Source organism: Sinohyriopsis cumingii, chromosome 12, assembly GCF_028554795.1.
Source record: "Sinohyriopsis cumingii isolate HCF-2022 chromosome 12, ASM2855479v2, whole genome shotgun sequence".
NCBI lineage: Eukaryota > Metazoa > Mollusca > Bivalvia > Unionida > Unionidae > Sinohyriopsis > Sinohyriopsis cumingii.
In genome coordinates, this window is record NC_142972.1 from 33,588,854 (window position 1) to 33,660,942 (window position 72,089).

Genomic DNA, 72,089 nt, shown 5'->3' on the forward strand with positions numbered 1-72,089 from the left:
AAAAGCAGAAAAATCCACAATTAATCAAGTAAGTATTATATAATGTATCATCGCGTGAAATGTTTCATACATAATAAAGAACTTCTTGATAGCGCTGTCAGAACCGGAAAAGTTACCCCGGAAAAAATAATCATTGATATATACGGGAATGACGATTTTATACTGACTGATAACCAACTTCAGGTATTAAACAAAGATCATATTGTCATCGCGCATTGCGGTATACATCAAATCCTCGAATATATATGCGTATTTAGATCTTAGATGGATTTATATGTACCACCACACAGATGTTTTTGTGCATGACAAACAAGCGCTCGAGCAAGCAGTCAAGGCTGCATTTGCACAAGAAGAAACTAACGTTAAATTGCTTATTGATGAATACGGAGACGAAGATTTCTTACTAACACAGCAACAGTTAGATAATCTCAGACGCGAGCATATTACCGCAATAGTATGCGACAGAGATCAAATTCTCAATTATGCACACTCCTGCATTGAACCCGACCGATTAAGGGAAATACTATCTCCCTGACAAAGTCAGGGACAAAGTCAAGCATCCCTGACGCTGGGGAAGTAAAAAAATTATACCGTTTTTGTTTACTTTCATTTCCAAGTACTTGACGAAATCAAAGTGATTTCCAAGCAAAACTTCCTTGATGCTTGATTTTGTCAAGGTGAAGTATTTACTTCCTTGATTTCGTCGCTGACTTCATCACTGACTCTGTCCGCGGACATACAATCATACATACAATCTTAACTTCCTTATCCGAGTATTTATTATCTTTTTCAATTGCACGAGACAATGAAACAAATTCATTTATTTGTGCTTCTTCTACGATAGCCAGCGATTTATACAAATTATTTTGAATTCTTTTTATAAACCGATACTGAGCAGGAAGAATATAACGCATTTAGCGTCATGTAATGATTCAAAATCAGACATGATAGTGATAAATTAGTGATAAATTAAATCCTTGTTTTTCTAATTTTTTAATCACATTATTGATATTTTCGTAATTCATATTTTTATATATTTAAGAGAAAAAAAATAGACACATTGAGTCTCTAGCTTATCATATGATAGGCTACCAAACTCAGGAGCGGAAACAGTCTAGAAGGGTGTGTTTGCGAGCGACGAGACATTCCCTGCCTTACCTGATGATACGGTTCATACAGGGACAACACACAGTATTTACACTATATAACTTATCCTAGTATTTACAATAGAAGCATATTTACAGCATTGGATATTTACAATAGGACAGCACAGACAGATAGTACTTATCCTAACGGAGTCATTTTCTACACTCAACAGCGGGACAATACCATCCCGAAAATCAACCCCTGGATGGACGCAAAAAGCATCCGCCATGGGCGGATATGACGAGACGGTATTGATTGCTGTTGAGCCTCGAAGACTCCGTCTTCTAATAGGATCGTATCGTATATAAACCGACTGATACTTGGAAGTTCAAAAATAGCTCAGGCGTTATTTGTTTAAAATGTTTTATTTGTTTTTCTTAAATATGATTGTGCAGAAAATACAGATGAACCATAACCCCGAACAAATGCAATAAAATAAAGATTTCATCTGCGAAAAGACAATTACGCCTTTGTCCCTGACTTTGTCAGGGACAAAATCATTCTTGACGCTGTTAAGGAATAAAGGGAAGTTATTTACTTCCTTGTACACAGAAAACCGTCTGCTGTTACCTGTAAACGATTTACCGCTGAATAAATTTACCCATCACACAACAGGAGGGAACTAATTGCATGAGATATGCCTAACGGAGTTATCTCCGTTTGGAAAATCCTCGTGATAATGAAAATTAATCTTCTGCTTATATGTTTTTGACAACGCGGATTTATATATTTTTTTCTGCGACTTTTCGTACCGAAGCCACACAAATATCAAAATGCTTACTGGCTGCATTCATCGAAGGAAATATTTTTTGTTCTTTTGTATCTAAATTCATGGAAACAACCTTCTTGGCGTATTTACTATAACAACCTGTGTTTCCGAATTGACAATTTTCGCTCTGCGTCACAACCCTAAGATTGGATACACTATTGTCGGTTCTCACTCCATTGATGTGATCGATCACAAGACCGTCTTTGATCTCTCCAAAGAAACACTCGAACGCGAACCTATGATTATAATACTTTTTTTTTCCAGCTGCAAACATTAAATAACCAGCACTAGTAACAAAACCAACTGGCTTTTTCAACCTGCAATTCCTAACTATTCACGGTATCTTTTTCCTCCGCAACCCGCACATAACTCCTGACCCCAATACCACATCGCAGGCAGGGTATTGGCCCTAAACTTCCCCGCCTAACGCTTTGGGAATGGTTCCCACAGAATTCACCTCTGCAGGATTTATTACAGCGAGTTGATGATTTTGTACCAAGCCACTTGCATTGATTCATATACATAATATTTTCTTATTTAAATGTTTGCCTTAAATATAATATGGAGGAATTTTCGAGGTTGTCTGCATTTGGCACCGGGAGATTCGATCTTGAAAGACTAACCCCTGATTCACGGAGACGAGCCCTGACTGATCTGTTTGATATTATCAGGAATGCCAAAAAAGAATTCCGCGATGACGGTGCATCTCACGTGTGGTCGTCATTTAAAATTATACGCGACACCGAAGTCATTCATGCTACAATGAATGATGCACGAGGGAAAACAATTATTGATTACCTTCATCAAGGTGGTCGGAAATATTTTTTCAGAATAAAATTTATTGTGCAGGTGGATTCTGACACCTGGATTATCCGTGACAAACTCGACCCTGTCCTTGCTAGCGGAAAGACCATTCTGTTAAGTAAAGACTCCAAACCAGGAATGCTGACCGGGATTGATAAACCATATTACGCGAGAGCTTATCCTGTGACCGCAGTCATTTATGGAATCTATCCGATAAAAAAACCCAAAATTGATAAACTTACCCCGATGAGGACGTCGTCGACGACTACGTCATTGACGACTTCGTCGTTGGGGCTGAATTATGTAGCCGAGCGAGTAATGGAACATTTTAAAAATGCGATGCGCGGAAACGGTCTGACTGCGTTAAGACAGTCCAAGATAACAGCGTGGGCTGAGCGAGTCAAACACACAGGAGCATCAATAAACGATGTTGACGAGTTAGAAAAAGCATTAAGATTTCCCATAACCGTAAAAACAATCACAGAGGAGGTATTATACAAATCGAAATATAATCAAAGCGAAACCCGAATAAATATCATTGATCATAACGCTCACGCCTGGACTAACGCGGTTACGATATTTCCGTGGGATCGTGTTGTGAAATATTATCGCGGAAACATATTTGATGCTATCAAGCAGATAAGCACCAACGACCCTGTGTCGATGTGGTTGTTTAAAAGTTCCGAAGATGGCGAGTATGATCAATTTGTAAAACCCAACGGTGAATTATACCGAACGGAGTCGTTGCAACAACAAATGAAAAAACTCGCAGAGAAATATTCAGAAAACACTGAGCAGTTATTGGTTAATTGTTTTACAGTTCCAAGTGTTGCCGCTCACGCCGCCAGAGAAAGAAATTCGTGGAGACCAACACGAAGTAAGTTTCTTTCGGATATACAATTGAGTTGTGTCGAGTATGGACACGGCGGTTTGTGGAATACCCGATACAACCACCGGGATATGATTTCCGTGGATATGATTGCTTGCTACCTGGGAAGCTTTTTCGGAATGGGCGAGTGCAGCGAATACTTTAAGCGATTTGGACATCCCACGAACTCAATGACACGAGTTGCTATAAACGGTCCTTTACCCGATTTTGATTTGACAGGATTTGCTCGTGTAACTTGGTTTGAATTTGCCAAAGAGCTACATCCGTGCTGTTATGTTTGGTTTGGCGGACACTTCAGTGAAAAGCATTGGACGCCAATAGTGTTATTGCGATACATGCTTGACAGCCGAATACTGGTATCGTTGACTGTCAGTGAAGCAATCATATCATATCGACCGCAGACCTCAGTTTGGTTACCAACACCGGAGCATATCAGTGTAGACGATGTCATTGGCGAGTATGCACGAGAGAGTCCAAATACTCCCATGGATGTCATTGTCGGTGAGGCTCCTAAAATTCTTAAGATCAAACTTAGCAATAGTGAAAAAATAGCAAAAGATCTCGGACGAAGAATAATCGGTAAATTTACTCAAGGCGGTGCATATGATCATAAACTACATCACTCGCGACTGATTATTGATGATGCTGAATTGGATTTTATAATTGCTGACGCCGTTGCGAGAAATATATTTTGTAATCGGGAGGATGCTTACTTGTCCGACGGGAAAAAGTTGGGCACAATTGTAAGTTATATTGACGGAGAATCGCCTCAATACACGCATTTAAGATCTTCGATGCTGGCTTATGTTTCTATAAATCTACTATCAATGATAAATCGATTTCCCGACACTGCAGTTAGAGTTGCAACGGATTCATTTTATATCGATAAAAGATACTTAGAATCAGTGGCTCGTTTCACAAAGAGCGTCGAAGACTTTTGCGATGAATCATGGAGTTCGTGGAGAATAAAAGCGGAGATGTCACATGGATATTGTGAATCCGCTGATGTTACAATTAAGGATGATTATTGTAAATCAGAATTATCAGAAATGTCAAACGCACCATCTGTGTATGATCCAATCACTAGACACAAAACCGTTTATTTGAACGGACCGGGAGGGTCTGGTAAGACAACTCGAGCGATTGAATTATTTCAAAACTCAGATATGATTGTGCTAACACCTACACACAGGCTTGCCAGAGAGATGAAACAACGAGGAGTTAATTCTTGTACTTGGCACGGCTTTTTCAAATACAGCGGCGGTGCATGGACGTCAGATCGAATTGGAACAAAATATATTCCTGGGAAAATAATTTGGGATGAGATATGTACGGTACCGTTAGATACATTAAAAACGCTCCTGGACTGGCTGCTAACAGCGAATACTGCAGTGATAATGTGCGGCGATCACGGTCAGCCACCTCCATTTGTTGGGCCATCTCCACATGATTGGCAGAGGGATTTTGTTGAGTATTACGAAGAAGTGTCTGATGATCATAGAGCACTTGATACAACATTGAAGGAATTTAAAACATTAATCAGATTACAACCGAATAAAATTCAATGCGAAATTATGCGCGAGATGATTCCTGAAACCTCCTTGAGCGACTTTTGGAGCGCGTGGAAACCAGACGATTTGATAGTGGCAAGTAGAAAGATAGTCAGAGACACACTTCAACAACAGCTATTTCAATTACAACAAAAAAAGTTTCCAGTGCTACCAGTGCCGTTATGTTATAGACCAACTGATACGCGGTTACAAAATATAGATGTTGATATACCAGGACGCCTGACAGAGTCAGGGACAGAGAAACAGTATTTAGTATTGAATGATATTGTGCTAGTTGATATTAATGCTGTCAAAGATGCACTAAAAATGAATAAATCCCCGTGGACGCTAGGATACGCAATGACGATACATTCATCTCAAGGACTAACTATCAGTGATACAACTGTCTGGATCGTTGATGATCGAATCGAATGGTCAAATTTAGTTTACTTAGCTGTGTCCAGAGTCAGAAGAATATCTCAACTGCGAAGAATTGTCTTGGATGAATCAAACGCTGATAAAATTAATAATGAAAACAACAGCGACGCAGTCGCCATCGATATAATAAAAAGAAAATTAGCCGGTTACAAACAGAGTGACAAAAAACATAATCGCGATTTTGATCTTGATGTTGAATTTATCAGCGCGCTGAAACAACAGCAGAATAATCACTGTGAGAGTTGTAATTGTATAATGCTATGGCAGTATTCGAGTAATAATCCAAGACAATTCACCGTAGATAGAAAAGATAACAGTCGCGGTCATACACGCGATAATGTGGTGCTGACCTGTCTTGAGTGTAATCGACGTCGGGGTGCTGGCACCCTTGGCGCTAGTTAAGTGATCGCGGCGGTAATTGGGTGTCCTCTGGAATTACTTGTAATTGCTCACGTCTGAATCCACGTTGAGGAGCAGTCGAATCCAGCCTGTAGATTGCTGGTCTGCCTGACGATCTTATTATGTTAGATATCTTGTGTACGGTAATACTCCAGATAGGATCAGTTGCTCTTCGTTTACTGCCTTCAAGTTCACCTGGTTCATATAAATATCTTACAGTGACATCACCCAGTATTGGTTGTGCTGAAGAATCACGTTGCACGGGTATATATTTTTTTGTGATCGCGATGGCAGGTTTCATGTTGGTTGTTCGAGTTATTTCATTATTTAGTGCAGCTATCATGCTTGGTAATCTTGCAACCCATTCGCGCGATCTCGTATTCTGAATAAATTCCTTCGCGTACTGATATCCAAATAACCGCTCAGCAAGTGTTCGATTAAATCGCTCAACAATTGCCTGATCACGATGAATTTCAGTATGCTTTCGTCTGATGGTGACGTTATGTTGCTTCATCAGTGATGATACTGCACCTTGAAATTCTTTGCCAGGATCAACTTGTAACAAATGCGGCCATTGTAGAGGTCCCCGTTGATAAATTCGTTCAAACGCAGAAGCAACCTCAGATGCTGTTTTAGTCGCTAACGCTTCCGCATCTTTGTATCTACTTGCAACATCAACTACAGTTAGCGCGTATTTGTATGTGTTTTGACGTCTTAGGATTTTAATAGTATCGTGTGGCAGAAATAATATATCAGCCTGATGAACTTCATTTGGCACACTAACATTAAAATGTGCAAAGTGAATTTGTTTAGGACGCGGTAGATAAATTTGCCATATTGCCTGTCGGGATAACCAATTTTTAGCAGTAACTCGCGTAGCTTTTGCCGCTTCAGCGAGTTTACTAATTGCTGCGCTACCTCTCCAGTATCCGCTCGGGGAATAATAAATCGACTCCATTATATACCAGCACCTAGCGCTAATTTACCTTTCATTGCGGATTTTATTAACCAGGATGCTAACCTCTCCTTGAAAGATTTATCAGTGATGGCATTTAACGCGTGAATTAATTTCACATCCGCGAGATGGCGCTGTTGTAAATCCTTGCTTCGGTAAGCTACATCATGGACATAGCATGCGCTATCGATAGCATTTATCGAATACTCACCTGGATTGGGCTGATCTTAACATTAAGTCTGATATCAAGTCGGGTTCCAGGACCACAGTAATTATATCCCGGGAGATGTTTTTCTCCTGGGTATTTAGCCCACGGAGTTCCTGGTAATTTTCCTAACTTGGATGCGATATCACAGCCTCGCTGTTTCTTTTTACCCGACGCAATAAATCTAAACTTGCTTGTGCCGCGTCGTTCACACTTGCCTGTAAGCGCAGATCGATTATTTTTTGTTGTAGTGGTTGTTACGTCCGCGGTTGGGGTACGTGCTCTACATTTCACACAATATAAATCCATATTATTTTATAATATATCTAATGGAGATCACTGACTTTTCTGCTACAAAACGACGACAGCCTGTCAAGCATCACACAGCGCTACCAAACTCAATTCGAATGATTATTATAGGCCCATCTGGGTCGGGTAAGACGCAGTTGTTACTTAATTTAATAATGAAGTGGATGACGTGGGATAAGTTGTATTTGATAGCCCCGTCTGTGGATGATCAGCGATGCTACAGCGTGTTAAAAGATTTTAATGAGAGCGCAGCGTCGATAAGCGGCGATGATAATGTTATTGAATTTATCACCGACATCGATGAAGCACCGAGCATTGATGATATTGATGGGAGAATTAACAATTTAGTCGTGTACGATGATGTGATGTTGGACAAACAAACAAACCCTGCCAGGATATTTTCACGCGGCAGACATAAAAACACTGATGTGATTTATGTAACACAGCGATATACATAAATGCCAAAAGTGATCAGAGATAATTGTAATATTCTTGCGGTGTTCAACGGCGTTGACACACACACGTTACGAAATATACATCAGACTTGGTGCAGCGGCGACATGGACATAAATAAATTCAGAAATTTCTTTAGTCGTGCTCAGGCAAAACCACACGGATTTGTAACAATAAATTTACATGATCCTTGAACACGGTATCGAGTTGAGTTAGATAAAATTTTTAACTAGACAAGCAAACTCTGCCAGGACTTTTACAGAGCAGCAGAGCGGGCTGAACATCCCCGAGAAGTTTTCGCAGCATAGACCCTTGTACGAGAAATAGTTGTAGCGTAGATATTTTCACGATTTAACTCTTCCAAGTCAGCAGAGAAAGCTCATTCTGTGTTGTTTCTCTGAATGGAGGGTTTATTTTGTGAAAATAAGGTCTCTATCTAAAATGTCCTCGATGGGGGGCTCTGTTAAGCAAAATATTTTGTAGGGTTCGCCCCCTCTGCTGCTGGAAAACATACCTAACTTTTATCCATAACTATAACTTGTAACTGTATACAAGTAGTTTACATACAATTGGATGTCAGGGTTACTTCTATTTACAATTAAATTGTTTGTTTTGTTTTTTCCATTAGAATTACTGACATGTGTCAAGTATGCATTTTCATTTTAGAATATTATAAGGTGATTGTGTTTATATATAGGGAGTTTGGTAACTGGTAAACACTAACTCATTCCTTTCTAAGAGTCAGTAGGACTTTATGTTAACTTTGTGAGTGATTAGGTAACATTTACACATTGATAAATACCCAACCATGATCATTTGATCTTTATAATTATAATTTTGTCCTTTCTTCGTCAAATCAACTTATTCCATCAACAATGCATTCCGATTTAAGTAGCGCGTACTTTCCTTTCATTCGTTAATACTTGTGAAGACCGGTTCAGTGATCAAATGTCAAATGAAATGTAACTACTGTGACAGTTACGTTTATTTGGCAACTTCATACTTTACATATTAAACAATGACTACCCGTGATGTCAGCACATTTCTTTTCATATAAAAAATTAAATTCTTTTTTATTATAGTATGTCCTATACAGGAATAACATTTTATATCTTTTCATCGGCGTTAATACTTAACAAGACCCGTTCAGTTATCTAATCTGAAATTAAATGTGCAGTTGTTAAATGCAAAGTTCCTCGCGAAACCGGATATTGAGTACTGTAGTGCTGGAAGGAATTAATGACTACACATTCAAAATAATTTAAATTAGCAAAACAATCACCTTTATGGAGTATTATATGCATTTTTCAATGGTGTTAAGTCACATTGGTGGAGATGGTAGTTTTACCATTTAAAAACTGTATTCAGTCTTTGAATAATGGTCTCATAAATATTTGTTTTTATTTTTGCGTAAGTGGTCATATTCTACAAACCACCAACATCCACACACGTTTCACGTTTTTCAAATAAGAAAACAAAATTAAAATTAAACTTTTATATAAAAAAAATACCATTGAAAACGTCAATACCCCATTTTGTGTTTCGTTTAGTAGCCTCTGAGTATTGATTGATTTCAATAGCCTTTTAGTCCTCCTCAGATAATTTCTCGAATCTTGGTTTATATCCCTCAGCAGCCTCAAAATTGACTGACCCAGTTCTCACGCTATAATTCTTGTTGTTGTGTATGGCTAGGGTGACTGAAGTCATTGGGTGCTATGTGAAGGAATATATAAATCTCTGTTGTTCTGTTTCATTGTCAGCGTTTGAAACATCACATTATAGTTAAAACCATCTCGTCTGTTTCAATCGCTGCTATTATTTCTTTTAACTTCTTTTCATCTAATTGTTAAAAAAAAACTCCGCAGAAAATTGCGGTGAAAAATCACTGTAATCGGCCAGTTTGCGCGACAATGTAGCAGACGAACGCCAAATTGTAAACTATGCATTTCAATCAAAGAATATTTGAAAAAGTATAAAAATGGTATAATTTATCTTTATTTGCTGAAGAAAAAAAAATTAAAGTTGAAGCAATCGTTTCTCAATGACGTGTCTGCAATGTTTATTTATATTGCAAACAGTTCAAAAACCGAAAGTAGTCCCAGAATTTATCGATGAGTGAAAAATTCCAGATTAGTATGACTTGACCGTTTACATCAAAAAATTACGAGAAAAATTAAAGCCATCATGCATCATTTTCGGTTGGCCAATGAGAGTGCAGTATTCCATTCAGCGCGTTGTTCTTGAATATGAAGCGGGCGCGACCAGGATCATGTCGATCAGTACCGTGGGAAAATGATTTGGCATTCCTTAAAGGTATGATATTAAGTCAAACTTCTAATAGGGATACACCGTCGAATGCCTGAGCTAAATATCGGTACCAAATGTACTAAGCTGCACAAAGCGTTGCTTGAAATATCAGCGTTTATTCTTAAATGTGTTGCGCGAGAAAGGAGAGAAGTGTCCTCCCTTGTAGTTATTATATAGTACATGTATGACAGGTCGACGATACGAGCCCCTGTGGTTGAGATATGACTAAAATTGTTAAAGCAACATTAAAAATCCCCCAAAACTCTCTCTGTCTCTCTCTCTCTCTGTCTCTCTCTCTCTCTTTCTCTCTCTCTCTCCTTTGTTTTATGTTCTTCCTTCAGATGAACTCTTCATTTCTTATCATTTTGAACACATAAGCATTCAGTGTCGTATTATCTGTTCATTAAGACCATTTAAGCCAGTTTTATTACAATTACGACTGGTTGTAGTTTTGTCTTGTGTTAGTACTAATATGTGTTATACAATAAAATACTAGTCTGAGCTGTAGGAATGTTTCGGAATCAACAGAATTGTCAGACTGTGTCAATGCTATATTTGTCGAATCCACATATTTTGTGATTGGTAATTTGCTAATAAAATAATTATTACTGGGATCACATAATGTTTGCTGTATGCAAACGCTTTCCTACGTACGAAGGATGAGTTTGCAACTGCGAGCAAACCCGGAGAGGTTTTAATTTTTCCCGAAATCTCCCGAAAATAATTACACAGCAAATGCTGTGCAATACGGACTTTCTTAAATGATATCTATGCAGCCATATATATGTATATGTCAGTATTCGGGCACCTTCTATGAAGATGTTTAACTTATATGGCAAACAACAATTACTCACCGTATCTATAAACCGTTGATCGATAACGATCATAATGTTTTATACCCATATGTAAATGTCCAGAAGCATTATTGCACAAGGTTGCATAAATAGTACGTATCACTGAATTAATTGCATAATTGTTGAATTTGCATAGTTCCGAATCTTTTCCACAATCTTTCGAAATATTTCACTAAATATGCCCCCCACCACCACCACCACCTTATTGCGTATTTTCACTAACCAAAAACCGAAACTTCAAAGTTAGTTTTAATACTATCCTTGGAAACTGGCAAGATGCAGTTTAAAACAGTCCTTTTATCGGCAAGGTTTCAATAAATGTGCACAAATATGACAGAGAAAAGAGAGAAAGCCAATATTGCGCATCTTATTCAACCGCATATCCACACCACAGATTTAAAGTTCTCAGAACAATGTAGGGAGAAGACGAAACGAATTCCCCTTTCGAGAAATATTTTGAACTTTGTTAACAAAGGTTAGAGGAAACGAATAATGCTTCGCTTGGCATATACAACAACCACATATCTAGCCTACACAGTTTTAGTAAAAATTTTAAATCAATCCAGTAGAAGTAATGACAAATGAATTCCTTCAATACCTCCCATATTGATTAATTTAAAACGAAATCTGCTCTAAAACGAAAAGCAAAGGGAAGATTAGCCACGGGTGGAGAGACAGACGACGTACAGTCATACTACAATGTCCTTGTTCTAACAAAAGAGTGCTTTTCGAGTAATATTAATTCTTGACGGACTGACAGGCTGTTTAAAAGCTTTATATTGGAGTTAAGTAACACACACACACACACACACATAAATACATACATATACACATACATACATACGCAATTGAATAAAAAATATAATAAATCTAATAACATGGCGTTATATGACATTTGTCTGACAAACAAATATTTAAAACAAATTTGTACAACATCCACAGCTGAAGATTTTGCTTCCACAAAGAGGACAGCTCCTTGACAAGACGTTTTTTTTTTGTTAAGTTGCTGTATACCTTGGGCCAATAAGTACCCTGGCTCTAGTGCAATCCACAGTAAATGAACACAATGTATATCGGCTTTTTCATTGCAAGTACTTTCCTTGTGAAACATAGAATAAACCGAACTCACTATTTTGAAATAATGATGGATGTAAATAAACCACTCCCGGGTAATGCTGTACGCCGAAACTAAACCCGAGAACAATTTGTGATGTGATGTGATTTGGATTTTTAACGTAGCTTTAACAATTTTTCAGTCATGTCGCTACGATGTCTGCAGTGTGGCAGTTTATAGTGATGTCTAGCTCTGTAGCAGACATGTAGCATGATTTCCCACTCAGTCACATTATCCTGACACCAGGCCGACCAGTCCTAACACCAACCTCTTGATGCTGAGCGCCAAACGAGGTAGCTGTCAGTACCATTTTTGTAAGTCTTTGGTGTGATTCGGCCGGGGATCGAACCCACGACCTCCCGCATCCGAGGCGGACGCTCTCACCACTAGGCCACTGGAGCGGTGAGAACATTTTAGTTCAGATAATAGTACATAAACATTAAATACACACCATTCAGTGACACACGTGCGATTCTTCTTTTAATCATGCATGCATATATGCATCCACGTAAATAATAAAATAATAAAATGTCATCAACCCATGTCACTTTTTGCCTTCCATAGACTGATCTGTCAGCTTTTCCAATCCAAATTAAACAGTTGCGACTGTTTTTCATATGTCATTGCTTAGAAATAGTACCTTTGTTTCGGTAGGTGTTCCGTGACATTAAAATATAGATTAAAGTTGGTGAAATTCATAATGAAAAAGTAACGAAATCAATTCACCAGCCAACGAGACAACTAAAATTAGTTAGTACTCCTTTTCTGATTCCTCAACCAATAGACTGGCTCTGTGGATGTTTAATAATCAATTGTCCAACACCGATACCCTATACACCCAGTATAAAGTAAACACACCTAGGTGGTATTACAAGGGCACTGATTGATAATTATCAACACTTAAGTTATGCCAACAGATGATCAGAATGATGTTGGGTTTTAAAGTAATTTGTACCATGATACCATTTTGTACATGTTAGTAAATTAATACATAAAGTGATTGTAATAGCTTGTCCCATACATTTCATTTCTATTTTGTCATTCCGATCTGCATGGATGAAGCATCCACCCAAGGGTATCTATAATATGAACACACGCATCTGTCTGTGTCTTTGGTGTTAAACAAAAGGTCGTGAGTTCGAAACTCGGGGCTTCATCCGAATTTTTTCAATTGTTTTTATAATTTTTGGAGCAATTTTATGTTCAAACTCATTAAAAGACGCTCATCCCAATTTGATTATTTCGTTTTTGGTAACTTTTTGTATCTTTTGTTGAAACTTTCACGATCACTCCAGCCGTAGGATGGGCAATTAAGCTAGTTATATAATAGGATGTATACAATCACACTGTCCCCATTTTTCATAAATCTATTGTTTAAAGATGATGATTTAGATGTTCATTTTAATTCATTTTTTTTTTCAATAACATGTTAAAATTAGATTATGGCAGTGAACATGTTAATTTTGTTTACATGAATAGTCATGAAAAATTGTTGAATGTAGTCGTGTGGAGCCTCGAGATAAAGGTAAGTTCCGCCAGACCGTCAGCTGACACTAGTGCTCCGTGATGCAAATAAATCATATCAACAATGCAGAATATGTTTTTAACAGTAGTACAATGATTCTACATTCATATTTTAAAACTCAAACTCACATCATAAACTACCGTTATAGCCTAGCGGCAACAATGCCAAACTTGAAAAGCAGGCTGTATTAATAGGATAAACGTTTACATCAAGCCAGGAAATATTCCTCATAACAATGGCACAACAAGTGAAATTAACTAACATTGAGAATGATGCTCAAAAAAAGGAAAGACATGAATAGAGCAACAAAGTGACATACTTTAGAGAAAATGTAAAAATCTAGTAACAAAGCATATCTTTGTTCTCAACTACTGAAAAATATTAAGTTTTGGTACAATACAAGCCTGACTGAATCCAAATATTAGATACTGATCTGCTAGGTTGGTGACACCTTACAAAAGAGATAGATGGAAACACACCATTATTCAATGTTATGAGAAACGTTACGATTCTGTTCGAGATCTGTGTCACTATCGTATATAACTATTGTTTTCTTCGGAGGATGTTAAACTGTGTGTGACATACTTGTGTTGGCCTTATTATTGATTGTACAAATTACCTCTGTGTATAATAGACCCTCCCAAAACCGACTCTAGCGGATAACCATGTGCTAAACTTTGAAGTTCATGGATTCTTTAAGATTTATTTTTCTGTCTTGGAAATATGGCAAGTGCTACAGTGACATTTGCTTCCGGAATTATGTGCTGACGGATAAATGATTCCTTGTGGCTGATAAGTGTATTATTTGTCATTAAATATTGTGGAATATTTTTGATTCAACCGGGGCACAATGGAGATGCTTAACAAAATTAGAAAAAAGCATGTTTTAAATAACACTTTTCAGGCTTTTACTAAGTTTCCTGAGTTGTTAAGAGAGTAGGGAGGCAATGAAGTGTATAGGTCTATAGTATATATGCATGGATAAGTGTTTTCTGTTATAGTGTTCATTTTACACAACACTGAGAATTTTATCCTATCTGTAGCACAGTCATTTTCAGGTCAGCGTCATTAAATGTAGCTAACAGTATATACTTTGTTTCACACGAAGTATTTAAAACTAGTCAGGTAGTTTTAGCTACATTTAATGACGCTGATTTAAAATTATACTGAGCTACGACTGCATATAGGATAAAATTGACCATGCTGTGTGGAACCAACAAGCATACTACCCAAATGCTCGACATCATATGCGTTTGTCTTTGTCTCTCTCGAAATATTTTTGTATGGTGTGCTCTCAAACATGGATTTAACTTGAGTTACTATGTTTTTATTATATATTGTTGTTGCTGTTGTTGTTGTTGTTTGATTTTAGTACAACTACATCAGGCACAGCAGAAGACAACAAGGGTTTCTTCTTTAAATGTAGTTCTGAGCGCGTGGACACCTTGACTGAGACGACTGGTCTGAGATGACTAGACTGAGACAGGAAAAGTAAGGTTAGCAAAATAAGTAGATTTTTCTGTCGCATGGGTGAGAAAACATGAGAGTTGTAATTACCTGTGAGATGAGTACATGCAGGAACGATATGGAAGAGATCCACTATCAAATAAGAGAAATAAATTTGCTGCTAGGCGTCATTATTTACTTTCAATGTGATTGTATGTATAATGACTTAATTAATTCAGGAATTGGTAAAAAACCATGCTAACGTGTAACTTAGTGCAATGAAATTTAGGTTGAAAGTGAAACTTAAGAAGGTGATTACCGTGGGGAAGTGACCAAAATGAAGCTCCGTACCTACGGTCAGTTTCAAAGAACTGATGAAGACGTTAATAACTGTGCATGTACTGCTAATATAACTGTTTAAAATGATGTTGGTGATAAGAAATCATAGTTAAAAGAGGTTATTTTAGAACGGAAACTTGAATCTCACCTGGAGGCCAAAGGAGCGACAATTTATCCAATAGACACTACTGGTCAACTGTAAAGAATCTCACGCTTTTTTTATGTGTGATGCATTTACATATCTCAACGAAGGAAATTCAATTTTACGACAGACTTGGGCAAGTGTTAATATAAGGGTTAACGCTGTATTTTAGAAAATTAGTGTGGTGACACTTCTATGATACTTCCAGAGGCAAGGAATGCCATATTGCTCTATTATGATAGAGACCATGCCATTGTTAGACTAATTAATATGTTTGCACTGGTGCAAATGAAACAGGGTAGTTAAAAAGTTCGAACTGCCTTTTAAATTTAAAATAATAAACTTTACACAAATACAGATTTACGTATGAGAATGTTTGTTTACAAATATCACTAATACTCAGAAGTCTCAAATTGTAAATACGGTTATCTGAAGAAGTTAAGCTCGAAATGCATAAAGAACTTCTTTTTATAGCTTAGGCCACATGGTCTGTTGCAAAACTATGTAAAGCTTCTTCGAACCCCGCAGCAGCAGGTTCCAATTTTATCATGCAACTTATAGACATGAACAACCTCGTAAATTTAGTTCGGCTTTTGAACTTTATAACTGTATCAATATTATATGATGTCAAACACTATCAACAATCTATTACATATTCCAGTAATATGTTAATTACAAACCCGTTGCACTGCGAACGTTACACTGTGATCGCTCCGGTGACCTAGTGGTTACAGCGTCCGCCTTGGATGCGGGAGGTCGTGGGTTCGAACCCAGACCGAGCCATACCAAAGACTTATAAAAATGGTCCTAACAGCTGCCTTGCTAGGCGCTCAGCATTAAGAAGCTAGTGTTAGGACTGGTCGGCCTGGTGTAAGAATAATGTGTCTGGGTGGGACATCATGCTACATGTCTGCGTCATGATGCCTCAATGCTAGGCATCACTATAAACTGCCACACTGCAGACATCGTAGCGATATGGCTGAAAAATCGTTACAGCTACTTTAAAAATTCAAATCACATGCACACACAAAAAAACACACATACACACACATAGACACACACACACACTGTAAACTACACATAATCAGAGAGAATGTGCACTGTTGAGTTGTGTTCAAATATTCGGATCGTCAGATTGTGTGCAACTCCATCGAGATAAGCCAGACTTTCGGTATCCTCATAGATTGTTGTTAGAGCCTGAGGACGTTGTTAAGTTATTCCACTGACCATGGTGCTAGAGATTGTTTTAATTTTTACAGGTACCGACAATCAATATACAATGAAAATCATCTTCTTAAAGTGTTTTGAAGTGCACGAGGGATCGTAATCAGATTAAAAAACGAAGTGCGTGTATTTTTACAATTTCTAGCTGCTATACTATGCGTATTTGTCAGAGATATTTTGTCGGCGTCTATTTAATTCCACTAGACTCTTTTGTTGAGCTTTGTTTACGATCTTATTTGCCTTGGGCTATTATGGCGAGATGCCAATGCAGGTAGTTCTTTTAAAATCTCTTGTTTTTAGGTGTCACGTATATATATAATTTGTATCGTGTGATTGACCTTCGTCCATAATTAAGTGTAGACATCAACATGCCTAATATCATTATTTTAAACACGTTTATTTTGTTATAAGGTCCAGATACGTCATGACTCTGACCCTATACGATTCCAGAAACGAATGTTGTTAACGGTTTGATGGAAATTTCCATTAAGCTTATCCTCATCCTGATCCACTGATTGTGACTTAGGTTTTTATCTTAGGGTTGTTTATATTAAAATTAATCATTCATATCATAACTTTTGAAGCAGGATTAGTCCTTTAGTTTCGTTCAGTTTTAATTTTAGAAGATTTATTTATTCAAATTATTAATTATAATCACAAAGTGCTTTTGGAGTTTAGGGCTAAATCACTATTTTGGGATTATCGTGAATTCATTTAGAGACATTATAGATTTATAATTGTGATAAATTAAAAATTGGAATTCATGGAGAGCACGACTGGAGTTTGTTCGGAATTCTCTATACTTTTGGATTTGTAATAGGACGTTTATGACTATTGTGATTTAATTCAAAATACTTGTGCGTTCTTTTTAAATTTTAATTTTTTATTCAACGGAAACAAATTATTTGTTGAATTCTACGAAGCTTGTTGGTTTTCGCTCTTGTCCACTGCTCAGTTTTAAGACCACATAGTACTAGACAAAACCACTTTTCCTGACAAAGCATGATTTACTGATACTTATTTAACTGTTTTGCACAGATAGGGGTAGGGAACAAATAAGCAAAAAGAAAAGAACACAAATTATTCAGTGTATTGTCATTTAGACAAACTCTTGATATACTTTTTCTATACTAAAAACTAAGTAGTACGGTATAATGGAGAGCTAAATATTACTACTACTACTACTACTACTGCCTTTTGTCTAGTTACTAATAATACTAGTGCTAATGGTGCTGTTACTACTGTTGCTACTACTGCTACGGTTACTAATACTACTGTTGTTGATGCGATTACTAATATTTGCTGTTGCTTTTGCTGCTACAATCTCCACTATTGCTACTACTACTACTTCCAGTGTCTGTTTTTGCTGCTACTAATACTATTCATGCTTATAGCATTACTGCTACATGTGCTAATAGTACTATCCTGCTATTGTTGCTACTGCTAGTACTACTGCTATTGCTGGTACTACTAATATTGCTGGTACTACTACTATTCCTGGTACTACTACTATTCCTGATACTACTGCTACTGCTGCTACTACTATTACATTGCCATTGTTGCTACTGCTAGTACAAATGCTATTGCTGGTACTACTACTACTACTACAGCTTGTATTATTACTGCTACTACTGTTGAGGCTACTTATATTGCTTTTGTTCATGCAACTAATCCCAGTGCTATCATTGTTGATGCTACTACTGCCAGCAGCAGTATAACAACTAATAGTTCTGCTCTAGGACTAGTACTATTTTTACTATCACTACCATTATTACTACTACTGTTATTACTTCCACAACTAGCACCACCCTACAACTACTATAGTTCTGCTTCTACAACCACTACTATTGTCACCACTACTACTAATATTACTATAATAGTATAATAGTAACAATATTACTATATCAACAGTAGTAAAAATAGCAAAGAAACTCTAGTAGTAGTATCAGTAGTAGTAGTAGTAGTATCAACATCAGCAGTGTTTTATACATGTTAGATTTGTAATAGTAGTAGTAGTAGTAGTAATTGTATCAGCAGCAATGTTATAGAGACACTGTTAGTGTTGATACTAGTAGTAGTTGGAGTAGTAGCGGATCTAATGATTAGTGATAGTGGTATGAAATGATGACGATGATGATTACGCGCTTGAAGAATACTTTATGCGCAAATGCTGCGGTTGGGAGATGAATTCACCGTACCCTGTGGAAATATAACCTCATGTGGATCGTGTGGAATCTTCTAAGGCAATATTTCCCCAAACTTTCAGAGAGAGAGAGAGAGAGAGAGAGAGAGAGAGAGAGAGAGAGAGAGAGAGGAGGTGAGAGAACAAATAGATTCTATCAGGGTGGAGTGAACTGTACCGACATGGAAAAAAAATGGGTTGATGGAAGAAATAATTGGAAAGAAATGTTAGGGAAAGTTAAAAGAGAAAGAGTCAAACAAAAATGTAACATAGTAAAAAAACTAGGTCTTAATTAAAATGTTACTGACTTGGTATGGAATGCAAGTATGCTTTTTGACCGCATCTTGGCATCCGTCTGTCTACGAGAGACGATGGCATAGCTCCAAAGTACGCTTTTGCTTATCCTTCTTTTTAGCTCTCTTTTCAGCTTGCTTTATTCTTCTCTTTTCCTCTGCGTTTTGAACTCCCTGCCTGACAGCTAGACGCCAGCTGGAACGGTTGTTTGCACAGCTCTCCCAGTCGTTGACATTGATGTTTGCTGTCTTCATATCCTTCTTGCAAACATCTTTGTAGCGCAGATGTGGTCGTCCAGTTGGTCGTGCACCTTCTGCTAACTCCCCATATAACAGGTCCTTGGGAATGCGACCTGGGTCCATTCTCTTGACATGGCCGAGCCAGCGAAGGCGCCTCTCGCTGAGTATGGAGAACATGCTGTTCATGTTGGCGCGTTCTAGAACCTCTGTGTTGGGTACTTTGTCCTGCCACTGGATGTGCAGAATGCGCCGCAGACATCTCAGGTGGAAGCTGTTGAGTTTCCTCTCGTGTCTTGCATAGGTGGTCCATGTTTCGCTGCTGTAGAGAAGTGAGCTGAGCACGCACGCTTGGTAGACACGCAGTTTGGTCTTCTCTGTGAGGTTGGGGTTGTTCCAGACCCTCTGGTTAAGTCTGGCCATCACTGCTGCTGCCTTGGCAATCCTGCCGCCCACCTCAGAATCAATGGAGAGTGAGCTGGAGATGTTAGACCCGAGGTATGTGAAGTTCTCGACAACTTCCAAATTGTACCCATCGATGGAGACAGAGGGAGGGGAGTCTGTGTCCTGTGCCATGACATTTGTTTTCTTCAAACTGATGGTCAGTCCAAATTCCTTACATGCATGGGAGAGGCAGCATACCAGCTGCTGAAGTCCATCTTCCGTGTGTGATATCAAGGCTGCATCGTCGGCAAAGAGCAATTCACGGATGAGTACCTCTGTAACTTTAGTCTTAGCACGGAGACGGGCGATGTTGAACAGCTTGCCGTCAGCCCTGGTATGGATGTACACTCCCTCGCTGCAGTCCTTGAATGCGTACTGGAGAAGCATGGAGAAGAAGATGGCAAAGAGCGTCGGTGCAAGGACACAGCCTTGTTTGACTCCGCTAACGACTGGGAATGCTTCAGATGTTGCGCCATTGAAGCACACTGTGCTGTGCATGTTCTCGTGGAACGACATAATGACAGTAAGCAGACGTGGGGGGCAGCCGATCTTCTGCAGGAGTCTGAAGAGTCCACTCCGACTAACCATGTCAAACGCCTTCGTCAGGTCTATGAAGGCAATGTAGAGGGGCATCCGCTGCTCGCGACACTTCTCCTGCAGCTGACGTAGTGAGAAGATCATGTCTACAGTTGACCTGCCGGCTCGAAATTGACCGCATAACGAGATCAGAAAACCCTATCGTGGTTTACATTCCAGAGTTAATTATACTATGTAAAGATGATTTGTCATTAGTTTCAAATATTAGATTCATTCGCATTTACGGGGGACAAGGATCTAACAACTGACATGACTTGTATTCTTTCCTTCCAAAGTTTGCGGCAAAATAGTGAAAGATAACAGAACGAGGAGGGGCGGGGAACATTGTCAATATTTGAACAAGATTTTGCGTCATTCAAGAGTGAAGGGGTCAGGAAGTACCTACTCAGCAATTATTGATATAAATGAATAGTTTTCAAATTTAATATTATATTATTTAATGCTACGCTAACCAAAACATGAAATGTATGAGAGCATATTCCCTTGATATTGTCCTAATTTTACGCCCCTATCATTGTTTTGGGGGAATGTTTTTTCCTTAATGCTTGTACAACACATATGCTGCTAAACTTTATCCCAAAGAGACTTTTGATTTATTATATCAAACCTGGGCATTTTGTAGATGTCATTGACGGTTCAAGAAATTAGAAAGTGGCTGTGCGACAGGTTGGGATAATGAAGATTAAAGAAGTTAAAGTTTGTGTCCAAACTGCGTCGTGAATGATAATACGTCATACTTCATCTAAAGATTTATTAATGCAAATGATGTAAAAGTTCTTGGAGGAATTCTTTTTATGTGGGCTTTCATGAGTTCATAGCATTATTTATTTCATCAAGACAGCAGGAATGCATTAAAGACTCGTGGTTCTAATTCAGTTCCCATAGTAAACCTATGCAAAAACCATGATATTAAAAATTCAATAACTAAATTTCTGAGTGATCATCTTTGTATTAAAATCTAACTTTATTTATCAACGAATACTGACCAGCCAAACCCATATATACCCTATTTTATCTTCACCCATTTCAAGACCGGTTCTCATTTTTCCATAGAATTAGTTCCGTGATTCCTTAACCTCGCCAGGTAACGGCCAAGTGGCGGGTATTATTAGATATATTGCTTGTTAGTGATCTTATACGATATCATGGAGACATTGTGCAATTCCTATTGGACGAGGAGCTTGCACCATAAATGTCACATACAGCGGTTTCCAAACTATATAACGAATTTATCCTATCAAAAATCTTTTGTATTTGACTGAAATAATAGGACGAACAAGAAGTTGTATTTAACACTTCAAGACCGTCTTAGGATCTTTAAGTGGTTCGTTACAAGATTAGAAAATCAAAGGGAGACAAATCAATTTGTCAAAATTTATGGTTACACAAGCACACTGATGAGAGTTAATACGAAGCGAAGAAAACCGTAAAAGGAGACGTGGGTCTCCACGTGTCCTAGCTTACCCAATGGTGTTAGAAGATGTATATGCTGTGGGAAACTATTGAAACTGGCACCTTGTTTTCAAATGAGTTTTTTTTTTTTTCTGCAGGGATGCGCATAATTCAAGGTATGGCTGATTTCCAGTCGAGCACCATTTCCGTGATTCGCCATGAACATTTTTTTCTGGATTTACCAAAGTTTTATTTTTTTCCTTCTAAATCCACTTTTCTATACCAATTGTAGGTAAGACCTTGGTAACGAGTATCAACTTCTAGTCCTTGATGAACAAGCGATGTGACATTATTTAAGCCCGTATAAAGGGAAAGGACAGGGGTTAGCAGCACATTCAGTCAGAAGTTAGGATGTCGAGTCAAGAATGCGATCTGTCTTCTGACATCCAAGATCTCTGCCACTCAATATGTTGGCGAAAACATTGCTTTCAGAAGGCGAATGAATAAACGGAAAGCCACATTCGAAACAAAATCAACGCGAAAGTCGCACACCATTACATCTCGACTTCCAGTCGAGACCCTCGAAATTAGATTCTACCGATAAAATTATACATGTGGTGGACCGATATAGAATGCACGCTTCAGGAACGATACTATATACTTTAATTCAAACTCATTCGGAGTTTCGTCTAAATGAAAAAGTCTAAACTTCCAGTTGTAGTCTTATCAAAATAATAGCCAGTCATCCGTTTTATAACCGTATGTAAATTTAGCGATAATATTTACCCAAGTAATTACTAATATTGTTATTATTATTATTATTATTATTATCATTATTATTAGTAGTAGTAGTTGTAGTAGTAGCAGTAATATTAGTAGTAGTAGTAGTCTTACAGTACATGTTCATTATCTCGCTACACAGTTCTCTTGACATCTTTCTTTTAGAAACTTACATAACTCTACTTGATTTTTTTTGGTGCAATTTGTTTTAGATGGTGTTGACTTTTATATAGTTTTCTATCAGCATCAATTTCAATTATAGTTCAAATCTGCTCGCTAAATAAGATGACATGAAAAGATCTTCAAAAGAGTTACCTTATTTACGTCAAGTGACAGAAATTATTCAATATGATCACCGTCGTTGTTGTACCAGATGGAGACAACAGCTTCATGGTTTCTCAAATGCCACGTGCTTGGCTATATTCACGATGACAGCTAGCGGCATTTAAAAACGAGTAGTAATAGTCTGTACCATACACTATATATGGTAGAGAGGAGCAGACCGTCAGAAGTAATTATTTTTATTCTCTGCAGCTTCAAAAACGATGATAGGATATCTGTTACCTGTTTGGTTTTGTGAATATACCTAATGCACTCAAGCAAAACCTGCTTAGCTCGTAGGATGCAAAAATACATATTTCAGCAAATTATTGCAAACTTTGTTATATTTTCTTCTATTGGTTTTCATTTAATTCCTCGGTTTGTTAATAAGAATCTGTATTACAAGTTTGCTATAAAAAATTCTTATTATACAAAATAAATATTATAATTTCTACATTTCAAATCAGGTGAATATTAATTTATGTACATGTTCAATTTTACTTTGATTGTTGGTCACATATAATATTAAAGCAGTTATGATTTAAAAAATAAACAATAAACTAATAAGTCGACACTGATATACTGATTGATCTGAAAGATTGTTTTTATCGCGTATGTTATCTCCAGACATACTCTTCCTTGCTGATGCAACTGTTTTCATTTGTCCGATTATGTACCAGAGACGCAGGGCGACATTGCATTCTGCAGTAATCTAGATTCATTTTTGTATAAAGGATAAGCGTACAGGAATGGAACATTCGTTAATTTGGAATGATTTCCTGGATGCGAAACACAGGTAAGATCTCCTTTTCAAGCAATTTCACTCGCGTCCTCTCTTGGTACATTGCAAAGTACAGATTGTATTCTTCCTTTGAGTTATTTTATTAAAAATATATTTAAAGTTGGTATGACCCACAATTCTGTTAAAAACTATATGCATGCGGTAGTATTGTTTAACAATATGACCTGTATAACCGTTTGGAGTTTATCAACCGTTAGTAATACAACTTGGGTAATACATATTTATCGTGAGTAGTGAAGTGGGATACCCTAGCGACAATCGGAATTACCATTACAGGACCCCTTGGGACAATCTGGAGACAATGAAAATTTAACATGGGGAAAAATCATGGGACAATCTGGGGACAATGGGAATTTAACATGGGGAATAAATCGTGGGACTGTCTAGGGACAAGGGGAAATTTAACATGGGAATAAATCGTGGGACTGTCCTGCGTCAAGGGGAATTTAACATATAGATATTGAACATGGTGGGTCTGTATAGCGTCAAGGGGAATAGAACATGGTGGGATTGTCTAGGGACAATGATGGCAGAGGGTCAAACACAACAGAGACAGAGACATACATACACTAGTACAAGCGTGAGATTTATATATAAAGCATTACCAAGACCTGAAATCTTGCTGGGGTGTTCAAAAATTTGCATAATTGTAATGATGCTATAAATAGCTATAATCACGGAAATGCTCAACGACAAAATGGATGTGACTAAAAGTAACTCTAAACTGACGAAATTGTCCCAGAATTTAAAGGAAAATAAACATATTCCCGAAAATTAAGTTACAATGGTTTAGACTAAAATGGATAATATTATTAGCTACTTACAATATCAACTTGTGTGACAATCGTGGATAAACACCCATGTATCTATTTATAGCTATAATCAGCTAAAATTCCTATGAAATCCCACTATCTATTTATACTACAACTTGTGGGTTATTCCTTTGGAAAACCCCACTATCGTTTTATAGCCTCAGCTTGAGTGATGTTCCTGTTTATGAACTCTAGTACATATGTATAGCTACAACCTGTGGAAATCCCCAAGTCCATATTTATAGTCTCGAAATTTCCAGCGTCAATGACGTCACTGTACTGAACACAAGGGGATAAATGTCAACAGTGTTGCAAGTGGCTGACCTGAACACACGCTACTGCAGGTAGGTAGGTAGAGTGTATCTGAGAGGGATAAAGTGAGTTTTATAGGGACAAACAGAGACCAATGCACACACACACACACACACACACACACACACACACAACGTACGCGCGTAGACATACGCACACACACACACATACACACACACACACACACAGACAGAGGGAAGAGGAAAAAACAAACCCCAAATATACTATCAACACAGAAGGGAGATAATACAAACCCCAAATAAACTATCCACACAAACGTACGCGAACGCATACAAACCCCAAATATACTATCCACACAAACGTACGCAAACGCATACAGACCCAAAATATACTATCCACACAAACGTACGCGAACGGATACAAACCCCAAATATACTATCCATACAAACGTACGCGAACGCATACAAACCCCAAATATACTATCCACACAAACGTACGCGAACGCATACAAACCCCAAATATACTATCCATACAAACGTACGCGAACGCAATACAAACCCCAAATATACTATCAACACAGAAGGGAGATAATACAAACCTCAAATATACTATTCACAAAAACGTACACAAACGCATACAAACCCCAAAATATAGTATCCATCAAACGTACGCGAGCGCATACAAACCCCAAATATACTATCCATACAAACGTACGCGAACGCATACAAACCCTAAATATACTATCCACACAATGTCACTAACGCTTAAAAACCCCAATTATACTATCCACACAACGTCGCTAACGCACAAAAACCCCAAATATACTATCCACACAACGTCGCTAACGCATACAAACACCAAATATACTATCCACACTCGGGAGGAAGAAGAAAAAAAAACAACCAAATATACGATCTACACAACGTACGCGAACACACACACACACACACACACACACACACACACACACACACACAGAGGGAAGAGGATAAAACAAACCCCAAATAAACTATCCACACAAACGTACGCGAACGCATACAAACCGCAAATATACTATCAACACAGAAGGGAGATAATACAAAGCCCAAATATACTATTCACACAAACGTACGCAAACGCATTCAAACCCCAAAATATACTATCCATACAAACGTACGCGAACACATACAAACCCCAAATATACTATCCATACAAACGTACGAGAACGCATACAAACCCCAAATTTACTATCCATACAAACGTACGCGAACGCATACAAACCCCAAATATACTATCCACACAACGTCACTAACGCTTATAAACCCCAATTATACTATCCACACAACGTCGCTAATGCATAAAAACCCCAAATATACTATCCACACAACGTTGCTAACGCATACAAACCCCAAATATACTATCAACATAGAAGGGAGATAATACAAACCCCAAATATACTATTCACACAAACGTACGCAAACGCATACAAACCCCAAAATGTACTATCCATACAAACGTACTCGAACGCATGCAAACCCCAAATATAATATCCATACAAACGTACGCGAACGCATACAAACCCCAAATATACGATCCACACAACGTCACTAACGCTTATAAACCCCAAATATACTATCCACACAACGTCGCTAACGCATACAAACACCAAATATACTATCCACACCCGGGAGGAAGAAGAAAAAAAACAACCAAATATACGATCTACACAACGTATGCGAACACACACACACACACACACACACACACACACACGCACACCACAGAGGGAAGAAGAAAAATACCATTATATACTATCCACACGGAGTGAACAAATAACCCTTTATATATACTATCAACAGAGAGTGAAGAAAATAACCCATTATATTCCATCAACACAGAGTGAAGAAGAAAAAGTTTTTTGAAAGCATCTAAGCCCTCACCTGCAATGACCAACTCTGCCAAACACCTACACGCCACCCCCCACTCCCAACACTACAAAACCCATTTAACCCGTTATTTTATGCATCAGTGTGTGATTTAGGAAACATCAAGACACAAAATGATGGATGAATAGACTGACTATTGTTTACCGACTTGCATGCCTAAAGAGCGTGCGTGAAGGAAAACATCCTTCCATTTCAATTCTAACTAAAACACGATCCAGAGGGATAGAGAGAGGTGAAAGAGCACAATTTCATAAAGTGTGAGTAAAAACAAAACACGCCATCCTTATTATACAATGTCAAGACCAAGAGACACTTACGTTTTCTTTCTGGTCTATTCTCTTTTAGAAGGTAGTATGAAATTTCACATCAGGGCCACCGCATCGGCTCACATTGTCAATTTTTCCATTTCCATGTCTTTACTGGCACAAGTTCTTCCTCATCTTCAATTTCTTCTTCTTCTGAATCCCTCTTCTCTGTTTCGTCTTGTTTCTGTTTCTTCTCTGTTCTCGTAGGGCACTCTGAATTCCAGAGTCCTTTCTCCTGACAACGATATTAGGTATCTTGACTTTTGTCTCTCTTTCTTAGACGAAGCAGGTATTCTGGAGACAAATACCCATTTACCTTTGCAGATATAGCAAACTTCATTAGCACTTACACACTTTCGTATGACTCTCATCAAATCAACGACCAAAAGAATAAGTTTTGTTGCCACTTTCGCATGTGAATTATGCTTTCGTATGACTTTTAGCAAATATTTGACCAGCAGGTCGATCTGTGCTGACTCTTCCATCTTCTTGATCGTTTGAGAGTGGAATGAATACTCTGACGCTAAGACACTCTCCTTATATACAGGGACCTGCTGCGTATGAAACCTAGTCAAATGTAATTTTGCAATAAGATGAAACGATTTCATTGAGGAAGTAAAAGGCAATGATGTACCGTATCGCCTCACACGAAACCTGAAGTGTTAGTTCAAATCAGTGTCAGCGATTTCGAAGACGGCATAACTGAGCTTTAATCAATGCTCTCCAATTATGCCACAAAACCACGAGTCCTGATTCACGCCAAAAGAAATTTTGTTCGGTCCATAAAAAATAGTATCACATCTGAGAAACGCAAAAACGAACTTCCAGAAAACTGAGAACGACGGCTTACACCTACAACGTAAATGTATGAGCTCAAGTAGTGCGTAAAACTTAGTCAAATTAAATTTTTATAGTCAAGATGAAACGATCTCTTTTCGAACAAGAAAGCAGACACCAAGCGGCAATGGCGATCCGTGTCACACAACACTTTTCAAAATGTATATTATCAGAGGTTTGTTCTAGCGATCTGCACGGTTAAATTAAATGTTGATGTATTTTGTAATAAGACGTACACAATTTCCATGGGATTGCCCATGGTAAACGTGAACCAATACTTTGACGCTCAGTATTTTGATGTGGTAAGAAGAAATGGTACAATACACAAAGAGGGCTTGTAAGTTCACATTCCAGTCTGTCTGCACTGTAATGGTAACAACGGAAGAGCGTAGGGATTATTATGCCACACAGTCCTAGAACAAAACAATGCATCACCCGTTGTAAGCCATTTCATTGGCTATACTTATTTTCTTACCGCGTTCGCCTCGAATTGACTTGAGTAGCTATTCAGACAGTGACGAGAATGGCCATGCTTTACTGGGTCTATCCTATAGGCGATTTATATAAAAAATATTTTTAAAAATTAAACTAATGCACGAAGAATCTTACCATGGGCAATCCCATGGAAATTGTGTACGTCTTATTACAAAATACATCAACATTTAATTTAACCGTGCAGATCGCTAGAACAAACCTCTGATAATATACATTTTGAAAAGTGTTGTGTGACACGGATCGCCATTGTCGCTTGGTGTCTGCTTTCTTGTTCGAAAAGAGATCGTTTCATCTTGACTATAAAAATTTAATTTGACTAAGTTTTACGCACTACTTGAGCTCATACATTTACGTTGTAGGTGTAAGCCGTCGTTCTCAGTTTTCTGGAAGTTCGTTTTTGCGTTTCTCAGATGTGATACTATTTTTTATGGACCGAACAAAATTTCTTTTGGCGTGAATCAGGACTCGTGGTTTTGTGGCATAATTGGAGAGCATTGATTAAAGCTCAGTTATGCCGTCTTCGAAATCGCTGACACTGATTTGAACTAACACTTCAGGTTTCGTGTGAGGCGATACGGTACATCATTGCCTTTTACTTCCTCAATGAAATCGTTTCATCTTATTGCAAAATTACATTTGACTAGGTTTCATACGCAACAGGTCCCTGTATATAAGGAGAGTGTCTTAGCGTCAGAGTATTCATTCCACTCTCAAACGATCAAGAAGATGGAAGAGTCAGCACAGATCGACCTGCTGGTCAAATATTTGCTAAAAGTCATACGAAAGCATAATTCACATGCGAAAGTGGCAACAAAACTTATTCTTTTGGTCGTTGATTTGATGAGAGTCATACGAAAGTGTGTAAGTGCTAATGAAGTTTGCTATATCTGCAAAGGTAAATGGGTATTTGTCTCCAGAATACCTGCTTCGTCTAAGAAAGAGAGACAAAAGTCAAGATACCTAATATCGTTGTCAGGAGAAAGGACTCTGGAATTCAGAGTGCCCTACGAGAACAGAGAAGAAACAGAAACAAGACGAAACAGAGAAGAGGGATTCAGAAGAAGAAGAAATTGAAGATGAGGAAGAACTTGTGCCAGTAAAGACATGGAAATGGAAAAATTGACAATGTGAGCCGATGCGGTGGCCCTGATGTGAAATTTCATACTACCTTCTAAAAGAGAATAGACCAGAAAGAAAACGTAAGTGTCTCTTGGTCTTGACATTGTATAATAAGGATGGCGTGTTTTGTTTTTACTCACACTTTATGAAATTGTGCTCTTTCACCTCTCTCTATCCCTCTGGATCGTGTTTTAGTTAGAATTGAAATGGAAGGATGTTTTCCTTCACGCACGCTCTTTAGGCATGCAAGTCGGTAAACAATAGTCAGTCTATTCATCCATCATTTTGTGTCTTGATGTTTCCTAAATCACACACTGATGCATAAAATAACGGGTTAAATGGGTTTTGTAGTGTTGGGAGTGGGGGGTGGCGTGTAGGTGTTTGGCAGAGTTGGTCATTGCAGGTGAGGGCTTAGATGCTTTCAAAAACCTTTTTCTTCTTCACTCTGTGTTGATGGAATATAATGGGTTATTTTCTTCACTCTCTGTTGATAGCATATATAAAGGGTTATTTGTTCACTCCGTGTGGATAGTGTATAATGGTTTTCTTCTTCTTCCCTCTGTGGTGTGTGTGTGTGTGTGTGTGTGTGTGTGTGTGTGTGTGTGTGCTCGCGTACGTTGTGTAGATCGTATATTTGGTTGTCTTTTTCTTCTTCCTCCCGGGTGTGGATAGTATATTTGGTGTTTGTATGCGTTAGCGACGTTGTGTGGATAGTATATTTAGGGTTTATAAGCGTTAGTGACGTTGTGTGGATCGTATATTTGGGATTTGTATGCGTTCGCGTACGTTTGTATGGATAGTATATTTGGGGTTTGCATGCGTTCGAGTACGTTTGTATGGATAGTACATTTTGGGGTTTGTATGCGTTTGCGTACGTTTGTGTGAATAGTATATTTGGGGTTTGTATTATCTCCCTTCTGTGTTGGTAGTATATATGGGGTTTGTATTGCGTTCGCGTACGTTTGTATGGATAGTATATTTGGGGTTTGTATGCGTTCGCGTACGTTTGTATGGATAGTATATTTGGGGTTTGTATGCCTTCGCGTACGTTTGTATGGATAGTATATTTTGGGGTTTATATGCGTTTGTGTACGTTTGTGTGGATGGTATATTTGGGGTTTGTATGCGTTCGCGTACGTTTGTTTGGATAGTTTATTTGGGGTTTGTATTATCTCCCTTCTGTGTTGATAGTATATTTGGGGTTTGTTTTTTCCTCTTCCCTCTGTCTGTGTGTGTGTGTGTGTATATGTGTGTGTGTGCGTATGTCTGCGCGCGTACGTTGTGTGTGTGTGTGTATTGGTCTCTGTTTGTCCCTATAAAATTCACTTTATCCCTATCAGATACACTCTACCTACCTATCTGCAGTAGCGTGTATTCAGGTCAGCCACTTGCAACACTGTTGACATTTATCCCCTAGTGTTCAGTGCAGTGACGTCACTGACGCTGGAAATTTCGAGACTATAAATATGGACTTGTGGATTTCCACAGGTTGTAGCTATACATATGTACTAGTGTTCATAAACAGGAACGTCACTCAAGCTGAGGCTATAAAACGATAGTGGGGTTTTCAGAAGGAATAACCCACAAGTTGTAGTATAAATGGATAGTGGGATTTCATAGGAATTTTAGCTGATTATAGCTATAAATAGGTACATGGGTGTTTATCCACGATCGTCACACATGTTGATATTGTAAGTAGTTACTAATTTTATCCATTTTAGTCTAAACCATTGCAACTTAATTTTCGGGGATATGTTTATTTTCCTTTATATTCTGGGACAATTTCGTCATTTTAGAGTTACTTTTAGTCACATCCATTTTGTCGTTGAGCATTTCCGTGATTATAGCTATTTATAGCATCATTACAAATATGCAAATTTTTGAACACCCCAGCAAGATTTCAGGTCTTGGTAATGCTTTATATATAAATCTCACGCTTGTACTAGTGTATGTATGTCTCTGTCTCTGTTGTGTTTGACCCTCTACCATCATTGTCCCTAGACAATCCCACCATGTTCAATTCCCCTTGACGCTATACAGACCCACTATGTTCAATTTCTATATGTTAAATTCCCCTTGACGCTAGACAGTCCCACGATTTACTCCCATGTTAAATTTCCCCTTGTCCCTAGACAGTCCCACGATTTATTCCCCATGTTAAATTCCCATTGTTCCCAGATTGTCCCATGATTTTTCTCCATGTTAAATTTCCATCGTCTCCAGATTGTCCCATGATTTTTCCCCACGTTAAATTTCCATTGTCTCCAGATTGTCCCAAGGGGTCCTGTAATGGTAATTCCCATTGTCACTAGGGTATCCCACTTCACTACTGTCGTGTAGTGTTTATCTGGCAAATGCAGAGAGTACCATCTTAGGAGCAGCTGTTTATTTGTATATTTAAAAATGGTTATTATGATTTATAATTTTTAAACACAAATTGCGTAATAATAAAAAGACACACTTCTAGACATGTTCACTTCCCGAAACTGCGAAATTGGACATCATTAACTGATGGCTCTTTGACACAACTTCCAAACACAATTTACATAATACGTAAACGTGTAACATTATTAGTGTTCGCTTGAACACCTAGCATAATTAAATACACTTCTCTAATAGTGTTTATAAAATAGAATATGTTCTGTCATCTGATAAAGTAATTCGTGAAATCTGTTTTCATATGAGAATACCACGATATATAAAACATTTTGAATATTTTGCTTGTATAGGTATGGAAAAGTAATAATAAATTTAACGTGTTTAACAGCTTTTAAAATAGACGTTACCAGAGCAAGAATTATTTATGCATTTTGCTTTAAGTTTGGTTGATTAATAAGGCTTATCACGTTTAATTTCACAGATGAAGTTTGAAAAAAATAATGTAAGTGTCAATAAGGTGAAACCTATTTATTCAAAATATATGTATAAATGCGACTAAATCATATACGACACGCATATTTAATCATGTAAGACACACATATTCAATGCAAAGTAATTAGATGATCAACAAAGTAGGAACTATGGTGAATCTACTCTCAAGAGTTTCATTTTGTCACCCATGTCTCGATGCTTGCAGAAAATTGTCCGGTGCTGGAATTATAGCACAATCAATAATATTATTTTCAGAGTCTACAATTATCGCATTGCATTTATTCTTTACACATCCAGGAAATACTTAGGCACAAGCTATTTGAATTCAAATAATTTATAGTTTAGAGATGCCATTTTCTACATTGCAACATGATGTAGACTTTTTCAGGAACAATGCTTTTTCTATCGTCATGTTCAACATTCACATCAATCTATCGCGTAATCTTTGAAGATAAAATATGTCATTTATACAGAAAGGCAGGTACTCTATTTTTTATACGTGCTTCGCGCAAGGTGGTAAGCCGTGTTCGCTTCATATAACTTAAGACCATGGGCGCCGGAGTGGATTATTGGTTAGTGTACTAGTGTCATGATCAAAAAGGCGCGCGCCCAATCCTACCATTTGACGAGCTTGGGTCAGCTACTTTGGATGTGTCCTTGGGCAAGGCACTTAATAACCAGCTTGTGTTAATGTGCCGTAAAGCACCAAACCAGAATCTTTTAAAACATACATCATAATTCTCAATGCATAAAATATTTTGGTTCAATTGTCTAGTTAAAAAGCTACGAATTGTTGTAATAAAAACAACAAACAAGACAGAAACAAGCAAGAAAAAACACTCTGAATATAATGCAATGACACGGCACTATTTTGAAACCAGGTAGACAAGCGGATACTAATTTGCAAATTGATGTATTAGACTGCATGATTCCATTTGTAAGTGCCAAATCGCCACCAGTCTATTCCGTCTGTGATCCTGGCATGTATTTGTTACTGGTGCTCTGGTGGCAATGACTTATTGAAGATAAAGCTTGTTACTGGTGGGGATGGACGCGAGACTCCCAGAGATCCATGTTTCCATCCTTCCACTGCAATTAGTATTCAAACTTTATGAAAATCGCCAATATGAACAGATAGAGTAAAATACTGTTTAAATAATATCTACATTCGCATCCCTCTACCCGACCTTATAATCCTTATAATATTTTATATCTACTTGTGCTTATATATATATATATATATATATATATATATATATATATATATATATATATATATATATACATAAGCACACTAAGATACATTAATTCTTTTATCTTAGTATCTTTACATCTTAATTTACAGGTCATGGGTTTCCTTAATGATTAAAAGGTGATAAACTTTTATATTTATATCGGCTTCAAAGGGCAGTAATACGTATATTCTGTGTCAGTATGTCGGTCTGTCTGTCGAAATAGAATCGATATATTTTGCTCATGCGATGGCACAGACATAAAAAACGAACGTTTGTCATTGAGTAAAATCGTTTAAAAACAAACGTTTTCTTCATCATACACATTTTAACACGGCAAATACTACTTTTCTTTCCAACTTGAGCTTCACAGAACGCAAACTAGTTAAATAAATTTTAAACACGCCTTAAGATGTGACAAAATATAAAAACACATACCATTGAACTCAAGCGGTGTTTCTCTGCTAAGAGTCGTAGTAGAATCGCTCACATTATTCGTCCTATCGTAAAATTACAATAATACAGTGTATGAAATGTTAGAACTAATTGTCGGTGTACAAAGTAACAAGAAGGCTGATAAATCTTGTTGCACCGACGATGTGGTGCTGAGTGCAAAACGCGATTACTTAGTAATGTTAACTGTTTGGTAGTCTTTTGCAAACCTTGACTATTGGACAAAAAACAAAATGAAGGGAAAGAAGTCAACCCCAGACGTCATGTTGTATTTAACAAAACAACGTCAAAGGGTACGAAAGATTCATTCTGTTTTACATTGCAAAATGTACTTAATCATAAACTATACAACATAGTTTAAACTTTGCCCTACTATTCTTGCTGGCAAGTACGAGGCTATGTAGCATAATTAAGTCAATAAAGGTCATACTGGTTATGAGTTGAGACACCTTTAATCATATTCATTTGGATTTATCAGGTCATATCAGTGATCAAATTCCATTACAATCTTAAAACATTTACCAACGAGTAAACGTCTAAACAGTATAGTTTATACTACTATGATTACTGTCTAATCCAAGCATTGCATATACATGATTGTAAATCAAGGATACCCTATCATTCAAATAAGAAGCGATTACCTACCTTCTCATCGTTATTTTCACAAGCAGAGTAATCACTAGAGCCAGAAGTGCAAGTGGCAGCATGATTAGGGGCAATATCAACTCAAGTTGAACTGAAAAATAGAAATCATTTCGTCACTATGATCATCTGAAATTGCAATACATGACGAAAAAGCATAAATCCTTCAATGCTTAGGTGGGGTTAAACAGTTTCGTTTTGTTTGGCCAAGTGGAATTTCCTATACAAAATATATTGATATATTATCCAAGGCCTTGAGTAACGTCAGTTGTGTGCAGAACACAATCGCACGAGAAAAGACATGGTACCATATGGGTTTGTGATTGCGTTTATGATGCACGGCGAATACTGTATCTGACTGGGCACATTCCTGATAATTATCAGGGGAAGTAATTTTGCGGAATAAACGTTCCGTCCACTTTTATATCTATTTATTTTCTTTTTTTCATATTTGAGTCTAGCTTGCTAGCCGTTTAGAACCGTCATTCTACAATTTCGTCGTTATTGATCAGCAATGTGGTTAACAATGTATATTGTTTCTCCAACTATCAACCACTTTTGAAGGGGTGGGAGGATGCAAAATTATTGAATGAAATAGCCAAAGGAAATGTTTTTGTTTAAAGTTGTTCAAATAGCATTTGATAGCCACGCAATATTTGTAGTATGTACTCTATGAGTATGTATATGCTTATAAAAAATTGAATTGAAAAAATATTTTCTCAGTTTTGTCCGATCGCTTACGAGCTGAAAAATATATAAATAGATTATTTATTTAACTTAATTGGATCTGTTGAAATTTTAATCGATTTGGTGCGTGCCAGCACATAGACCTGGTTCCAAACTGTTTAGAGCTACCTGATACATTTTACACGTTCTTGATGAGGTAAACTATTAGAATTGTTCGTTTAAATGAGATGATTGTTTCGAAAATATTAAAGATATCACCAATACGAGGGAAAAGGAAGTGGAGATATTTGAAATTGTAGACAGAAAGGTTGATATAAATATTAATTCTTCCATTTTGTCATTTCAAATCAGGGGATTCTATGGATTATTGAATGGGAAACTAATAAGGGGTTGTAAATTAATTATAATGCTGATGACGGTGACAGTGATGTTAAAAAAGTAAACTAGAAGACCGGGAGAAGATGATGATAGTCGGGGCTGCTACTACAATCAGCGACGCCGTAGTTAAAGAAGACGAAGAAAATGATGCGGTGATTGTAATTATGATGTTAATGTCGAAGAAGAGGATGAAAAGAAAGTAGAAGGATGAGATGGACGAATAAGAAAATGATTGGTCATATACGTATTTGTGTCATATCGTACCGTCTGAGCAGTTCTTTCCACTCCACCCATTCTGGCAGTCGCATGAGTATGAACCATCTGTATTTGTGCAGTCCCCATGCTGACAAGGGGTATATTCACATTCATTAATATCTAAAATGGAATGTATGCATATGATTAAATGATTTATTAAATGTGGAAATCCAAAGAGAGAAAATTAATCAGGCTAAAGTAGTGGGAAGTCATGTTCCACAATTAATAGAAAGGACCATTGTGATACAACATTTATGACAACTGTAAGTACGTAAGACGGGTGTTAATTTACATGTTACTTAGAGTGTTTCGGACAAAGGTATATTCGGACCTATGTTCATGATGGTTCTTAACTTAGCTATATAACATAACGAACAAACGTCAGAGAAAATGTAGCACAACATTATTTCATTAATATTCAGTAAGTACTTAATATTTATTCAATGCCTGCAAAGAAAGGAAGATAAAAATATAATTGATAGTCTATGGCTCTTTAACCACATACAGAATTTAAAACAAATGTTACGTGCACAAGGAACAATTTTCAAAACCGAGCACATTGTCAAGGACGGAAAAAATTAGGAACAAACATTTTAAACTTAAAGCCGGTCTTAGGTGATTTCTTAGCCCTAATAATACTTTTAGAACCTAATATGCTGCGAAAGAAATCATTTATTTAAAACAAATTTATGTCCAAATATGATGTAGAAAAGCTATTTAATGTATTTATCTGGATACTTTTTCTGCTATTTGTTTAATAAAATGGAAAATGTCAATATAAAAAGGCATAATTCAGTGTTTCCCTCCAAACCATTGGAGTATTTGCAAACAGTAAGAGCCTTCAACGGTACTGGCGGTGTCGCAATTTGTTAAGACAATGTCACCATCAGATGGTCATTAGAAGTGCTTGTGCATTATGGCAAAACAAGAACACATGCAAGCCGCTGGAAGAACTTTCCAGAACCACTACTAGATATCTTAATTATGGTAGATCAGTGGTCAGCATGCGCGACTCGCTGCCAGGAAAATGCGGGTTCCATCCTCATCCAAAACGAGCCCTTGTCGTGAAAAATCACTGAATCATATAAATCGAGTCGGTTATTACTAAAAGCTGTAGATGATGATGACAAGTAGCTTTCAAACAATTAATGGAAAGATTGAGAATCAAGTTTTCCTATTAGCAATAATTTTATACTACACGAATCTTCGACCTATAAATGAGCAAACTCTGGCAGAAATTTCTTAAACATAATAACTGAGTATAATTTACATCTTCACGTAAGAACGGCAAATGTAATCGAAATTTAAAACCAGATTGATGCAAAATATAACCATAAGCCTCACAAAAATTGCCGAGGTATAACAACTGAGTACAATTTTCCGTAATGACGATAGTTTCTACTAAATTACGATTTTATGATCCCGTGTTGCCAGGTGCCTCAATCAAGTAAAACAATCGAGATAATTTTATCAAAATATGTGCATACCTTTAAGTGGTTCCAGCAATATTTAGAACAATGCAAAACAACTAGCGAAAATTGAGAAAAAAAATTCTCCAAGCAAAAATATACGATACGCAATGGCCATAACTTTTTATCCAAATTAAACGCTAGGTCGTAGATTCGAGTGCTTGCAGGTAAATAAATCTTTCTAAATTATCCCAAAGATTATGTCATTGCGAAGTTGGCGAAAGAACGATCGTCATTAAACTGATATATTCTCGCAATCAGGCATATAGGAAGGAACGTTTCGCAACGACCTTTTCCATCGCAATACATACGTTTGGAATGCCTTTAGTAACGACACTTGTCATATTTCCATTTCTCAGTTAAATGACAAGTAAAACATGTTTATTCGACATTAACATTGACATAGAACTAATTTTCAAAACCATACCTGTAATTTAAATGTAGATATCACTGACAAACGAATTATGACCAAACGCATGATACATAAGTGGCTAAAATCAACAATAAAACTCAGCGATTCTGCTAACTCACAACATATAACTATCCGGACATTAGCATAGCTAATCAATATATATATATATATATATATATATATATATATATATATATATATATATATATATATATATATATATATTGTTTTTTTTTAAGTTTGTGACTTTTCTCTGTAAGTGAGGGTTTGACCTACTTGAACATTCTTTTGTCATGTATGTAAGTTATAAACAAATTTGAGTTCAAGGTCTTGCCTTATTCACAAACGTAGAATGTTCTGGAAGAGAACGAGTGGCCAACAATGTGTGTGTGTGTGTGTGTGTGTGTGTGTGTGTGTGGAAGCTTTTCCTTACCGTCTGAGCAGTTCTTTCCTGTCCAGCCCAGAGCGCAATAGCAAACGTACGTGCCGTATACATTTGTGCAATTGCCGCCATTTTCACATGGATAGAACTCACATTCGTTGATGTCTGTAATTTGAATACAAAGACTGCGATTTGTACAATTAATTATTGTCATGAAAGACTGGTATGGAAACCTTCTGAAGAAAGACTATGAATTCAAAAAGTAAAACAAAAGCAACCATCCAGCTTCACGACGTAAATGATAGTTCCTATAAAACTGATAAAACTGGCACTATTTATGTTCTGTCATTGTGAAACAGCATTACAAGTCGTAAAAAACATGTTTATATCCATATTTGCAAACATTTCATTCATTTAATTTTCACCGCAAACATTATATTTGAAATCCGCACCAATCAGTATTGTCTTTTTAGCTTAAGCTGTCGCAGAGATGACACTATACTTTTGGTTGGTTTCTGTTTGTTTAAAAATCGTATGTTTCCATCCCGATATAAGGTTAGGATTATTCATAGTTTAACGTACCTTCTGTGCAGTTTTTCCCATTAATACCTTCCGGACAGAGACAGACATATGAGCCGTTCATATTCGTACAATTGCCGCCATTTTTACAAGGAAAAATATCGCACTCGTTGACATCTGCAAGGACACGGAAGCTATATTGTTCATGTAGGTTGGCACAAACTTATATATATATATATATATATATATATATATATATATATATATATATATATATATATACACACACAAGAAGTTTCTCTATAATGAGAACAAATATAATAGAGTCCCTGTAACCTATACAAATCTAGAAATAACTGAAAAAATATTTAAACATAGGATTCCAAATAACAATGATATATCGTGTATACGTTTCACTAATACTTTAAGCTGAGGTACAGTGAATCCATTTGCTTCTAAATTTGAGGTCGAAACAATATTTGTATTTCCAGGTCACCTTAAAGACAGGCAGACAGAAAATATCGTCGGTAGATCATACGAAGTGTTTTAGTCACCCTGGAGGTGGGGGTCCGGTAAGATAAATCAAAACTATACTAATTATTGCTTATTAAAAGGATTAGTCAAATTAAAAAAGCACAGAGGCATACACATCAAATGAAGTGAATATTCTCAAAATATACTGATCATGTCTCCTATCTTACAATCAATTCATGGAAACACCATGATTCTTGTTTTGCAAATGGTATTTAGTATATACCGGTCTAACCTTTCGATTAGAATGAGTTAAGTAAGGTAGGAATCACTGATTAGTAGCTACTCAGGACAATGGACCTAGTCGTGTGATGATTATAAAGTCAACGAAATTGAGAATATTTAGTTTAATGTCGCAGTGGTACAAAACGATGGGTCAACTTCTATTTGTTTAGCTTTTCGTCACCATTTGAGCAGTTCTTTCCGGTCCAGGCGTGAGGGCAGTTGCAGGAGTATGATCCGTCTCCATTTGTACAATTTCCGCCATTTTCACATGGATGGAATGTACACTCGTCGATGTCTGTAATTTGATTAAAATACTACGATTGGTACAATTTATAATTGTCATTAAAGGCTGGTAGAAAAACTGTGAGAAAAAAGAAAAGATTTCAAAAGAATAAAGTAAGAGGAAGAAACCCTTCTAACTTCATTACGTAAACCAGAATTTGTTTATCACTGGTAATAATCGTACTCTTGCTTCTTGAAACGATGTGTTGTAAACTATAAACATATTTATATCTGTATTTCCGAACTTTATTTCATCTAATTTTTTGTATAAATAAAAATTATAATTAAAATCATCAATAAGCTATCGTAGTGTTGTTATTATCCTGCTTCGATATATATATATATATATATATATATATATATATATATATATATATATATATATATATATATATATATATATGTTTGTTTGTTTGCTACTGAATCATAAGGTTCCATCCAGAGATAAGGTTCAGGCTATTATCACTATCTGAGCTTACCTTCTCCGCAATTTTTCCCTTTAAACCCTTTGAGACAGTTACATATATATGATCCATTTGTATTCGTACAATTACCGCCATTTATACAGGGAAGTCCATGACACTCATTGACATCTGCAAGGAATCGGAAACTATTTGGTTAATGTAGTATAGTACAAACTCACAGATATTCATCGGATGTAAGAAAAATATAACGTTTCTGCAATGTGTTTTGTCATCATAGTTAAAAGGAACATATTTTATTAACTTTACAACAACAGAAACAATGCATTTTAGTAAAATGGCAAAGGAAGTGGGCAAGTAAATTTACGAGATAGTAGTTAGGTTAATTCAAGAATCTCTACCAATGTTAAAATCAATTAGTTTAAACTGCAAAACTTGCAACATAACATCGCATTTCACAAATGGATATACCTTTACAAATAAGAGAACAAGGCTTGAGTCCCATACAACTATGTGGGAGTGTGTATGTCGACAATTCTTTCATTGGTGGTATAGTCATACGTGAAGTATATCCACTTCAGTTATTGTCATTATCCCTAACTGTGCAAATGATTCCGAAGAGACAGCTTGCAGCATATAGTCCAAGATTCCACCTTCTATCGCAGAGTTTCCATTATACAGTTTAGAATTCCACCTTCTATCGCTACAACAGTTTTATAAAAGTGATATGCTAAATCTTAAATACCTTAGAACAACACAAAACTACAATTGACAATGATGTTATGTTTTAGAATATGAAAAAATGGGTATTGTATAGCTTGTCATGTACAAGGCAAACTATAGATTGGATTTTCTGCATTGCTTGCATTGGATCGCACCTTCCTTAGTGTTTGTTGATGAGATCCTTGCTCAGTCAAAATTTTCGAACCAAGACGAGAAACTACAAATCTTTATATATCCTACATATATGTTTTTATTGTTCAACATTTTTATAATCACCTCCACATTTTGTTGCAGTGAGTCTTGCAAAATTTGTATCTAAGTTGTTTATCTTGAATTGTTAGCCTTTCCATATAGCTTTTCATTGAAGGAAGCCAAGAGACTACAGTGCACAGTTAATAAGACTGGTCATTGTTCTCTACTTGATACCTGCAAAGGCTTGCTTAGGATTAATGATACTCTTGTTCTCTAAAGCATATGTTAAAGTTCGGAGTGTCTTTGCTCGGTTCTGATTTAATTCCACACATTTCCTCAGTTATTGTTGCAGTAGTTTTCATGCCTAGTTGGTTTAAATTTTCAGCTACATTCGCATCAAATAAATTAAACGAACGGTTGCTTCCCGAAATGCTATTACTCCACCACTGATGATTCCTGCTGCTGCCATGCTATTTCATAGTCATGTAAGTTGATATTTACCGCCGCTTTTATTTTACATTGTAGCTGCAAAAATAATTTTTGCTTTCAATTCAGATATTAAGAATCGTTCTTTTCGATATCGCACGCATTTGGTACTCTTACACGGTAAAGATCAGATTCTTCTTATCATCTAATGAGAAAGCAACACGTTGGATGTTTACCACTAACCTCAAAGTAAAGATAAATACACAAGTTCCACAAATCTTATAGGTTCTATAGACAAGTTTTAACAAAATTGAGAATAATCCTGACTGGTAAATTTGAATGACAACTTATAGTGAATGAATCTTGTTGGAGCAGTGATAAAGTTGAGTCTAGAACTATTACCTAATGTTGGAATTTCGTTTCAGACTTTAAAATGTAAAACAATCCTTTCATGTATATTTTTTAAATGCTTGCTTTTACTCTGGGTGTTTTTGTGTCTTTCGCAGTTGATCGTGCAGCTCTACAATTTAAATTCAACTCAATAACTTTCGAATATTTCTGATTTTGTACAATACAAATGGCTAAGCAATGTAAAATGTATTACTTTATTGTTTTCATCGGCTCCTTGTGATTTACTTTGGTTTGATTATTCATCGGAGTTAGAAAGTATGCTTTGTCACTGGACTTATTGTGACTTCATACAAAAAGGAGTTTCAGAAAATGCATTTATGATGCACCAAGACTGTTGGCACTACAGCATATTCGAGGATATTGGTACATCAGCACTTTGGAGACCGGGAATTCATTCAAAACACTCTATTCTTTTGGAAATGAAGTGTTATAGCCTTTTACGATTATGTTTGGATTTACTTGAGAATATTTTAAAATCCTCTTAAATTTTCATTTTAAAACTTTGAGGATAAATTGCCTTTTTATTTTTTCACAGTTTTTTGATTTTGTTTCTTTCTTTTACTTAGTGTAAGACCATAGAGTCGTAGCGCTGACTTAGTCATTACGCCTCTTTGATTACGTGATGAAATACCTTAGGCTTCATTGTCAAGCCACCGTTTCTTGCACAGTCAATTAAATTGATTAGCGCATCCATTTTAAGAGTTCTCTTACATTGGATCAGATATATATATATATATATATATATATATATATATATATATATATATATATATATATATATATATATATAGATCTCTAGAAGCTCATTATATATGCCACCTGGATTTGAAAATAATTTATACTTAAAAGAATGTAGTTACAATAGCTTTTTGTGGCGAGTGAATGTATTATGGCAATATTGATCTCTTTCAGCCATGCACAATTCACTGTGTGACAAACCACATCTGTAGTTTTTAATGCACAATATTTGTTTCTCCTTTATATGTACATATTAAATAATTAAGACTTATTAAATAATTAAGACTTATGAAGCTATTAGTATTTCATTTCATATCAATGTAGAGTATGGATAGGCACGATGTTTTCTCCATTAAGCTTGCTCTTTGATTCATAGAAAGCTATTATGAATTATCAGTCAGCATCTTAATCGTTTCCACCAATGCAAATTAAGAACGAATAGTGACATTTTTATTCGTACATACTGGACTCTTAATTTGTAGTTTCTTCCTGATATAAACCAGAACAGAAGCTGAGTCACAAACTGTTTGGTCGTTATTTGGTGCGATGCACGCCTATGGCACTCAGAAGAGTATTACTAATGTACCAGTACTCTGCTCATATGATGTACGTTAAAGGTTGTTCACTGGGTCTTGGCTTTGAATCAGTTTCTTTCATTTACTGCATTTAAATACATACATGATAAGAATAACATTTAGGGTCAGAAAACAACAGAAAATTCATAGGTCTTCATCATTAGCAGAGAGAGAGAGAGAGAGAGAGAGAGAGAGAGTTGTCATGTCGTTTATATAAAATTATTAAAACTGTATGAAGTTTAGAACTGTATACGTACCATCGGAACATTTCCTTCCGGTCCATCCGTCTGTACAGTTGCACATATAGGAGTCTATGGTATTCGTACAGCTACCCCCGTTAAGGCAAGGCAATCTGCCACATTCATTGATGACTGAAATAAATAACTATTTCGTCCTACAAACACCAAAACCTAAATGCTTAAATAATATTATATGGCAAATCTTTACGTTTGAATTGCATTCCAGTAATCATCGAAACTTTTGAATACACGGATGTCTAACAATATAAGTTGTGTCATTGCCCCTCACCGCCATTATTGTGGTTTACAAATACTTACGAGAACAGACTATTTGCATTACCTCTTTTGCGAAAAGTAGTTTCAAATCTTCCTTTTGACTGTCGATGTGAGAACTTTCTAATTTATCCAATAAATAAAACTAGTATTTCATTTAAATTAGTAAATATCTGAAGGAAACCTGTTGCTATATTTTTTTAAAACTTAATATATAGGCTGATTACTATAGCAGATGTAAAAAGGCAACTCACACAGTTAAATTTAAATTTAAGAAAAGTTGAACTGAAAATGTAGCGATAATTATTTTGTCGTCATTCATTTTCAAACGATTTGCTTGTCGATTGTCATAGTGTTGCCTTTAATTGTGGTTGTTGGGACTTAACACGCAAAACAATCTGCAAATATCGATTACCTAATGGACAGTTACTATTACTTTTCAATCGCCGAATGCTTATGGCGGCTTTGTCAATCTTTTTCTGAACAGAGACATGGACGTTGAACAGTCTATAAACTCCACTTTAAATTTATGCTTAATTTAAAATATTGGTTTATACGTTTGTTATTTGTAAGTAAATACAGTAAATATGAGGTACAAACTATTTTTATATAACCTAGAGTAGCCACAGTTGGGTCAATTATTCTAAATTAATGTAGTCGAAACTGAATTGATGTTTAAGCATAGGAATTCTAGAGGTCGACCTGGGTTTCCCGTCTTATAAAATGTAACACATTTTTTTGGCACAGTAATGACTCGTCAAAATATGATCATTGAACTTCAAATGTTGTTGGGAAATAATTCTTGATTAATACTAGTAATAACATTGTTTAAATGGAGAGTCTAAATCTCGTCACAGTCATAACCATATTTGAAAACAATGGAGAAAATGGGAATAGGTAAGCGTCGATTGAAACTGAATTTTAATGAGAATCGAAATGTGGGTGCATCGTCTGTTACCAAGCCGGACTACATACTGCCAAAACCAGATAATTCACGTTTGAATGCACATGTAAAAAATTGAAATAAACCAATTCATTTTGGGTTAAAAATGTTAAATCCTGTAGTCTGTCGGATACGAAGGGTGCGTATTGTAATTGCAATGCCTCCACTCTAACAATGTTCACACTAATCCACGCGAGCCATGTTATAATGAAAATAAAAATCTCTTTGTGACACTACATTTTCACTTGAGAAGTGAAGCGTTTCTTTACATCCCCTCAAAAAATGTAGATATTCTTATTATAACAATGTTTTTGTCAATCAAAAACAAAAGTTTCAGCAGAAAAGGTGTGACCGACAAATTTTGTTTTTGAATGAGACATCTGTTAGTGAAATATGAAAATACATGGCAATACATAACCAGTTTGACATCGGACCCCGTCAAAACCACGAAGGCACGTGCAAGTATATCCACTTGCAGTGGTGACACAGGTTGCGCCATTCTGACAAGGGCTACTCGCACAGTCTTTAATATCTACAATGGAAATAAAATGCATAAAATATTAAGTATAATAAGCGATGCTTAGCAAGTGGTTGATTCTGCCGAAGTACCCTGCGTTTATTATCATTGAATTAATCTTCGTTATATGAAGATCTCACAAGGAAGTACCGCTTTTATTATTATTATCATTATTATTGTTATTATTATTATTATTATTATTATTATTATTATTGATTTTGAAGGAATAAATGTAGAGACGTTGTCAATACTTACCTTCACATCGGGATGGATGGACGTGTTTTGAAGCAATTTATTTTAGAGGTGTATACACCTATTCCTCAAAAGAAAGGGTTCGTTATTTCATTTTAGATGGAAATGGAAATCAGTTTAACAGTTCTAAATTGTTCCAGAAAATCACTCTTTTTTTTGCCAGCTACAGGTTTCATAATTGATTAAGTGAGTGCCCGAGTTTTCTCTTCCCACCGACAGAACATTAACTGTGTGTGAAACTAACATTCATGTGTGATTTTTTCCACACAAATCATCAAGTTACTTACATTTGTGGACTATTTACTTACCTTGGCATGTCTTGGAGACTGCAGAATTGACAATGGCGGCAAGTTTTGCTGGCTCGTCGACATGTAGAAAATAGGATGTGTCTGAAGCGACCTGTTGAAGATGGACAGTTGGTGCTCCTAGCCCTATGCCTACAGAACCAAGGTTTAATATGTTCCTTAGTAAATGTTTCTGTAATAATTCTGTTCCCAGCGATTATCATTTGAATTTTCTATATGATGATACAACAATTCAATGAATACACATGCGGTGTAACTCATCCAATTTATGGGTTTCTACCTGTTTCTTTCTTGCTTTTAATATCACCGCTGTCTATATAGTTGATAGTGTGAAATATACATTAAGATAAATACATGAATGGCGTGGAACACAGAAACGGATTCATCACAAATTAATTTGAATACAAAATTTAGTGAACATGAAAACTTGCGTAAGACTGTAGTGAATTTACAGGATGCAGATTTACTTACTGTATCCTTTTTATTTCCCAAAGCACACCAAAATTTCAAGTTTTAAATACATTTTTGCACATATCAACTAAACGCTAAATAAGCAACTAGCTGATTAGTTCCGCTTTCTCAAAGCCCATTTCGATCAGGTCATTTCAAAACACTACTTTGTTATTAATGCAGATAAGTAACTTTGCGTGCATTGACTCAAGGTTAGATGATTTCAGGTCAAGCCAAAACTTTAATCCAGTTCGTTTTACTAAACAATCACCTGAAATCTGGTCTTGGTTTCATACCTATAAACGATGCGAACAGATCAGTCTGGGGTTGCAACCTATCTGTACATACAGCTGGCACAAATATTGGTATAATTCCATTTTTTTCGTAAGTGAGATATCAGCCTTTCTAGCATAGGTCAGCTGAGGTGGCAGTGGCAGCCCTACTTTTGTTATAGCAAGGAAAGTGTTATTTGGCTTTTATCATCCGAGCGTGATATGGTCACCTCATCAGACTTCATTATTTCCATTGTCTTCTCACCGACTGCCATAAGCTAACATGCGGTTTGATTCCTCGATTGCCTTATATCACAGATAGCACGTTCTTCAGAAACTCTACCTTAATATGGTCAAAATCTTGTGGTAGGTTTTTCACCATTTCTTATCTATTTCACTTCGCAAAGAACATCCTCTTAAGTTACCCAATGACTTACTGCTAATAACATGTCCTCCGTATCTATCCAATTTATCCTAAGCGTATTTTGAACAATTTCTCCATCACTAGCCATAAATAAACATGCATTAGTAACACCGAAATTCACGAAAACTTTAGGGATCCATTGTTAGACAGAAGGTCACGGTCAGAAAAATAACAACGTTTAAACTAAGCCAATTAAACTTTTCTTTAGAAGAAATATATTGAATAATAAGAAAGTCTACCTTATTGCAATAGTTCATGTGATACAAGTTCATGTGATACATGAGCAAATATGTTTCCAGCACAATGTTTAAAAATAAATTAAATGGATATGCACTTTCTTAAGTTATTCTTTAATTCTCCTAAGTGATACCAAAATTAGTTTAGACATTCCAATTCAACATTACAAATCCAAAATATTTGACAATAATCATACATTTTTTTATCGTATGATAAGGATTTGACTTGCATAAAATACGTACCGATAACATATAATCTGAGAGACGGGTATAATGATTTAAGGGTTCTGGCGATCGCCAAGGTCGCTGTTTCGTTTCTGGAACCTCCATCCGTCAGAAGAACGACGTATATAACAGCATTAGATCTTGCCGTTCGATCAAGAACGTCCTTTGCCAGCTGTAGACCAACATCAATGTAATCGATACTTCCAAACTGATATCGTATGCCTTGAACAGCAGATATGATGCTAGATTTATCTGAATACAGCTTAAGGTCAAATTCAAGTGTAGCTCCTAATGTATTGTCTCCAAATTGGACAACACCAATATGGAAAGCATCTCGGCCAATTATCACTAAATTTGTGAACCCTTTTACAAAGTCAAGCTCATTCTGAAATCCCGCGCTTCCTATGCTTCCCGTTGAATCGAGTACAAATACTACATCTACAGGATCCACCGTACACGTCCCTGCTGTGAGACAAAAATAAGATAAAGACGGTTCCATTTTGAAGATACGTCTTGTTAGGCATAACTTAGTTAACCAGTTTTATTAAAAGGTATTATGAAAGAGCTTTAAGTCCTTATGTCGTTTCAGTAACGTCAACAGAGCTGTTGTACTTCAAATACAGAAAAATATTATAATCGGTAAGTTCATAAATCAAAACTATTTTTGGCCATATGAAAATAATTATGTCGACAATTATATATTATTAGTGCAAACAAAAACTCTACCAAGTAATATTGGATATATACCAAACTTATAAAGACAATCGAGTTTACCTCTGGCAGTCCTTTTTGCGATAGAATGAACAGACTGTATGTCATCACTCTGCTGACACACTTTGCCTGACCATCCGGGTGGACATCTACAAAGAAATCTGTCCTGCACAGTGAGACATTGTCCTGCATTTTTGCAAGGGTATAAGGCACAAATATCAACTGGAAAAGGGAAATCGATCAATGTATGTATGTATGTATGTACATACTTATGTGTGGATGAATGTACGTACGTATGTGTGGATGGATGGATGGATGTGTGTGTGTGTGTGTGTGCGTGCGTGTGTGTGTGTGTGTGTAAACGTATCAACAGGTTCAAGGTATTGTGTAATTCCTAAAGCATTATCGTCTAAATCATGATCGAAATGTATTTTAGTACTTTTATTTCTGATACAAATTAGTATGATATGATATGTTCGACCGTTCTATATATAGTCAATTTATTTGTTTTTACCGCTTCAAACTGACAGGTATCATATTGTATCACATATTAAGGTTTCATTCTTAGACGATTTGAGCTTCTTGGCAAAGTTATTTCTCTCAAGGTATAAAAACTGAAGGAGTACGACATTTAAGTTAGTTGTCACTATTGGAAGAAATTGGAGTGATAAAAGAGGGAGTTAGAGTTGTTTGTGTCAGCTTTCCTTATTGAACAGAAGTCAATTGAAGATTGATATTGTAATCATAACATACATTTACCGTACGCTTCCATATAGTGTGCTTCTGACTTGTGGTTTTGAACAGAGGAACGCCACAACCCATTTGATATTTTAGGGCCTGGGAACTAAATTTAATGAAAAGCAAATGAAGAAAGTGTTGCGTAAAAGGAATGAAACATGCAAATTTGAATGATATACAATTTTTGTATACACTTCACGACGATTGTAAAGATATGCAGCATATATTGTAAAACAAACCTCAAGTTCTCTTAATCTATACAAGTATAATGCTTTTAACAAAGTAATGAATTAATGCACATAAATTGTTTTGTTATTTGCTGATCGTGTTGACAGTGAATTGTGTCTTGCCATATCTCGTATGGAAGATTTTCGCTCGAAAGATAGAACCTAGATTTATCCATTTCGTGCAACAACCTTTGATTGGCAACAAAATTACTTCATATTTTTGCATTTTCCTTTTGATTTGAATTGGTGTGAAATTGTACATCGATTTGAAAAATCAGAGCCTACACAATGCATCGGATACAATTTAGAAATTCACAATGGTTGTATTTATTGCGTATCTAATAAAACATCTTTATCTTCCAGTCTTAGCTTCATCTCATGGCCAATACGTTTCATTACAAGCGTCCTAAAAAACTGTAATTATTACATGTGTTGATTCTACATACATGCCTAATAGGAAAATATTGAATTAAGAAGACGGCACATCGATCACTTTGTTTAAAATTCGTCGTTTAGTATTCAGCTATGATTTTGCCTTTAGAACATTTTAAAAAAATAACTGAATGATAGACAGTGAAAGTTATGACTGAGGAAACGGGTTGTATGATCTGACTGAACATATCGAAGCAGAAATGAAAGTCAGTGATGATGAAAACAGGATACCTAATTATTTGTCTGTTCCTTGTACAGCAGAATGATTCATGCGATATCGCAAAAATGTTACGAATAATGTAAATCCTGTAATAAACAAAGCGGTTCATATCTTCATTCCTTCGGTTGATTCAACGGCATCATTCATCAGAGTACAGAACATAATTTCAATCATTGATCGATTATTCAATAAAATGATTTGCTTAATTTATTCCCTATTGAATTTATTCGTTTGCATGTTTGTTTATACATATCCAGTGTGTGAATATGACCTGGATGTTTAACGTAGCATTAACACTTTTTCAATATATATATATATATATATATATATATATATATATATATATATATATATATATATATATATATATATATATATATATGCACAAACAGACACAGAGAGAGAATTATAAATATACGCCTAACAGAACGGAAAGTGCTATTCCTGGATTCTATAAGAGAATGCTTGATAATATTAGGCAGAATTAATATTTAATACAAATAATACTACCATACAGGTTAGAGGATTTTTACCCCAGGTATGATGGTAAACGACACCCATCGCCTTGCCCGCACTGACCAGCTCACATTCCAAGTTATATTGGATTAGTTATAGATTAGTTATAGAGAAGTAATTACTAGGTCGCTTCACCTCTGTCTGCGTAGGTTCGAGTCTCGGATTCAGCCAATGTGGGTATGTGAGAAAGCTTGCCAGTAGCTTCTCAAGGTTCGGTGGTTCTTTCCGGTGTTTTCCCGGGTTCTTCCCCCACCATTAATACTGGCCGCCATGTATAGCCTATCGTGTGCTGAAAAATGGCGTTAAACCCTACAACAACAACAACAACTAGGTCGCCATGCGAATGTGTCTGCTACACACGAGTGCATACAGCACCAATTAAGTAGCATCACTTTTTGTTAATGTGTGCTTAGTCGTGATGGAATATGGGCTGTGTGTTCAGGCAAGGCGATGGTTGCCATTTACTAATAACATTTATAAAGTATTTCTATCATAAAATAAGACGTTAAAGATGAGAAACGTCTGAAAATGCATCAACTTTTGTGTAAATCTTTATATAAATCTTTTGCGTTCACCATGCCACCAGTGTCCCTTTAAAAATGATATACAAGGCTCCAGAAAATGAGCTGATGACAAAACGACGTTATTAAAAAAGGACTATAAAACCGTTTTCTTTGCTAAAACCTTCTAAAATGCATAGTACCCATAATAAATAATTAAATAACAATGTATTTTATGACCGACACTTTTGACCGCTCCGGTGGCCTAGTGGTTTAAGCGTCTGCCTCGGATGTTGGAGATCGCGGGTTTGAACCTCGGCCGAGTCATACCAAAGACTTATAAATGGTACTAACATCTGCCTCGCTAGGCGCTCAGCATTAAGGGGTTAGTTTAAGGACTGGTCGGCCTGGTATCAGGATAATGTGCCAGGATGGGACATGATGCTACGTGTCTGCGGCACGAGCTCCCAGTACTAGTAGTCATCACTATAAACTGCCACAATGCGGACATCGTAGCAATAATATGGCTGCAAAGTTGTTAAAGCTACGTTAAAAAATCCAAATCACATACAAATCACAAAACAATAGTTTTCGATTCAGTGGCAAACTATTTGCATATTTGCAATAGTAAATAGTGCATTTATGTTGCTCTTTGTATGACGAAGCATGCTTCTCCCCGGTGCCCACTGTTGATAAAGCCACTGCTGATAAAGCCTATTTCTTAATTACCTAATAACTGTTTAATAAAGAAATACCATATTTATATCATGCATTTTATTTGTTTTAGTGTTATTTCTTCAGAATTTATAGTAAAATCGATACAATTATTATGTGTACCTCGATAATAGCTAGCAAGAATATTTCAAAATAATGAAAAACTTACCTTATTTCTGATTGGCTGCCACGATAACACCATTTGATGTGTTAGAATGACTGAAATAATGGTCATATTCACCGCATGAAGCATTAGTTTTAAATGCATTTGCTTCTTGGTTTTTATTCATCGGCTATAAGCTTTGAGTGTCTAAACAGTTACGCTCATTAGTTTATATATCCGTCCAGGCTCGTTTTACTAGTCAGAAGTCTTATCTGTCTTTGGAGCTGATAAGTAGTGGGGAAATCTGCCAGCAGCCAGCAAATCATTTCATTGGACAAGTCAACTTAAAAAGAAACGTTGTGACTTCCTGTTTGGTTATGCTTACTTAAACTTTGTGCGATTGATTGCTTTACAATAATAGTTCATTTTGGAACCAGACTGATATATCAAACTACAACACAGAAATATAAACTTAGCGAAAGGGTATTAGGAGAATTGCCAGAATGATAAGAAAGAAATAAAATACATACTCAATAAACCATGTGCATTACAAATGACACAATGATTTATGAATCATTCTCGGATAGACCGTTTTATATTATAGTAATGTTTATATGTTTGGGAAGACAAATGTTTAAGAAAAATTCTTGTCTTTTCTTTTAGCAGCCTACATCACTCCGAACTGAAACAAAAAAAGAACTAGCATATGGAAAGGGAACTCGACGTAATTTTCGTATTAGTACTATATTCGTTATATTTTGTGGAATTTGTTTTCTTTCTGTTTTTACCATATCCGATTGGCAATCTGAGTGATCACCATAAACAAGACAACCACGATTTACGGAGCCCAACTTTCATTTAAGTAGATAGTGAAACTTCACTCTGAACTCAATTTAAAACAAAAACAACCAAAAGGAACAAAACAACTTGACCATTGCCGTAATTAAGGATGTAGACGGACGGAAATACAGACACGTACACGAACATCAAAATGAACACCATGGCGAGTAGCCGCAAAGATAGTATTTGCATGATTATCAGACTATCTATTTATCTATCTATCTATCTATCTAATCTATGGTGTATGTGTTAGTGTGTGTAAGTTTACCGTTAGTGTATAGTTTTATTTATAAAAACTGTAGGAAAATAAATAATGCCAATATCATGAAAGCAATCAACATGTAATATCTGACTCAATACGAGACGGGGAGTTTATCTTAGAAAGGAAAAAACGGTTCAGAAAGTTAGATCCTATGCTGTAGTACGAAATTACACGAACATAATACTAATACAGACGATTTTATCATCAAGGACAGCAGATGCAGCAACCTTAGTGGGCTAATGATAATAATGACAATCATCCTCCTCTTGATTCCGATCCTCATTATTCGTTTTTATTATTATTACCATTATTATTATTATTATTATTATTATTATTATTATTATTATCTTCTACAGCCTCTTGATCACATTTGTCGCTGGTCTTTTCTCATTATGTCAGTCAACTTCCTGCGGTATTTGATGACTGGGATTTGCGTTAGTAGTATTGCTGTTCATGGGGGGGGGGTATTATTTGTTATTTATTGTCATTGCTGGGCAAGGTGTTTTAGTGTAGCCATATCCATGCATCGATATTATATTTCACCCGCCACTGACTCCCTAGTATGTTGTTATACTTATCATGTTTCTGGGACGCATCCAAATCCAATGTCTGCACTTCCGTATTGATTGTGTATTGCTTGAAACCATGCAATACTGTCGCTAACAAGAGGAATTTTGGGGTAGTGAAATATGGCGTTCTCTCTTGCTCAGAAATGTCTTATTCAAACAGTGACGTAAGCAATATCCCGTTAAGATGCTCTATACCGTTACAGATTATTTGCTGATGCAATTAATTTCTGACGATGTCTATGCGGATATCATACCAAGTAACCGCGATTATCCAAAAGAACATCCACTGTTTAGTAACGCCAATAAATTGATTGTTGGCAAGTTCAGAGAAAAAAAGCTCTGGCAAACCAATCTTAAAATACATGGAACTTTGGACAAAAATATACTCGGTTGTGTTTGCACCACACGCCTTTGACAATAGAAAAAGAACAAACGGAGTTCCACGGGTTATTTTGCAAACGTATATCATTCACAGAGCTGGAATGTCTTCGCGAGAGAAGTGAATTCACACACTGCAAAAATGATTTGATCAAAGAAACTTAACAGGGGTGTATACCGAGGCACCAAACTGAGTTTGTGACTCGTTGCCACGAAGCATTGAATATTCTCTGATGGTATTACTAGTTACGCGTTTCGACATCACGCGATTTTTTTTATTCATTGACGCGATATACATATGTAAACCGACTAAAATAGACTTTGGTCGAAGTTCCATATTTTTAGCAACAACCTTCGATTCCTCTCGCATAAATAGCCTGATTCGTGGCTTTGTTGATTTTTCATTAAAAAGCACTAAATTATAACTCTTTGGATGCCTTGGAACATCAATCCGATCTGAATTTGTAAATAAATAAATGAACCCTACTGATTCAGTATCACGACGTTACCCGCCTTCTAACTCCCACGGTGCATATAAATACCGAACAAAATTATTTCCGAGTGGTTCTAACGGTAGCGGTTTTGAAATCTTTTTATCTCTAATGGTGACAGTCATTCTTCGAATCCCATCAGTTGGTGTTTATCCAATTACACGTGTGATTTCATTACTTAGTGCACGAATGAGTAATACAGTCTCTTTACCCATTTTCGAGATCGCTGAGGCCTCATTAACAATTATTGCGCATACTGATCTCTAAAACCGTTGTACAAATATACGTTTAAATCATTGTACAATAGCTTAGTCACGACTGTTACGTGTTTAGCCTCGAATAAACAGTAACACAAGAAAGAGTGAAAACAACAAGCTTTGAAAAATATAACAAATAATTTAATTCCCAAAAACAATACTGTAAAAAATGAAATAATATGAGAACTTACGGTTTCCAGAATCAAATCCAAAAATAATAAAAGATTAATATATAAGTAAAAGTTTTGAAGTCCTAATGAAATGTTCTAATGATTTAAACTTCGAGTCCCGATGAAAAATCCAAGATGGAAGGCGATGACGTATGATGTTGCCTGTACTGTGTTTGACGTTTACAGTTCATTATACAAACACCATAATTTATCCTCCGGTCTTGGAAATCTAAATAAAATTTTCAACAAAAGTCCTTGTTCAAGAGTTCTGTATGAATACAACAATATTTCCAGAGAAATGAACTAATTTACTAGAAACAAAATACTCTGAAGAAAATGTACATATAGACCATTCTTAATGAGATCCTCATGAATATTAATGTATCGCGAAAACGAGGCTACGGTAGGCAGACTGAGAAAAAAATATGGCGTCTTACTGTACATCGAGTAACGATCTGAGCTGTTTGCCAGATATTTCTTTTACATTCGTTGAGAATTTCATCACGGGTGTCTCCAGCAGTTCAGGGAATGAACAGATGACAAAAGGATTCAAGTATTACAGTGAGGGATATGTCCATTCTCTTAAAGGTAAGTTGATTTACGTCCTATCTTGAGTGTACTCTTTCTCTACTGCACACAAAACACAAGTTAACGATATAGAAATGAAACTATTTAAAGCATAATTTTTTTTTCTGAGTAGGTCTGATTTAAATGTACAGCTGTCAGTCAGTACTGTGGTCAAAACACGCGGTCAAAATAAAACATTTACAAAACGTGCATAGTGACACAAACTGCCCTTTTAACCAACCACGCCCCCTTCCTCACCAGTAGAGACTTTGTGGTGCGCTTTAAATAGTTTTGGGTAGATACCTTGCATTTTAATATGTATCAAAAGTACACAACCTGACATTTTTTATATTTACCCACAAAACAGCAGGATTATTTGTTCAAAGCTGTTTTATATCCATTCATATATATATATATATATATATATATATATATATATATATATATATATATATATATATATATATATATCAAAGAGCACCCTGCCCCCAAATACACAAATTGGTCCCTTATTTATGTGAACTTCTTCATTGTTCATTGATTATAATTATTATTAGTTTTGTGGTGTTGGTAGATGGATGAATTTTAACACCCAGTATGTAACTGCACACATTAGATCAAGTAAACATAATAGGGAATAATCGTGTCTAAACAATATAACATTTTGTCATTTTATGTATGGGATATTATGTTAATCTGTTTATTAAACTGAGTTTCTCTTTTATTTTCAGTTTATAGAGATGGAAATGAATGCCTTGTCAAGGGATGGTGTTTTAGATCACAAAAGAAGAACGAGTCACCACATGTTGTTGAGGTAAACCTGTCATTTTCATTCATATTTATATTATAAATTATTAAAATTATATTCAACATGCACAGATATTTTTAATATTTCAACACTTAAAATATTATTGAAATTCAGATCTTGCATAAATGCTGTCTACGATACAGTTTGGCCATATCATATTTCTTCAAATAAACTTTCCAGGGCTGTCTATTTTCCTAAATTAGGATTGCTTTTGGAATACAAAATGAGTATGCTGTAAAGAAAAGAAGAAAAGAAAATTATCCGATTTGTATCCTTTTTAAAAGAAATTTCAACAACAAAAATTTGTAAAACCTGCTTAAGAAATCAAGGAAAATAATTTGTATTGCATAAATGACACCCCAGTGTGTAGGAACATTTTATTTGAATAAGAAACAAAACCACCTTTTAAATTATTGCGATTTATGATTTTGGTTTGTTTTCATATAAAAAAAATAACTTTTTTCTTCTAGAGAATGAATGACAATGTCAATCTGTACCCAAGTGGCATAATTGTGAGCCCATTTTGTCATTGGCTTGCTGCAACTCCTGATCGTAAAGTCTACAACCCCAACAGGACCCCCCCCCCCTTATGGTTTGTTGGAGATTAAATGTCCAGTTGCAGACACTTTACTATCTCTGAAGTACCTTGCGGTCTCTAATGATGCCTTGAAATTGAAGACAAACCACAACTACTACTACCAAGTTCAAATGCAGTTGGCAGTTACAGGACTGGAATGGTGTGATTTTTGTGTGTGGTTGGAAAATGACTTTCATGTTGAGACTATTCTGTTTGACAGGGAATTTTGGCAAGCTGTCAAGGACAAGCTTGATCTCTTCTGTTATAGATTCCACCTCAATTAGTACGTTCTCCTGTTTGTATATATGCATATGAATGTTTTGTAAGATATATTAAAATGAATTTTCTATGCCTTTACATTATTAAATAATTCTGACAACTCCAAGCAAAATGGCTGCAAGTCAGTTGCCAATGTGGACTTTGTTGCACTGCTTTTAAAATCTACTTACATAAATTGTCAATTTTAAATTCAGCGTAGCTGGTTTTGCTTACTATATATGTATATAGGCCGGAACAGTCACCCATAGATGCATTATAGAATTGTGTATCATTTTCACATGAACCCTTTGAGTAATTGTGTGTGTGTGTGTATATATATATATATATATATATATATATATATATATATATATCGACATACACACATCTTACCAAAGGTATTTGCATGAAATTCAAGATGTCATTGAAATATTACACGATGTTACTAAAGGTGTTTTAAAAAAACTTGTATATTACTGAAACGTTAATAAAATGAACAAGATTCACACATCTAAAAGGTATTTGCATGACAAGATGCCAATGAAATGTGGCATGATTTTAAGGTCTAAAAATAAACTACTGAAATGTCAATAAAATGAACCTTATGTGGTACTTTCATAATGTCTCAGTATCTTTGTTTTCATTCACAAGTTCTACATGATACTTCCATGTCACAAAATGCTATTTCTTTTGTTTAATTAGTGGTCATTTGAACAAAGTCAGTACATTTGCTACTGTCCACAACTGATTTATTGACCCAGAAATTGTCAAAGGCACCACAGACTGTAATAACTTTGTATTCTTTCACCCTCTTAATGTATCTTTACACATGTATCCTCAGGCTTGCAATTTTTTTGATTGGTTTCCACCTCGGAAGCTGTGAACTGCCCATCACTACACCGAAAGTGTGGTGTTGCAATGGAAACACCAGTACCTTCTAAAACTTTATGTAAAACAAAACCTTTATCTGCCATGATTTGGTCCCCTGGTTCTAACAAATCTATAAGCCCTGACAGCTTTGTGATCTCCACATCACTCATGCATCCCGAGTACAAGGAAGACACATGTGATTGCACCGTGTGGGGCTATCCCTACCAAACCTTTTCAGGTGTTGTGAGTTTTGTAGTTTGAATAAGTCTTTGATGCAAGCACTAGAGATGAGGGTCTTTCTGTAAATATTTCTGTGCAGTCAATAATAATTCTAGTTCCTGGGTAGGACAGTTGAAAATCGAGAGGCATATTTGCTTGAACATGCTCACGACTTGGTAAAAAATACAAATAATTTGTCCACATGATTATTATCCGACTTACAGAATACCTGTGAATATTAAATCGAACAGACATATCTTCAATCGGAAATCCACATCTCAATCTACACAAAAACATGAAAAGTTCATCCACTGGGTCCATTGCCTTTTGCCGTCCCCTGATGTTGATGTCATTCCCTGTGCTGTAATAAAAGCTCTTCATTCTAATTGCAGTAGGTTTGATGCTATTGAAGAAGGTTATAAAAACCTCATATGTGGGAAAACCAGTGTAAAATTCTATCATTTCATCATCATCTGTAAATCTGTTCAATCCAAGCTTCTCCATGTTTATTTTTTTATTCAAATCTTGCAGTTGCCTTTCCTTCTCTTCCAATTCTGTTACTGCTTTCCTCAGTCTCTTCTCCAGCTCTGTAATTTTACTTTTGCATGCTATATGCAACTCACAGGATCTGAAGAAGATAAAATAATAATATAGCTTTTCATCAACATTTGTTAACTATAATGGAGACAAAAAAATATAACTAGCAAAGTTACCAGCTTCACTATAATTTAAAATTATACAAGAGTTTTAACAGAGGCTGCTTTCCACTGATTGTCTGCTCTCTCTCTCTCTCTCTCTCTCTCTCTCTCTCTCATACACATAAACACACTGTGTCATGCACACACACACCATGCACACACTATGAATAAATGTGTAAAACAAAAGTTACAAAGCTATGGTTTGATTAAATATCAGTGCCATCTGGAGGAGAACAGCAAGCAAAATAAGCCCCACATAAATCAAGTCTTTTCAGAGTAAATAAGAGAAATTATGCAGTGATATTTTTTCAACAGCTTCATTAATTCTTATCCACTCTCTCTCTCTCTCTCTCTCTCTCTCTCTCTCTCTCTCTCTCGTAATTTCATTCAACTTGTACTCTCATCATTTTCATTGTACTGGTGCTATCTCTCTTCTCTATCGTGGTCATTTACATTCTACTTGTTTTTTTAACGAGGTAATAACTTTACCTTTTCTGTACTTACTACTCCTACGCAAAATTCATAATTTCTTATAAAAATGCGCTGCTTGGAGGTACGCCCAGTTTTCGATGACCCCGTTATGTGGAATGGGACTAGGGGTAACATTTTTAGAAACCTGTCATTATAAAACACACATACATACAATCATTTACTTCATCGACAAAATCTATTTTGCGTTTGGAATTCTTGTTCTTACATCATTCAGTTGCAAGAAAATATAAACACACCAACAATCATCCAGTTTCTTACCTTAAAATTCAGCCCCTCATCACGACGTATTGCAACAATCCATTTTCTACGAAGCTCCATCTTCTTCACTGATGGGATATGGTGGAAGCTTAAATCTATGTGAATTCTAGCATTCCCATTGTACAACGGAACACAACAATAATTGTCACGATGTTTTCTGTTGCCGGTATCAACTGTAGCAGCCATGGTTGCGAGGTAAAATGAAACTGGTGCCTATATTAGCCTCGTTTTGGATTCGGTGACCCAGGGTCACATGAATATATGAATACATTCTAAGAATGGTCTATACCTCAAAAACTCAAAACAGCAATGCTGGTTACAACAGAAGACAACAACTTGAGATAAAGTGTTTAAAACTCCGAACCCCCGATTTCTCTCTCTCTCTCTCTCTCTCTCTCTCTCTCTCTCTTTCTAAACATCACTATGAATACTAAGTATTTCGCAATTTCGGAAATGCCTAATTGCGAAATAAAGGATGACGTGATCATGTTTACATGTAAAAGTCACATAGCTCCCGTATGTCCTTTATAAGAACCAATTATTTTTCTCCGAGAAAATGTTGTTTACTTGAGCCTCAATTAAGGCCAGGAACTATGTCAAAAATAGAAACAAATGTTTCTATTTTTAGGTATCTAAGTTAAATTTCAGGTCAAACTGAATTTTCTGGAAAATATCAATTCCTAGTAAACAAAATTACATTGTATTGACATGTAAAGAAAATAAAAAGACTCCAAAACCTACAAACAATCAAATCAAATCAAACCAAACACTAATTAAATCCAGTACAAATTAAATCAAATGTATGTAAAACGATATATATAAAAACGTCCAATACGAACGCGTAATTTATGTTTTGTTAACAGTCAGCAATGGATCCAAATTTTTTTAAACCTGGATTGACATGTAATAATTGTAGCCAGATTAGTGGCGAACTTAACAGACAAGTTTCTTTGCATCGGAGACACTTGCTCAATGTCTCAATTTCTTTATGTCTGCTAGCAACATCTGCAATGGTTAGTGTGTTCTTGTATATGCGTCCACCAACACGACTATGTGGAAGAAACAAAATATTATTTTAATGAACCTCGTTAGGTAATCGGGCATCAAATCACACACTTGACACAGATAAGTAAATTTGTCGCAACGATTGTTTGACAAACAATGTTTGAGCTGCCCGCATTAGCAGGTACAGGACTAGCCATGGCTATGGAAGAATGTCAAGTGCTGCTCTGACATTTTCATCAAGTTCCTTGGTGTCTTGTTGAAATATTTCCTTCTGCTGAATTGCATGGGCTGTCCTGGCAACCGACCCAACATCGCCTTGGTGGTTTTTGCAGATTTCTTTACTTCTTCCACGGTTTCAAGTTTGGGCTTAATTAATAATTTAAGTGGTTCTTAAAAACTCTCGGTGGGATCTTCTCGTACAGTTTGTCTTCACCTTAATTGTCACATATTTTTCAAACTTTTATGACTTTGTCATAACATTACGAACCAGTTCCTGATGCTTTCAAACAGCATTACGGCATCGCTTTAAGTAGTTTTCTATGATATGAATGAGAAACAGAAATATGTCCTCTAAAGGTTAATGATGTTGATCGTCCGCTGATCTTAAAAATTCCTTGTATGCCGCTTTAAAGATATCACTGAATGGAAAACAGTGCGTGCTGAAAAAGCGATCGAATATGGATAATGAATAGACCAAATAGATTTACAAGGAAGTAACTGGGTTACAACAAGCCACTTTTACCATGTTTGATCTGAATATTAATATATTTGAAGTGGTTTATAATAAAAGAGCTGGTTGGCATTGATCATGCCAATGAAATACTGGTAGAATTCATGCAAGAAGTAGTTTTATAAAGACTCAGCAAACGACCTCGTAAACATTGACGCAAATCCCAAATCAAAACAAACTCTGCCCATCATACTAAACTGAAACAGGGCTATCATACGAATTTGATACTGAACCATCATACGAACCTAGACCACAAAGATTATACGAAACCTAAATCGTTTCTACCTTTAATAAACACTTGCATCAAAACGGAATGAAAAGCAGCCTACTCGAAATCACTCGGCAAAAACAAATGGAAAAGTTAAAAGAGGCAGCTAAATCCCTTAGCGTATGGTTAGTAAAATCGAAACACAGAACAACGAAAATAAATATAAATCAGAGCGTCACTTTGATGACCACAATCTCATCAAAGAAGCCAGAAATTAATTTGACTTTCTACAGCAGATCTCCTTTAGATCTGGCATAATATCCAATCACGACTGTTTCGTGGGCTTGGTGTAAATAACTCATTTATGTTTTCAGCAGACAGTGACATCACTAAGAATAATATTGATCGTCCCAAAGGCACATAAGACATGTCATTTCAGTGAAGAAACACACTGTTAACCGGCAAAGACTCTAAAATTTGTTTACGCAAACATCAGCCCGCACTCAGCTCTGCCATTTTAATTGAATAGGTATCGTATGCGTTGACATCGGACGGTCGTCAATAATATCAATTTTAATTTGGCATGAAGATATTTCCGATTACAAACTATTTTTACGCATGGGATATCATAGCCCAAATTACCTCAACTATTCAATCAATTTAACTTGCGACCCATCAGTAGCATTTATTAAGGATATGAGACGACGGGCAAAAGTCTCTCATGGTTGCATAATGTTTGGGTTTTCACCAGCGGTGGAATCATGTGATTTTACAGTGATTATTCCGACATAGCTAGTTTATCTTCTATGCCATAATAGTCGCTTGATACATACCGGTAGTCGTTTTACCAGTGTAGATCAAGACGGACACGTTGTATATCTCCGCTATGAAACAATGGCGATACAAATGTACAGTAGAGATCGACCTGATATTTCACAGTTGAATGTTACTGACGTGAAAAATATTCGAAGCGGACCAAGTGCTGCAAGAGAAAATCACCAAGATAACTGCGTTGATCACGAAATATAAACGTGTCTGTGTGGTTGTATATACGATTTATAGGCTTGCAGAGGCAGCAAGTCTTGGTCCTGGTGTGGCGGGAACAGCGAACAAGACAACCATCATAGAAGCTTTATTCTCGGTGTTATATATATATATATATATATATATATATATATATATATATATATATATATATATGTATATGTATATATATATAGCAACCAGTGTATGTGGTAATTTAAATGCAATTGTATTCACGAATAACTCATGTTACTACTCCTTGGTCTTAAACTCTGTAACAGATAAGAGCGTTCAAAAAACAAAACATTTTCTGTAAATATTCAACAAAAAGTTTGTTTCCTAGAATATAAAGTAAAAATATAATATGAACTTACAGCACTGTGAATTGAATTTCAAATAGTCCTAAATGTTACATCACAAGTTCAAATGAATGAAGTTCAAATTAAATTCAAATGGTATTTCCAAAAATTCCGATATTAAATGTGTTGATGTGCTTGAGTCTCGAAAGTGCTAATGTGTTAATGGCCTAGAATGTGATGATTTGTTGATGGTCCTTTGATGTGTCACAATAATATAATATAACAATGTCAATGCCTGAATTCACTATAATTCCATGTTAATATTTTAATCAAAAACTATTTTTGAGCACTTTGTAATTGCATTGAATAATAAATAAAACCGAATTAATAGCTGAAGACAACAATAATACGGATTCTGCCTCGAATATTAAAGCAAAAATTATTAATTCTTAGGTAAAGAAGCAATTGCTATTTTCTATGAAATACTCTGTCAACTTAATTGGAAATTTCCATTCTGGAAGTTTCTAAGGACAAGAATTTAAGTTCAAATAAACATTTTTACTAATAATAATGAGCGGAATATTTGATTCATAATCAAAAAGAAATATTTAGTTATGGATTATGCTGTTTGGAAAATAAATGTCACTGGTCAGGTACACAATGAACTTTGAAAAGGTCAAGTACAACATACGGATATACATAATATATACTCATAAAGAAATGGCAATAATCAATACAGATTAAATATACATAACGCTCTTTATTCAGAACTGCTTGCAGTGGCAAAATACCCTCAATATTATTAATAGTAAACTGTACTTGAAGACTAGGGACGATACATTAATTAGCATAACCGAATTAAATATTGTGTTGACTTAAATGGGAAATCCCTGATAGCTAGGGAACTGTGGAGTAGCTTCTTTACGGAAAGAAACATCCGAATCAAAAAAATATAAACAGATCGGAAAATGCGCATGGTATTTGTGACGTTGCAATCTCAAAGATATGTCTACCACAGTAGTGTGATTATTGTGGTTTTGTTTATTACAGATATAGGTCACAGAACTCTATCCCTGATGACTTTGTTACCTTTCATTGTAAAAAATTGGTAACATTCACGGAAAATAATCCGCGTGGCCAAATGCATACACGTCTGATTTATTGTAATAGAAGTATAATGTCATAGGGATTTGAAGGCCATGACGTATATCTTTAACTGCTGTGTAAAACCACCGTTATCACACTACCATGATAATGTGGTTTGAGACAAATCATATTACCTGAGGTAAGTGAACTGGGAACGAAACTATTGAGACAGTCATAATCGTAAATGGTGAAACAAACATTGGTGACTATTGACTCTTGACATCGATAAATAAGATGAAGTAATTTTGAAAACAGACGACAATTTGATAAACTTACGTTGTTATATAAAATTACAATTGGTTCAAGCACTCATATCAACAATGCCACTAGCTCGCTATAACCTATGCAAACGTGACAATCATGACACCTTTATTGTAGTATATTGCACATTTCATTCTCGAATGAAGACAAAGTGCAACTCATCATTTAATCAGCAATTATTTTAGATTGAATATAATTTAATTCTCTTTGATAGGATGCGTATGCAAAACACAGTGCTTTCTATTTACGCATATTATCAAGAACCATACACACAACTATTACCAGTTCTTAGCATTTTATACCATTAAAAATGTATAGAAAACTCAAACCACTTAATTAAGAGGGATATACGTCTACGTCTATGATCAGTTGTAAGCAGCAATTCTCTTTCTTCAGAACGGTTTGCCATCGCTTCTGCAACCATTATCTGAAATATTACTTATTCCTTTATAACTTGTCAACTTTTTAACAGTTTCTACAAATGTTCTTGAACAGTTTCTCCATTTATTTGTTTCTTTATATTCTCAATTTGTGTCAAATTCTTTTAGAGTTAATCTTCGGGTTTTATATTTCCTTTGTTAAATTATAAAATTTAATTAAATGGCGTTTCATTTGAACTATTCAACGATTTAACATTACTGTCTTCAAACTACCATATCATTCGCCATATATTTACATATATTTAACATGTTTGCATCATCAATGAGAAAATCAATATATGTCACTGGTTTTTGGTCTAAGCCTTGTTTTGCCATATTGTACATCTTGTAATTTCCAACTGCATCAATTTATGAAATAAGATATTTTTAGAATAAGCGCATCTGTTTTAAAACTGTCCTTGATTAAAAATAATTTGTAGTACTAATGGTCTACCTTAGGTTTTGACTGATGACTCACTGATATCGCTATGTGAGGTAGGTCAGATTGAGCCTCTGTCAGTATTGTATTAGGTAAGGGAACTGTATTTATATGTTACTGCATTTGTATAGGAAAATATGAACGAGTTTTTCGGATGGAAATACATCACGACCTTGGGTGTGCAGTATATCTATCCGACAAAACCAGTTCATATTTCCCATACAAATGCAGTAACCTTTTTATTATATGCTCATTTTTTTATTATGATCAAGGCTTAAAGGTCACTGGCCACCTATTTTGTACAAACGTGCGCTATTAGTATAGTTATAAAACAAAACGCATTGGTTATGTATGCACACCATAAAAATGTTTAGTTAGACTTAAAACTCCGCTTTTTTAAATGAAAAAACTATTCGGCAATCTCCGTAAACAATCGGTAGTTCCCGCGTGCCAAAACCGGATATGACGTACATTTATCTCTTCTATTCAACCTAGCCATTCAAGTGATTAATTTCCCGACGTAAATGTCTATGTGATATTGCGTACGATCGTGCTTTTGTACAGCAAATATGGTGCACTGTGTTTCATACGGATGTAACCAAAAAAGTGGTGATGGGAAAAAGCGTTCTTTCTTTTTCCGGAAGACCATGTTTACCAGAAAAAAGTGGATTTGATTGTGGGATCGAAATGGGGAGGGATGGGAAAGTTGTATCATTTATGCGGGATTATAGTGAATTTGGCCCAAAGACAATTCGGCCCAACTCGAAGTACAATTCGGCCAAACTTAACAATAGTTTGTACGTTCTTTTCCTTCAACAAAACAGTAGATGCTATGTAAGATAGGTTTTAGGGAAAAAACTAAATTTAAACTAACTATTTTGATATTCTTTGAAAGAAAGGATGATGTTTAGGTGTGTTCGTATTTTCTTGCAACTGAATGATGTAATAAAGAGAAATCCAAACGCAAAATAGGTTCTGCGGATGAAGCAAATGAGTGTATGCATGTGTATTTTATAATAGTACGTTTCTAAAAATGTTACCCCTAGTCCTAGTCCACAATACGGGGTCATCGAAAACTGGGCGTATCTCCATGCAGCGCATTTAAAACAGATATTATGTATTGATGTACGAATAGCAATTACAGAAAAAGTGAACTTTATTATCTCGTTGAAAAATAAATAGAAACAATAGAATGAAAACGAACACGATAGAGAGGAGATAGGAACAGTACAAACAAAATGATGAAAGGACAAGTCGAATGAAATTACGAGAGAGAGAGAGAGAGAGAGAGAGAGAGAGAGAGAGAGAAAGAAAGAAAGAGAGGGAGCATTTTTATTTACAGTGATATAATTTCAATGGCCTGTGCTGAAATAATTGAATAATTGGTGTTTCTTTTACAACTAATTATTGCAATTAACTCATGGTTTATTTTTTCTTTTGTTAGATTTTCACAAATACAGTAGTCTGTTTTAGAGACTTTAAGCAAGAGGATTATAGATGGACATCCAACATTCGTTGCTTATAACCTGATGCTGTTCCATCAATCTTTACTTGGACAACTTGATCTGCCTAGCTTAGCCTCATTTTCTCGATACATTAATATTCATGAGGCTCTCGTTAAGAATGGTCTATAGGTGGGAAATCGTAACTAAGCGGAAGTGAGAGCGTTGTATACTTCTATTTCGAGCAATTAAATTATTATTTCTTCTTTACACTTATTAATTTTGTTGTTATTTGGTGCGAGCATAGCTATTTTAATCGTGTAATGCAAATATGATATAAAAAGGAAAATGTTGGAGTATGGCTGGTTACCTTTAATGATGTAAATAAAAATACGTTACACGAAAAAAGTAACTGAATATATGTCGTATTTCGAACTAAATACACAAGCGCAGATTCATCATTACACAACAACAACAGTGTTAATGCGCAAATAACTCCCTCCAGATAAATTTGAACTTGGTCGCGCGCTAAACATAACTTACAAAAGTAAATAATAATAATAATAATAATAATAATAATAATGAGGACTTTATATTGCGCCTAATCTTTAGAAGCTCTAAGCGCTTTACAACATTAGACAACACGCATAAGAGAAAAAAGATATAATAATATTATTACAAAAAACAAACACCATGAAATTAGAAAAGCATTAAAAAATTAAAAAAACAACATGCTGAGTATATTTCAGGTAGGAAACATTATTAGATCTTTAAGTTTGTTGTTGCAGTCGAAATAAGTGATTTTTGAGAGAACTCTTGAATGTGATCACTGTGTATTTGTGTCTAAGTTCAGTGGGCAATTCATTGCACGTTGCTGGGCCCTGGTATGCAAAAGAACGCTGTCCATATGACTTTGTTTTCATAGTGGGAATAATGAGTATATGATTGTCAGAAGAGGAACGTAATTATCTTGCTGGTGTTTACACATGGGTGAGATCGGATAGGTATGTTGGACTGGAGTCTGATAGTGAAACGTAGCACAGAGAACAAATTTTGTGTTTGATTCTGGATCGAATGGATAGCCAGTGTATGGTTCAGATCAGCTGGGAGGTGTGCTCTGATCGTAGTACTCTAAGTATGATCCGAGCAGCTGTGTTTTGAACTTTTTGAAGTTTCTGGAGTAGATATTGAGATGAACCAGACATAACTGAATTTCAATAGTCCAGTCTTGAAAGGACTAATGAACACACAGGGGTTTTAGTGGCATCAACTGAAAGATATTTGCGAACTGAGCTGATTCGTCTCAGCTCAGTATATGCAGCCTTGCATATGTTCATGACATGTTGGTGCAATGTGAGAGTAGTGTCCAGAGTAACACCTAGGTTTCGTACTGATTGTGTGAATTTAATGTTGGCGTTGCTGAGGTAAATGGATGTGAATGAGAACGTCCTTGTGTTGTGATCAGAATGGCCTCAGTTTAATCATCATTCATCTGCAGCTTGTTACATGTCATCCATGATTTCACATCATAAATGCACCTCTCTACACCTTGGATGGTAGAATCAACTTCAGTTGGGTGGCTAGATTTGTATATTTGGGTGTCATCAGCACACAATTGGAGAGAAACTGGATGATGATCTATGACACTAGAGAGTGGCTGAATGTCCTGAATGAAGAGAACAGGTCCAAGAACAGACCCCTGTTAAACAGCACAACATAGATCAACTGGGCTGGAGTGTATTCCATTTGCAGATACAATTTGTGTCTTGTTGACGAAGTAGGACTTGAACCACAGTAAGGCTGTATCAAGAATGCTAAATACATGCTGGAGACGGTGAATTAATATATCATGGTCAATTGTGTCAAATGCTGCAGACAAATCAAGGAAGGTGAGGACTGTAATCTTTCCACTATTCAACGCAGAGAGAATGTCATTAACTACTTTTAGAAGAGTAGTTTCAGTACTGTGGCAACGGCGATTTGCAGATTGTTCATTGCTAAAAAGGCTGTTTGAATTTAGATGAGATACAAGCTGGGATAGAACAACCTTTTCTAAGATTTTTTATATGAATGAGAGATTAGAAACTGGGCGGTCGTTCTTTAAATCATTATCATAATGGTCTAGTGTTTGTTTCTTCAGCATAGGCTTTACAATGGCAGTTTTGAAAAATGATGGGAATTCCCCGGATGATAGATAGGTATTACTAACATCAATTAGTGAAGGCAATACTGGATCTAAGCACTCAAGCAGCAGTGATGTTGGAATTGGATCAAGTTCACATGACTTTGGTGCACTGTTCATCAGGATTGTACGTACAAAATCCATAGAGACAGGTTCAAATGCTGCTAATGGTTACCGCTCAAATTCTGTATTCCAACTGTATGGTGATGACGAGTCAATTGAAATTATGGTGTCAAGCTTATCTCTAATGGTTTGTACTTTGTCATGGAAGAAATTTGCAATCATGTCCGGAAGGTCGACTGGAGAGAAGGTAGTTGGAAGTGATGTAGATTTGTTCTTTGTCATTAGCTTGTTTGTAATTTCGAAGAGCTCTTTGCAGCTGGAACTTGTATGATCTTAGTAGTGTAGTTGGCTGATTTCGCTGCATGGATTATATTTGTGAAATTCGTCTTAAGGGCGTCATAGATTTGCTTATGACTAGTGAGTCTGGTGTAAAGCTAGAGCCTCTCAGCTTTACGACAGTCTCTTTTAGCAGTGCGAAGCTGGTCCCTAACACTGCTATACCATGGAGAACACTTTTGAATTGATACTCTGCACTTTGTAGCTCGGGCATGTTTGTCAAGCAATGAACACAGAGAGTTATCGAGTTGTTCTGCTGTAGGAGGTAAGCAAGTTGTTAGGTTAGCGTGGATGTTGTGCATTAGTTTGGTTCTAGTTATCATACGGAGGTTTCTCTTAGTAGCAGATAAAGGTAGAGGGTTAGGGACTGATACGTCAAGATGGCATATAATGCAGAGGTGATCTCATGCAAGGTCATGGGTTACCAGGGAGGACCGTAGAATGTTATCATCAGGTCTATGAAGAATCCAGTTTAAAATGTGACTATGTTTATGGTTGGGTTGGTTAACTGACTGTTTGAGGTTGAAAACATTAATGGAATCTATGAGTTTTGATGTATTTGAGTTTCCGGGACAGTCAAAAGGAAAGTTGAAATCTCCAAGAATAATCAGGTTGCCACCTATGGAATTTCCATATTCCAGGAAATTCGGAAACTGCTCCAAAAAGAGAGAGTCAGTTAGCTTGTTTTTTCTACCAGGAGGAGGGCGGTATAGGCAGAAAAAAATGGACTGACCTTTACTCTAGTGTGAGCGTACTTTGGACTAGTTCAAACGATGTGTGGTCGAAATTGAATGTTGTGGTGTAGTTAAGACGTTTTATCATGGGGTTCTTTGTGATGACAGCTATTCCACCTCCGCGAGAATTATGGGGAACGACTTCATGGAGTAACCAGTGGGTGTTAGATCCGCACACTTGGGATCATCGCCTGATGTTTTTAGCCATGTTTCTGTCAGGAAAAATAAATTAACATTTTGGTCGTTGTTAAAATTAACTAGTTATGAGCGCTTTTTTGGTGGTCCTACTGATTGGGCATTGACTAATACAATGCGTAGAGGTATTTAATCAATAGCTGACACAAAGGTTGACGAATTAATAGCGACTTGAATTAGGTTATCTAAATTAACGGCCGAAATGTTTTTAAATTGTTGAACCGAAATAAGGGAGGTAACTGGGATTCTTCATCCTGTTCTACGCCAGCCAGCTTTGAAACAACGTTTCTTTTATCGCTTCTGTTTACATTTAGGTAATGATGATTGCAGTCCCAGTTCCTTTTGGCTTTTGGTCTACTTAAAATTGAAATTGCGAGTCACATTGTGAATGAATGCGCATTGCAAGAACTTTTACATTTTGATCTGGAATGAATAGATCTTGGAATTGTTTGTCGTTTCTACGAACTTTCGTTATTATGGGCTGGATTTATGTGTCAATTCTACATGAAGTATATCGGATTTCAGCGGCCACTGAGCAGCGTACTGTTGACATATGCAAATTTTTCTCTGTTCTGCCACTGAATGTTTGAAATCATAATGTGGGGAAAATATGAAGACTTTCAATTACAATGATCAAAGGGACTCTATGGAATATAATGTTTATTTCATTTTGAGGTAGTAAGGAAGATGTAATTGCTCTTGAAGTAGAAACTACAGTACAATTTCAAAATGCATAATCAATGTGGAGGACTCATGCCATGGCTCATGTAATTCGAATTTACAGAACTAAGAAGCAACATTTGGCGAAAATTCAGGATGTAAAACTAAGAGTATTTTTACCATTCTTATTACCAGCTGAAGAAGACAGTTTATGCCTTGTCACTTCGATGTTAGTCATAAGTACCCTGTCTGGCGTCTGTAACTTTAAATCCGAAACATTGTATCACAAAAGTTAACGCGGACTGTGCCAAAGCAGCTGGTATATGGCAGTCCACGAAACATCTGTTTTAGTCATTCAGTTGGCTTACTTCATCCACAAGCATATAACATAAATCAGACTTGCTGGCGTCTTCATCCATTGTTTGTTTACAATGGAAAGTAGTTATTTTATTCACGTGAGTTCGATATCAATTGAACGCGAGTTCAATATTGTAAAATACTAAACGATTTTGGCAATGTACAGTTAACGGAGAAAAAAATGCGCATATAATAAGTTAATATCTCACAGTAATTGCGTCATGCTGTTCTCTTCTATTGTTCATGATCTTTTCACTTATTTGTGCACTTTATTTCTGACAGCTTTGAGTTGATTAAGAGTTTCTCACCATGTCCTATGACGATAAGGCGGCGGTTGTCACATAACTACTACTCCATTTTCTTCATAACTGTGATGCGATTTAGATGCCAATAGATATCTTATGACATATTAGGGTAATGTTATAAAACATACTTTTGTCAAAAATGTGGCACCGTCCAAACAAAGGGTGGATGTCTTTTCTGCCTGTGCAACAGATGTACTACTTATGGACGTGCACATATGATCCACATATATGATCCACATATAGAGTCGTTCTAATACTGCAGGGATACGTCACCAAGACGCGCTGTCTTTACCATATGAATGTTGATATATTTATTATGTACATTTAGTTTAACAGGGTTGAATTATTGATTACAAAATGTTTCCAGCCTATGTCTTCTTTCGACAAAAACTTAGACCTGTCTCTGTTTCAACGTCCGATCTGAGTAGACTTGTTGTTATGTACACATGACTTACCAGGAAACCCATGAGTACAAATACTAATACCGCCGTTTTTATTACAGTTTGTTACTTAAGATATTTCAGCAATATAAACGGCAGGTGGATCTCAGAGGCCAGTTGTCTCCGTACATTACCCATTTTCATCAATTGTAACAATCTCTTCTTGCAAGCCGTTTTCTTGAAAATAACTGGAATTATGTTAATACTTTCCCTTTCCTGTGCACATCCTTTCTGCCCTAGAACATTCATCAACGTTTAATATATCCCTTTCAGCATCTTCATATATACGTAAGATCTGTTTATATCATCTCTAGGATATAGCTCACA

At 36.1% G+C, this 72,089-nt stretch overlaps 1 protein-coding gene and 1 pseudogene across 2 annotated transcripts; one reads left to right on the forward strand and one right to left on the reverse strand.

Annotated features, from left to right (window-relative positions):
• Positions 1 to 32,129: 32,129 nt before the first annotated feature.
• On the reverse strand, positions 32,130 to 51,995 carry LOC149786223 (uncharacterized). The gene is made up of 15 exons (XM_089976603.1): positions 51,871 to 51,995; positions 49,108 to 49,198; positions 48,418 to 48,576; positions 47,662 to 48,108; positions 46,040 to 46,168; positions 45,381 to 45,494; positions 43,765 to 43,878; positions 40,500 to 40,613; positions 39,920 to 40,033; positions 39,046 to 39,159; positions 38,515 to 38,628; positions 36,210 to 36,320; positions 34,884 to 34,974; positions 34,224 to 34,285; positions 32,130 to 33,642 (listed from the first exon to the last, which is right to left on the reverse strand). The coding sequence occupies exons 1-15, from the start codon at positions 51,967 to 51,969 to the stop codon at positions 33,545 to 33,547; spliced, it is 1,971 nt and encodes a 656-aa protein (XP_089832729.1). The 5' UTR covers positions 51,970 to 51,995; the 3' UTR covers positions 32,130 to 33,544.
• A 3,123-nt stretch (positions 51,996 to 55,118) lies between these two features.
• On the forward strand, positions 55,119 to 57,007 carry LOC149786224 (uncharacterized; annotated as a pseudogene). The gene is made up of 3 exons (XR_016424891.1): positions 55,119 to 55,359; positions 56,070 to 56,152; positions 56,617 to 57,007. The product of XR_016424891.1 is annotated as an uncharacterized LOC149786224 (transcript).
• Positions 57,008 to 72,089: the final 15,082 nt, after the last annotated feature.

What these genes read in the sequence shown, in the direction of transcription:
- LOC149786223 (XM_089976603.1), bottom strand. Translation starts at nt 51,969, where the DNA reads ATGCATTTAAAACTAATGCTTCATGCGGTGAATATGACCATTATTTCA. An exon ending in AGTCTCCAAGACATGCCAAG is followed by an intron (nt 45,495 to 46,039) that starts GTAAGTAAATAG and finishes TTTCCATTGTAG; the next exon opens with ATATTAAAGACTGTGCGAGT. An exon ending in CGGGGTCCGATGTCAAACTG is followed by an intron (nt 43,879 to 45,380) that starts GTTATGTATTGC and finishes TATTTATTTCAG; the next exon opens with TCATCAATGAATGTGGCAGA.